Below are 71,823 nucleotides of genomic sequence, written 5' to 3'. Positions count from 1 at the left end.
TTTAATATCTGTCTCCCCTTCTAGACTGTAAGCACTTGGTGGGCCGGGAACACGTCACCCACATCTGTTGGATTGTACTCTCCCAAGTGCTTAGCAGTGCTCGGCACACAGTAAACACTCAATAAAAAACACTGATGGAATGATTGATTGGATATGCTAATTTCTTATCTACAAGTGACATGACAAATGGCATTGTAATTTACAGGAATTTTATTTAGAGGGGATACATCAAATGAAATGATTTCTCATGGAAGTGGAAAAAGTAAAGCCCAAGTTATCTCAGTAGTGTTATATATGGACCCCTTCAACAGCATGCTCCTCAGGGGATAGCGATTTTGATGTCTCTATAACCTCTTTGTTTTTAGTGATGTAGATTAAAGTGTATAATTTGGGAGGAGGAAGGAGAGGGGGAGAAGAAGGGTGGGAAAGAGGAGGAGGAGGAGAGAAGGAGGAAGAGGAAGAGGAGGAGGAGGAGACTTCATTAATAGCTACATTACTGGAAGAGAGGCTAGAAGTCCTTCAGGGAGGCAACTGTTTTTCAGCCATTGTGATTGGCTGAAACCCCTTACTGTTTCCAGTGCTGGAATGGAGGTTCTTTATTAAGATGTTGAATAGTGGCAGAGGCTACCATGAAGGCTCAGGGAACACAAGCTGAGTCACTAGCTCTAAAGTGGAATGAAAGGCTGGGGACAAATCTGTGATGTGCTCAGGCTAACATTAGGTCTGGCAGGGGCTCAGGTGATTTTCCTCCAGGGAGTCCAAAGTAGAAATCCCCTGGAGCACAAGCTTGTCACTAGACCTAGATGTTGCATTTGTGGGTGGGCCATCACACATTCACAGGGAGAGCATCAGAATCAGCATCAGAGTAAATCTTTTGGCAGAGACAGCTGAGCCCACTCCAGTGAGGGATCCTCCTGGCCCCCAACCAGAACCCCAGGGCACTGATAGAGGTTGGGAGTCTACAGTAGGCCCATCCACTCACCAACATATATTTTACTGAGTCTTAGTGGAACCATTCGGGTGCACACTCAGGTGCCCCAAGCAATACACCCCAATAAGATAACACAATCCCAAATGCCTTCCTTGCCACTGGTTGAGTGGTTGCTGAAGTAGGAACTTTCATGCAGGTATCACTTGGTCAGGGCTACAGGTTCAGAGACTTTTCACTAGGTGGTGATGACTCAGGAATCACTGACACAGGAACAGTCCTCTGTAGGTGGTTCTAGAGCAGTGCAACCCGAACTCTCCACCAGATGATGTGGGCTCTAGGTACGGAAGCCAGTCCTTGAGGATCAGTCCTTCTGCTTCCCCAGACAAGAGAGGGCCCCTCGCTGGGCTGAGGTTAGCCCTTTTAACCTGGACCCACCGTTGTAATAGGCCCTTCAGAGCGATGCAGCAGTAAAAAAATAAAATAACCCCTGCCCTCAAGTATCTTACTATCTAATTAGGCATTTGGATTCTAACTGTACATGCTTTTTTATTTTTTCAAGAACATCTACAATAGCAAGTTAAGGGAAAAATTGTACCTGAAAAGGCCCCAGAAACAGGCAGCAGACAATTCGACCAGCCTATCACTAGCTACCCAGCTGTACACCAATCCTATGACTCAGGCCAGGTGGGTTGTTATCATTTGGGGCCCACCAAATTGTTGCAATCTAAAGTGCAGTATCTTGTACTCAGAGCCAATCAATAAATAAACATGATATGACAATACTGTTCATTCGTAGTGGACCACTTGGTCAACAGGAAAACTAACTCAACATAAAACTAACTCCCCTTCTAGACTGTAAGCTCCTTGTGGGCAGTTAATGTGTCTACCAGCTCTGTATCCTACCTCCTAAGCACTTATTACAGTGACCTGCACAAAATAAATGCTCAGTAAATATCATCAATTGATTGATAGCACAAATGGTATGTGATCGGTTGATGTTGGCTGACTTGCATGGAAAAGACCCACGAACTTAACCCCCAGGTGAATTCATCACAGCTTAAGGCCTTGAAGATTTCAAGAAGTGAGGATGAGAATTTATGTGAATATGTTTCCTACTGACAAGTTTTTTCAGGGCCCCTTTCATGTTCTTGTTCCTCAGGCTGTAGATGAAGGGGTTCAACATGGGAGTGATGACAGTGTACATCACGGATGCTATCGAGCCCAGCCGGGATGTTTGATTAGATGTGGGGCAGAGATAGGTCCCAAGAGTGGTGCTGTAGAATAAGGAGACCACCGACAGGTGAGATCCACATGTGCTGAAAGCTTTATACCTTCCCTTGGCAGACGGGACTGTCAGTATGGTGGAGACAATACGTGTGTAAGAGCACAGAAGCCCAGTGAGGGGAATTATTCCCAGTCCTATTGCAGAGACAAATATCACCACCTCATTGATGAAGATGTTGGAACAAGAAAGCCTTAGGACCTGGTAAAGGTCACAGAAGAAGTGAAGGATTTCATGACCAGAACAGAAAGATAAGCGACCCACGAACAGGGTGTGTCAGGGCATGGAGAGAACTGACAATCCAGGCACCTGCAACCACCAGGGCACAGAGCCGTGGGCTCATGATTGTGGTGTGTAGTGGAGGGGGTGGCATATAGCCATATAGCGGTCATACGCCATCCCAGTGAGGAGAAAATGGTCCAGACCTAGTAATAAGATAAAAAAAAATTTGTGTTAAGCATCCAACATAAGGTATGGATTTATCCTGGGTCTGGATGCTGACCAACATCTTGGGGACGGTGGAGGATAATAGAAAGACGTCGGCCAGGGAGAGGTTGGTGAGAAAGAAGTACATGGGGGTGTGCAGGTGCGGGTCGGAGCCGATGGCCAGGACGATGAGCAGGCTCCCCGGAACCCCAAGCAGGTACATCCAGAGGAACAGCACGAAAAGGGGCTGACATTGCTCTGCCCGGTCGGAGAGTCCTAGGAGGAGGAATCCCGAGACACTGGTTTGGTTTCCCTTCTCCATTGGGCCGGAAGATCTGCTGGGAGAGACAAGACAGGGAAATGTGACCATGGAGCAGTTCCAGTCCAATTCTACCCCAAAGGGGGTCTAGGGGCATTCAAGGACAGTTGGCATAAGTTGTGAAGGGAAGTCGTTGGTTCGCAACCCTGACTATCTAACCCAAGAATTGTATTTTCTTGATTCAGATTGGGAAGTGGTTGGAGAACTCCATCAAAAGGTATTTGGCAAGCTCCAGTCCAATCTTTCCATAGACTTCTGACCCAGATTTCCTCAGTTCCAGTGCCAGAAAGGCCATAAATGTGCCCGTGTCCTAACCAGACCCAGAATAGAATGCATCCTCTAGTTGGTGGAGATGGAAAACAACCATCATGTCCTAGTGAAAAGAGCACAGGATGGGGATTTATGAAACCTGGATTCTAATCCCTTTATAAAGCCTTTCCTAATTAATCTTTTATCTTCCCAACCTAGAATCCCACTCCACCTCAAAACTGCCACGTCACTCCTGCATCTCCTATTTGGATATTCACCTTCCCCTTACCGACCGCTAGTAGTACTCATATACTGATCCTTAAACTCAGTTACTTCCCCCTACCTGCAGTTTATTTTAATGACTGTCTCCCCTGCTAGATTGTTAACTCCTTTTTAATGGGATTTGTTAAGTACTTATTATGTGCCAGGTACTGTACTAAGCACTGGGGCATATGCAAGATGACCAGTCCATGTCACACTTGGGGCTCACAGTCTCAATACTCATTTTGCAGATGAGGTAAATTCCTTGGCCATAGTTCACCATTTAACAAATACCAATAATAATAGCTGGTATTTTTTAAGCACTTACTATGTGCCAGACATTGTACTAAACACTGGGCTAGATACAAGATAATGGGGTTGGACAAAGTCCCTGTCCCACATAGGGCTCCCTGTCTCAATCCCCATTTTACAGATGAGGTAACTGCAGCACAGAGAAGTTAAGTGATTTTCCCAAAGTCACACAGCAGACATGTGGCAGAGTCAGAATTGGAATCCAGATCCTTCTAACTCCCAGACTGGTGTATAATCCCCTAGATCATGCTGCTTCTCAAGAATACCACAATTATCATTAGTAATCAGAGTCATGAAAAATGGCCAAGCACATAGACATGATGGCCTATCCACTGACATCTACAAGCTGAGGGAGGACATACTGCTTAAAACTTACACAAGCTGCTTCTCAACATACAAGTAGCTGAAGTGATGCCACAGATCTACAGTGATGCCATCATCATCATCATCAAGAAGAAATGTAAAAGATTAGAGTGCCACAATTATCGAGGAGCCTCAATATTCATCATTACCAACAGGATCCTAGTCACTCACCTCTTCCCATTCACCCTCAACGCTCTCCCTCTCCCACATTTGTTTCAAAAGCATCCACTCGCTGATCAGATCCTCCTGAGAAAAACAGGCCCTGGTCTTCTCCTCTCAATCATCCAAATGTATTTATTGAGCACTCACTCTGGGCAGAGTACGGTATTAAGCACTTGGGAAAGTACAGTACCATTAGCAGATATGATCCCTGCCCTCCAGGAGCTTACAGTCTAGTGGAGGGAGACAGACACTGAAATAACTTCCCTCCACCTTCCTCACTATCCCAAATAACCTCCCTCCTGCTTCCTCACTATCCCTTTGTTTTCCTTTAGGAATGGTGGTGGAGAGGCTGGCATCACCAATTTATAGTCCCAATTTATCCATAGGTTAACATCTCCAAGACGAATGTGAATGGGAAATCAAGACAAAAAATCTTTATCCATCAGGACAGGTTACATTCTAACTTTAGAATACATTCCTTTCCTTCCTTACATACATTCTTTCACCATCCACCTAAACCAGCCTCACATAGGTATAATCAATCAACCATATTTATTGAACATTTATTGTGTTCAGAGCACCATATTAAGCTTCTGGGAGAATACATTATAAAAGAGTTGGTAGACATGGTACCTGTTCCCAAAAAGCTTAGAGTCTAGAGATATGGTCTGGTTATACTAATTGCTCAGACCACCTCCAAGTCATTCATTTTCTCCTCCCCTGTCTCTTCCCTTCCAGCCAGCTGCCGGGATTGTCAAGGTCTGTGTCACAACCTTCTCCTTCCTGGCTGATTCCAGGATGACAGTGTGTCTGAGTGGGTAGGGGACTTAATCCCCAGGGTGTATCGGAGGAGTTACCGGGCCACCGAGTTGAGGAGGTGGTCACGCTTGTAATGGACTCTGGCCTGGTTGAGCTGTGTGAGCAGGTGCAAGCATTCATTCATTCAATCATATTTATTGAGTGCTTACTGTGTGCAGAGCACTGTACTAAACACTTGGGAAGTACAAGTCAGCAACATATAGAGACGGTCCCTACCCAACAACAGGCTCACAGTCTAGAAGTGGGAGACAGACAACAAAACAAAACAAATAGACAGGTGTCAAAACCATCAGAATAAATAGCTATATGCACATCATTAATAAAATAAATAGAGTAATAAATATGTACAAGTAAAATAAAGTAATAAATATGTACAAATATATACAAGTGCTGTGGGGAGGGGGAGGGGGTAGGGAAGAGGAAGGCGTGGCGATGGGGAGGGCAGGAGGAGAAGAAAAAAGGGGCTCAGTCTGGGAAGGCCTCCTGAAGGAGATGAGCTCTCAGTAGGGCTTTGAAGGGAGGAAGAGAGCTAGTTTGGCGCATTTGTGGAGGGAGAGCATTCCAGGCCAGGGGAAGGACATGGACCAGCGGTCAAAAGTGGGACAAGCGAGAACGAGGCACAGTGAGGAGGTTAGCAGCAGAGGAGCGGAGGGGGCGGGCTGGGCTGTAGAAGGAGAGAAGGGAGGTGAGGTAGGAGGGGGCTAGGTGATGGAGAGCCTTGAAGCCAAGAGTGAGGAGTTTTTGCTTGATTCGTAGATTGACAGGCAACCACTGGAGATTTTTGAGGATGGGCGTGACATGCCCAGAGTGTTTCTGTACAGAGATGATCCGGGCAGCAGACTGAAGTATAGACTGAAGCGGAAAGCACCCTGAGTTTACTGCTCCTTTCATCCCTAACAATTTTGATCCCCTGGATTTCCAATTGACTGAGAGGTACCACCGCTCAAAGCCCATTTTAAAGCCAGGTAAAATGGGTACTTGCCTGGGGTGACCAATTTGAACGGGACAACGTTATACGGGGCATGCCCCTTCACTGAAGCCAGGAGAGCCGAAAGGGCCAAGGCATCAAGTGGATCATCCTGTCTCTCTCCTGCCCAGACAGGACAGGTTTTTAGTGATCCAAGTAAGCCCAAAATTCAGGGCACAGAGAAGACAGTTTGCTTGTAGAAGCTCCCAGGGCCCACTGAAAATTGACTGGCCCAGGACATCCAAATTGCTTGTACTTGCCCGAGCACAGTAGATATACACCCAAACGGTTCAATGTTGGGACAGAGGGGCAAGAGTAAGGAAAGGTGAAGTTCCTCCAAGTACCACTTTACCCCTGCAAGTGTCCTCACTTTGCCAGTGGCAATGTCTGACAAGCACATGGGCTAGTGCTTTCCTGGCTGTTAGGGGTAGAGAGCTCTGAGCAGAGGAGCAGAAGGGAGTAGCAACATTTTCCTTACTTTTTGCTAGTAGGTCGGGTTGCCAAAAGGCACTGAAAATCGTAACCAGCTGGCCATTTCTTGGCTACTCTTCTGATGTTGACTCCTGGTCAGCCAACATCATGATGCGACACAGTCTTAACCTGTGGGAGGGAAATGTCTGGGGAGCTTGTCCTAGGACCATCAAACCTAGTTGGGAGGTCGGTCCCCCCATAGACGGTTCTAACCTGGAAGGTCGGTGCCGGTCTGGGGCTCTGTCCCCAAGGGGTTGGGCCCCTCGGTCCTCCTTTGTCTCCTCTGGATGGCAGCCTGAGCATGGAGGGGATGAGGGATGTGGGGCTGCAGGGCCCTAGGCGTGCACTACATCCTCACCCGCAGGGGCAGTGCGGATGGGAGAGTGGATCATGGCGGGACTACTTGCAGGAGTCTCTGGGCCCCTGGAACCTCCAGCTCGTGGCTCCCAGAGCTCCTTGTTAGAGGCAAACAAACACTCAGTATTTGGTTTCCCCCTGGACCTCTCTGGGCTACTCTGAGGGAAACATCCCAGATAATTCTGACTATGGTGGAGAGGGCAATAAAATCTCCCTTGGGGCAGGGTCCTGCTTCTCTTTCATGAACCAGGATCTCCTGAGTTTATCTGACCAGCCATCATGACTCTCAGTTTCTAGTCCCAGGCTGCATCGACAGATGGATGATGATAGTAGTGAGGTTTTGTGTCCTTTGGCCTATCAACTCTAGTAGAGGTACCCTTCGATTCACACCAGATCACATCGAGACTGTTACCTACTTGCACATTGTGTCTTTGAAAATACAGTAGTGTACCGTTGCTCCTCCTTTCTGGATCCATGCCATTGCTCAGACAGCAATGGTTAAGAGGGAAACGGTTTGCCCTGCTGCCAGCAGGACATGAACTTGAATTTTATTTTTGCAGCAGTGGTGATGGTTTACGCTGAGCCACCCTGTAAATTTTAGCCCTGTCTTCCTTTGTCCACTACAAGATGGCTCTAGGGAGAACGGGTGCAGTCTGAGTTCACAGAACAGAACCTCATTGAGACCTCAACATCTGCAGGCACCTCTGTGTCCTCGCCCATTTCATAAGCCATCTCAGAGTACCACACCCAGACTGGCTTAGTAAGGGTTGAGGGATGAGATATTTTTGGCCGTGCTGCAACAACTAAGGGACATGCAGAGAAGAAGTAACATCACTAGTCACTTCGATGCCAGCATTTCACACTTTAGAGCTGAGACTGGGGGCTGGGCTTGGGGGCACCTCCTTAAAATTGTTGCCAATCTGGATTTACTCAGATACTGCCGATCCAGTACACACTGTCAACTCTTGTACTGTCCCCACAGAGGCCACTTAACCTATGGCACTCCTTCCACTCCTTCCACCTCTAGCCCTGCCCAACTCTGCCTCTGCCATGTCAATCTCCATAAGACCTACAACTGGTTTACTTCATGAAATAGGGGTTCTGCTCAATCTCCCAGCACATGCTAATCAGCCGACCAATGGGAGGACCTTTTATGTCCATATTCCCCCTTGACAATAATAATAATAATTATTATTTTGGTATTTGTTAAGCGCCTACTATGTGCCAATCACAGTTCTAAGAGCTGGGGAGATACAAGGTAATCAGGTTGTCCCAAATGGGACTCACAGTCTTAATCCCCATTTTCCAGATGAGGTAACTGAGGCACAGAGAAGTTAAGTGACTTGCCTAAAGTCACACAGTTGATACGTGACAGAGCCGGGATTAGAACCCATGACCCCTTAATCCCAAGTCCATGCTTTTTCCACTGAGCCATGCTTCTTCTCTAGGAATTGCTGTAGACAGCATTTATTCTGAGAGCCTTGGCTTAATGGGAGAGCTGGTTGGCTGATGGGTGGAGAAGGGGGTTGACTGAAACAAGAAGGCTACCTCTGTCATTTCTACATGCTAGTATGTTTGGTTTTGCTTGCCTGGGAGATAATGTTTTTGCTGGACCGATTGTGAAATATGCCTTTTCTTTGCAAATACTACTGTGTTAATTGGCCCTGTGGGTTAGAAATCCAACTGTCTGTCATGGTTCAGTGTAAGACGGGGTGTTAAATCTCCCATCCAAAAGGACAGCTGAGCCTCAGTCCCACCACTTCCAATGATTTGTGAGCTACTCCTAGAGCAAAGACCTGAGACACACTGCCGACCGTACACAGACTATGCACAGAAAGGCCGGCACTGGTCCTTTTTTGGTGCTTAAAGTCACCTTTTGCCTTCCTTGCTCCTCTTCGTTGTAGCAATGTGTTTATCTTCAAATTGAACGGCCTCTACTACCTCGTAATCCCCCTAGACCTCCCAGCTGCCTTTGACACTGCGTATTATCCCCTTTCCCTGGAAACACTATTGACCCTTGGTTTTTCTGACACAATTCTCATCTGCTTCTCCTCCTGGCTGGCTGCTCCTTCTCAGTCTCTTTCACCAGCTCATCCACTTCTTCCTACCAACTGTGGGGGCCCCTCAAGGCTAGGTTCTGAGTCCCCTTCTACTCTCTATCTACATACATTTCCTTGAAGAACATATTCACTCCCACGACTTCAACAAAAGCCTCTCAACAACAGATGATTTCCAAACCAACATCATAGGCCCTGATCTCTCTCCATTTTTGCAGTCTCGTATTACCTCCTCCTTCTGGACATCACTACTTGGATGTTCCTCCGACACCACAAAATCAACATGTCCCAAACCATACTCCTCAACTTTCTTCCCAAATCCTCTCTTCTGTCAAATTTCCCATCACCTGCAACGTGGACGTTATCCTCAATAGCTCTCTCTCCCTCTCTTTCCACCAACGTATTCGATTAGTCACCAAATCCTATTCATTCTTTCTTCACAGCATCTTCAGAATATGTCATTTCTTCACCATCCAAACTGCCACCTTGCTGATCCAAGCACTTGTCATATCCCAACCCGACTATTGGATCTGCCTCCTCACTGACCTCCCTGCATCTTATCTCTCTCCCTTCTCCAGCCCATTCTTCGCTCATTTCCCATTTCTAAAACATGTATAAAAGCATGCCTCCCTACACCTCAAAGTCTTCCAACAGTTGCACATTCCTTTCCACGTAAACAGAAACTCCTAACCATTGGTTTCAAGGCATTAAATAATCACTCCCCCGACTATCCTCATTCTTCACCCACTATATCCCAACTTGCACACTTCACTCCTCTCAAGCCCTACCTACTCACTGTGCCTTGTTCTCCCCTCTCTTACCACCAACCTATTGCTCACATTCTCCCTTCTTCCTGGAACTCCCCCTCCCTACACATTCAGCAGGCCACTTCTCTCCTCATTTTCTATCAATCAATAGTACTTACTGAGTGCTTATATTGTGTACAGAGCAGTGTACTAAGCAGAGGGGCAGGTAATCAATCAATCAATCAATCGTATTTATTGAGCGCTTACTATGTGCAGAGCACTGTACTAAGCGCTTAGGAAGTACAAATTGGCAACACATAGAGACAGTCCCTACCCAACAGTGGGCTCACAGTCTGAAAGGGGGAGACAGAGAACAGAACCAAACATACCAACAAAATAAAATAAATAGGATAGAAATGTACAAGTAAAATAAATAAATAAATAAATAAATAAATAAATAGAGTAATAAATATGTACAACCATATATACATATATACAGGTGCTGTGAGGAAGGGAAGGAGGTAAGATGGGGGGATGGAGAGGGGGACGAGGGGGAGAGGAGGGAAGGGGCTCAGTCTGGGAAGGCCTCCTGGAGGAGGTGAGCTCTCAGCAGGGCCTTGAAGGGAGAAAGAGAGCTAGCTTGGCGGAGGGGCAGAGGGAGGGCATTCCAGGCCCGGGGGATGACGTGGGCCGGGGGTCGACGGCGGGACAGGCGAGAACGAGGTACAGTGAGGAGATTAGTGGCAGAGGAGCGGAGGGTGCGGGCTGGGCTGTAGAAGGAGAGAAGGAAAGTGAGGTAGGAGGGGGCGAGGTGATGGACAGCCTTGAAGCCCAGGGTGAGGAGTTTCTGCCTGATGCGCAGATTGATTGGTAGCCACTGGAGATTTTTGAGGAGGGGAGTAATATGCCCAGAGCGTTTCAGGACAAAGATAATCCGGGCAGCAGCATGAAGTATGGATTGAAGTGGAGAGAGACACGAGGATGGGAGATCAGAGAGAAGGCTGGTGCAGTAGTCCAGACGGGATAGGATGAGAGCTTGAATGAGCAGGGTAGCAGTTTGGATGGAGAGGAAAGGGCGGATCTTGGCAATGTTGCGGAGCTGAGACCGGCAGGTTTTGGTGACGGCTTGGATGTGAGGGGTGAATGAGAGAGCGGAGTCGAGGATGACACCAAGGTTGCGGGCTTGTGAGACAGGAAGGATGGTAGTGCCGTCAACAGAGATGGGAAAGTCAGGGAGAGGACAAGGTTTGGGAGGGAAGACAAGGAGCTCAGTCTTCGACATGTTGAGCTTTAGGTGGCGGGCGGACATCCAGATGGAGATGTCCTGAAGGCAGGAGGAGATGCGAGCCTGGAGGGAGGGGGAGAGAGCAGGGGCAGAGATGTAGATCTGGGTGTCATCAGCGTAGATAAAGATAATTAGATCAGACACAGTCCCTCTCCAATGTGGGACTAACAGTCTAAGTAAGAGAAAGAATAGGTATTTAATCCTTATTTTACAGATGAGGGAACTGGGGCACAGAGAAGCTAAGTGACTTGCCCAAGGTTAATCAAATTTATTATTATTCAAGCTGGAGTTTATAATTATGCATATTCATTGGAGCACACTGAATATTAAGTGGTCAGTAGTTTTAGTCGTACTTGGGTTTTTTATGACCATACTTGAACTGTGAGCCCTATGTAGGACAGGGACTGTGTCTGACGGGATTAACTTACCCCATGTAAAAACATACCCCACAGTAGCCCCATTCATGACACAATCACATTTCCAAAGAACCTAACCTGGTGTGTCATGGGGTCTACCTATACTTTCCTTTCCATTCCAAGAAAGTAGAAATGACAGGGTCCCAGCTACCAGGAGAAAGGATAATGGTCCCTAGGAGAAGAGAGTTTTCTTGCTGAACACTTTTTTCAGGGCCCATTTCATGTCTTTGTTCCTCAAGCTGTAGATAAAGGGGTTCAGCATAGGGGTGACCACCGTGTACATCACAGATGCTTTAGATCCCTTCTGGGATGAGTGGGTAGATGTGGGACTAAAATAGACCCCAAAACCAGTGCCGTAGAACAAGGAGACCACAGACAGGTGAGAGCCACAGGTGGAGAAAGCTTTGCCCCTTCCCCTGGCAGACGGGATTCTCAATACGGTGGAAATAATGCGACTGTACGAGAACAGGAGTCCAGCGAATAGAACCACACACAGAACTACTGTCAAAATCAACACAGCTGTGTCATTAATGAGGGTGTCAGTGCAGGATAGCTTCAGGACCTGATTAAATTCACAGAAGAAGTGATGGATTTCATTTTCAGCACAGAAGGATAATGGAACCACCAATAGGGTGTGTGTCAGGGCCTGGAGAATACTGACACTCCAGGACCCAGCAACCACCAGTGCACAGAGCCATGGGCTCATGATGGTGGTATAGTGGAGGGGGTGGCATATGGCCACGTAGCGGTCATAAGCCATCCTGATGAGGAGAAAGTGGTCCAGACCTCTGAACAGAATGAAGAAATACATTTGCGCCAGGCAGCCAGCATTCGTTATGGATTTGCTGTGGGTCTGGATGTTCACCAGCATCTTGGGGACCGTGGTGGATAGTAGACAGATGTTGGACAGGGAGAGGTTGGTGAGGAAGACGTACATGGGGGTGTGCAGGTGTGGGTCAGAGCCAATTGCCAGGACAATGAGCAGGCTCCCCAGGACCTCGAGCAGGTACATCCAGAGAAAAAGCAAGAAGAGGAGCTGCCGCTGCTCCATCCGGTCAGTCAGTCCCAGAAGGAGGAATTCCGGTATGCTAGTTTGGTTTCCCCTCTCCATGGGGCCTGTGAATCTGCTGGGGAGATTTCAAATAGTATCATTATGTAGCCCAAATCTTGCCTCGATTGAGATGGTGAGGGGAACGAATGAGCAGTGTAAACTGAGAGGGAGATATACCTGAACTCTGGAGCCCCAAAGAGGATGTGGTTGTTGTGGAACCACCACCATGCCCCCTCCTACCACACCTCGATTCTCTCCTTCTACAACTCAGCCCACACACTTTGCTCCTTTAGTGCTAACCTTCTCTCTGTGTCTTAATCTCGCCTCTCTCGCCACTGATCCCTAGCCCACATCCTGCCTCTGACCTGGAACACCCTCCCTCCTCAAATCCTATAGATCATTACTCTCCCCCATCACCTTCATACCCTTATTGACGGTGCATCTCCTCCAAGAGGCCTTCCCTGACTAAGCCCCATTTAATTTTTCATCTCCCCCCCGTTCTGTGTTACAGTCTTGCTCCTTTCGCTCTTTTCTGCTCCCAGCCTTACAGAACTTATGTAGATATCTGCAATTGTATTTATTTGCTCTGATGTCTGTCCCTCGCATCTCTAGACTGTAAGCTTGTTGAGGGCAGCAATTGTCACTGTTTATGGTTGTATTGTACTTTCCCAAGCATTCAGGACGGTGATCTGCATACAGTAAGTGCTCAATAAATACGACTGAATTGAACTGAATTAAATTGAATCGAATTCCAATAGGGCCTTGAGGACACCTCCTTCTTGGCTCACATTCTGTAGCTTCCTTGGGAGAGACAGAAATGGCCAGAATGGGAGAAGCAGCAAGTACTAATGAGAGAAGGTAAGCAAGGTTACAGCAGAAGGAGACTGCATGGTCATGGATCTACGGTCAGGAAGGATTGTGTCCCTTGCCAACTTCACTATGCCCACCTCTGCCCCTCCTTTATTTTTAGACTGTGAACCCCTAGTGGGTCAGGTACAGTGTCTGAAATACCATTTTTGTTCCTTTCTTTAGTGCTTAGGGCAGTGCTTGGTATACAGTACCTTTACCTTGGTAGCACAGTCTTTATTGATCATCTACTACGTATAGGGAACTGTACGAGGGCTTGAAAATTCACAATAGAAGTAGGAGACCTGAGATAAAAGATCTTATAATGTAATAGGAATAATAATAGCAATGATAACAATAATAGTAATTATAATCATGGTATTTGTTAAGAGTTTACTATGCACCAAGCACTGCCCTAAGACCTGTGGTAGATTCAGTATATTAGGTTGGACACAGTTTGTAGCCCAAGAAAGGCTCACAATCCATGTAGGTTGGAGAGCAGGTATTGAACCCCCATTTTACAGATGAGGAAACTGAGGCACAGAGTACTTAATTGACTTGTCCCAGGCCACACAGCAGGCAAGCGGCAGAGCTGGGATTACAACCTCGGTCCTCTGATTCCCAGAGCCATGTCACGCTGCTTCCTCTAAGGATACGTTTCCTTTCAGGATTGAACTGGGGAACTTTCCTGAAAACCGCTACCTTCCGGAAACCAGCAGTGGGACGGGCTCCTGTTGTATGTACATTCTATGGGAGCAGAAATAAAAACGTAGATACAACAGGCACAGATGAATAAATAATTGGAATAAACAAATTAATTCATAAGTGCTAAGGGTGATGAATTGGACAGAACCAGGGGGGTGGTCATTGGTCAGGGGATGCCTGACCTGGTTTTACACGGCGTTTTGAAGAGGGGAGGGATGAGGTTTGATAGATTTGAGGAAGGCGGGAGTTCCATGCAGTGGGGTGGGTGAGAACAATGGGTCATATTCAAGAACAAAGGACAACAATAAAGTGAGCTTGAGAGGATTGGAGAGTGTGAGCTGGGATGCAGTGGGAAAAAGAAAGGGAAGATAAGGAGATGGGTAGTGGAGAGTACCGTGACTTTAGAGTGTAAAATCTTCGCTAGACTGTAAATTCATTCTGGGTAGGGAACGTGCTTGCTGATTGTGTTGTATTGTACTGTCTCAACCTCTTACTACAGTGCTCTGCACCTAGTAAGCTCTCAATAAATACCATTGATTGATTGATGATGTAAGGTCCAGCATTACCAATTATGACACAGTAATGAGACCTCAACGTCATCATTGACTGTTGTTTTAAATCACAGATCCTTTGTACAATAGTAGACCAAAGGCCAAGGGAGGGTTGGGTTTCATCGAGAAGGGATTAAGAAGCAATTGCAAAGTTCTGCCACCATATAAAACCATAAAACACCAGCCCTTGCAATACTGCACACGGTTCTCATTACCATGTCTCAGGAAGGACAGAATTGAGTTGGATAATAATAATGATGCTATTTGTTAAGCGTTTACCATGTGCCAGGCACTAAGGTACGGAGAAGGGCAACCCGAGATGATCGTGAGGATGGAATGGCTTCCTTAAAAGGACAGACTGAAAGAGACATAGGTTGAGAAGGGATAATATTGAAGTCTACAAAATCGGGAAGGACTTGAACAGGGTACACATGAAATTGTTGTTCCCCAAATCCCATAGTACCAGAAGAAGGAAAACCCATTAGGAGTTAAAGGGAGTGATTCAGAACAGACGAAAGGAAACACATCTTCTTCCAAGTGGATTACAAGTTTGGCATGTGTTACCCCCAGAAGTTGAGCGGCCAAAACTATCAGCAAGTTTAAGAAAGATTTGCATTAATTCATGGATGAGCAGGCCATGATGGGCCACTAGAAGAAATTTAGGACTGTTAGATGGTTCATTCTTAACTTTGACGATTGCTATCAAGAAGGGCAGCCACCCCATGGCTCCTCCAAATGTTGGGTTTCCACTGGTAGAGACAGAATGCTGAGCTGGAGAGACCATAGTTCTGATCCAGTAATAGCATTTATTTTGTTCTTATTTGCTCCCCCTTTCTCTTTGCTCTCACTGTCCCATATCAATCAATCAGCGGTATCTATTGAGCGTTTACTGTATGCAGAACCACGTACAGAGTGCTTGGGAGCGTACACTATGTTACAGTCTAGAGGGGGAGACAGTCATTAAAATAAATTGTGGATATGCACATGAGTGCTGGAGGGCTGAGGGTGGGGGGAATATCAAGTGTTGAATATTAATAATAATTATTATTACGGTTTTTGTTAAGTGCTTACTATGTGCTAAGCCCTGTTCAAAGTGCTGGGGTAAATACAAGGTAATCAGATTGTCCCACGTGAGGCTCACAATCTCAATCCCCATTTTACAGATGAGTTAACTGAGGCATAGAAAAGTTAAATGACTTGCCCGAGGTCACACAGCAGACAAGTGGCAAAATTGCCAAGTGACAAGTGAGAAGCACCGGGGCTGAGTGGAAAGAGCCCGGGCTTTGGAGTCAGAGGTCACGGGTTCAAATTCCTGCTCTGCCAATTGTCAGCTGTGTGACGACTATTTTTCCTACTTTCCTGTGTGACCTTGGGTAAGTCACTTCACTCCTCTGGGCCTCGGTTCCCTCATCTGTAAAATGGGGATTAAGACTGTGAGCCCCACGTGGGAACACCCGATAACCTTGTATCCTCCCCAACGCTTGTCCTGCAGAACCTGCCCGTGTGCCCTCTCACCATCCCTCCCAGACTCCTTCCTTTTCTTCTCTCATCTTTTCCTTCTACCCTCCTTGTCTCTCTCCCTGCCTCATCTACCCGTCTCCTTCCACTGCTCTTCCCATCTCTGCTGGCACACCTAGTCTGTCCCTTTACTAGGTTCAAGAGCAACTTGGACATATTTGTGGGTGAGAGGATCACAACGGAGAGGGATAGTTAGGGATGATAGGGAGAAGAGTTAGAATGTTCAGGAAGAATGACAGGATACATGGATGGTAGACATGGGATTGGTTAAGAGCAAAATGTAGGATGGGACAAGGAACCCCCCGTCTCGGGGGACAGTCAACAGCCGGTTCTTCCGAGCATCTTTGGTGCCTACAGTGGACACAGAATTCTGGGTTGGATGGGCCGTGAGTCTCACTCAGTAGGACATTTCTTATGTTAGAATCAATCCCTGTATCTGACAGACACACACACAAACACACACTCAGGGGAAGCAGCATGGCTCCGTGGAAAGAGCCCGGGCTTTGGAGTCAGAGGTCAGGGGTTCAAATCCCAGCTCCACAAATTGTCAGCTGTGTGACTTTGGGCAAGTCACTTAACTTCTCTGTGCCTCAGTTACCTCATCTGTAAAATGGGGATTAAGACTGTGAGCCCCCTGTGGGACAAGCTGATCACTTTGTAACCTCCCTAGCACTTAGAACAGTGCTTTCCACATAGTAAGTGCTTAATACATGCCATCATTATCATTATTATTATTACCCACCCCTCTTTGCTTGAATAGCCCCGTGTGTCCAACTTTTACCAGCAGAGCAGCTACCTTGGGATGGGAAGTGTTTCCTGGGAGGCAGGTAGGGTGAGTTACTTGCCTGTAAATGCATAAACAAGGATCCTGCCCTCTCCTTCACCTACATCCAGAGGTATTTTCCCCCCACCCCAAACACACAATACGCACACACACACTCTCTCCACATTGCCCATCCACTCACCATATTTGTGGCTAGGGAAAGGGGGGTAGAGCATGCAGCGAGGAGAGGAGGGGGCTGTAGAGGGATTTTCCTTACCGCCCACTGGCTAGTCTTGGTCCCTGTCTGTGTCGGGAATGTGAATTAGATACCTGACCCTGCCGCATTGCAGGGTGGCCACATGTAGATCTGCCGGGAGGACTATCAGGCACCAGGGCTGGATAAGAGAGATTCTGGGACCATCAGATCCAGTTGGCAGTCAGTTGGCAGGTCGGTGCCAGTCCAGGGCTCTGTCCCCACGGGGTCGGGCTCCTCTGTCGTCCCTTGTCTAGTCTGAATGGCAGCCTGAGTGTGAAGGGGGAAGAGGGACACGGGGCTGCTGGGGCGTCTGGGGCTCTGGGCAGGAGCACTGCATCCTCACCCACGGGTGGGGGAAGTGCGGGTGGGAGCAGGGCTCATGGTGGGACTATTTGCAGAAGTCTCCGGGCCCCTGGGGCCCCCAGCTTGTGGATCCCTGAGCTCCTTGTTAGAGCCCGGCCCCTCTGGGCTCTGCTGAAGAAGATGTTCCTGGGATTGTTGATCAAGTTTAGGGAGGGTGAAAACTCACTGGTCTTATCACAATGCTTGGCCCAGAGTAAGCACTTTATAAATACTATTACAACTGCTATCATTATTTTCGAATTATTATTCCTGGGGACAGGGCCTGGCTGCTCCCCTTAAAGAAGGGATAGTTTCTCCACAGGCCATAGTCACCTTGTATGTCCCAGCCATCCCTCACTGGGTCTCCAGGACTAGCATCTCTCAGACAAGAATGCCTTACTGCATGATTCTAGGGACAGACTGGGTCTCTGACCCTTTGTGCAAGGGAAAGCCAGTCAGCAGGATGCTTATCCCATTTCTTCTGGTGCCCAGATCATGTCACCACAGCTACTAGCCTGGATCCGGTGGATCTAGGATAGAATCAATCAATCAGTGGTATTTATTGAGCATTTACTGTGTGCAGAGAACTATACAAAGCGCTTGGGAGAGTGCAATACAACAGAGTTGGTAGACAGGATCCCTCCCCAAAAGGCGCTTACAACCTAGAGGGGGAGACAGATATTAATATAGAAATAAATTATGTCTATGTACCCAAGTGCTGTCAGAAGTCTGACCTGGTAGACTGAGCAGAATCACTAGTCACCTGAGGACCATATTGTAGATGGCATGAACCTTGCCCTCAACTACCTTATAAAATAATGAGGATGACAAAAATAAAATAAATGATAAAGAAGATGAAGAAGTACTCAAATAGTCAAGCACCTACATCATTAGGTACAACAGGCAATCACATCATGGTAAGAATCAGTATAGGCTCTGTGTAATAGTTACCCATTCATGTTTACCACCAGCAGAAACGTCTGTCTATTGGCACTCTGTATTATCACAAGACCTTACTTCAGTGCTCTGCACACAGTAAGTGCTCAAAAAATGGATTGATCAACTGAGTAGCACTCTACCATCTGTCTCCTCTCACAAAAGTGTGAAGAGAGGTTGTGAATGAAAAAGTGCTAAGATGGTAGCAAGGAGGATAGGACCTGAGGAGAAGGAAAGTTCACTGAGGAAGACCTCCTGGAGAAGTTGGGACTTCAGAAAGGATTGGAAGATGGGGAGAGCTGTGGTCCGGAGGATTTGAAGGACAGAGAAGTTCCAAGCCAGAGGAAAGGCATGAGTCAGGGATCTGAGGTGGGAGAAACAAGCACAAAGCACAGTGAGAAGGTGAACTTTGAAAGAATGGAGAATGCGAGCTGGCATTTAGTGGGAGAAGAGAGTGGATGGGTAATAAGGAGAAGGATGATAAGCATTTGATCAATCCATTTTTTGATCAGCCATTGTGATTGGCTACACCCTTGACAAATGACTGTTTCCAGTGCTGGACCGGAGGTTATGTATTAAGATGTTGAATAGTGGGAGAGGCTACCATGAAGGCTCAGGGAATGCAAGTTAGGTCATTCGTTCTAAAGTGGAACGAAAGGTTGGGGACAAACCTGTGATGTGTTCAGGCTAATATTAGGCCTGGCAGGGGCTCAGGCGATTTTCCTCCGGGGAGTCCAAACAAGAAATCGCCTAGAGCACAAGCTTGTCACTTGACCTAAATGTTGCATTTGTGGGTTGGGCCATCACACATTCACAGGGAGAGCATCAGAATCAGCATTGGAGTAAACTGTTTGGCAGAGAGGGCTGGGCCCACTCCAGTGAGGGATCCTCCCGGCCCCCAATGGGAACCCCAGGGCACTGATAGAGGCTGGGAGTCCACCGTAGTCACATCCACTCACCAATATGAGCTAAGTATATTTTACTGAGTCTTAGTAGAACCATTCGGGTGCACCCTCAGGTACCCCAAGCAATACATCCCAATAAGATAACACAATCCCAAACACCTTCCATGCCATTGGTTGACTGGTTGCTGAAGTAAGAACTTTCCTGCAGGCATCCCTGGGTCAGGGCTACAGGTTCAGAGACTTTTTACTAGGTGGTGATGACTCAGGAATCACTGACACAGGAACAGTCCTCTGTACGTGGTCCTAGAACTGCGTGGCCCAAACTCTCCACCAGATGATGTGGGCTCTAGGTACGGAAGCCAGTCCTTGAGGATCAGTCCTTCTGCTTCCCCAGAAAAGAGAGGGCCCCTCGCTGGGCTGAGGTTGGCCCCTTTAACCTGGACCCACCATGGTAATAGGCCCCTTGGAATGATGCAACAGTAAAAAGAAAAACCCTGCCCTCAAGTATCTTAAAATCTAATTAGGCATTTAGATTCTAATTGTACATGCTTTTTTTTTTTCAAGAACATCTACAATTGCAAGTTAAGGGAACAAATTGTACCTGAAAAGGCCCCAGAAAGAGGCAGCAGAGAAATCGACCAGGCTATCACTAGCTACCCAGCTGTACACCAATCCTATGACTCAGGGCAGGTGGGTTGCTATCTCTCGGGGGACACCAAATTGTTACAATCTTAAGTACAGTATCTTGTACTCAGAGCCACTTAATAAATAAACATTCATTCAATAGTATTGATTGAGCACTTACTGTGTGCAGAGCACTGTACTAAGCGCTTGGGAAGTACAAGTTGGCAACATATAGAGACGGTCCCTACCCAACAATGGGCTCACAGTCTAGAACATGATATGACAATGATGTTCCTTCGTAGTGGACCACCTGTCAATAGGAAAACTAACTCAACATATCACTAACTCCCCTTTTAGACTGTAAGCTCCTTGTGGGCAGGGAATGTGTCTACCAGCTCTGTATCGTACCTCCTAAGCACTTATTACAGTGCCCTGCACAAAATAAAGGCTCAGTAAATACCATCAATTGATTGGTACCACAAATGGTATGTGATCGTTTGATGTTGGCTGACTGGCATGGGAAAGATGCAGGAATTTAACCCGCAAGTGAATTCATCACAGCTTAAGGCCTTGAAGATTTCCAGTGAGGATCAGAATTTATGTGAATATACGTTCCCGACTGACAAGTTTTTTCAGGGCCCCTTTCATGTCCTTGTTCCTCAGGCTGTAGATGAAGGGGTTTAGCATGGGGGTGACCAAAGTGTACATCACGGATGCTATCGAGCCCAGCCGGGATGTTTGATTAGATGTGGGGCAGAGATAGGTCCCATGAGAGGTGCTGTAAAATAAGGAGACCCCGGACAGGTGAGAGCCACATGTGCTGAAAGCTTTATACCTTCCCTTGGCAGACGGGACTGTCAATCTGGTGGAGACAATTCGTGCGTAAGAGAACAGAAGCCCAGTGAGGGGAATTATGACCAGCCCTATTGCGGCGACAAATATCCCCACTTCGTTGATGAAGATGTCGGAACAGGAAAGCCTTAGGACCTGGTAGAAGTCACAGTAGAATTGAAGGATTTCGAGACTGGAACAGAAAGATAAGCGATCCACCAACAGGGTGTGTGTCAGGGCATGGAGAGAAGTGACAATCCAGGCCCCAGCAACCACCAGGGCACAGCGCCGTGGACTCATGATTGTGGTGTCGCGGAGGGGGTGGCATACAGCCAAGTAGCGGTCATAAGCCATCCCAATGAGAAGAAATTGGTCCAGACCTATTAAAAAGGCAAAAAAATAGATTTGTGTTAAGCATCCAACATAAGATATGGATTTATCCTGGGTCTGGATGCCGACCAACATCTTGGGGACGATGGTGGATAATAGGCAGATGTCGGCCAGAGAGAGGTTGGTGAGGAAGAAGTACACAGGGGTGTGCAGGTGTGGGTCGGAGCCGATGGCCAGGACGATGAGCAGGCTCCCCAGGACTCTGAGCAGGTAAATCCAGAGGAACAGCACGAAAAGGACCCGACGCTGCTCTGCCCGGTTGGAGAGTCCCAGGAGGAGGAATCCCGAGACACTGGTTTGGTTTTCCTTCTCCATGTGGCTGGAAGATCTGCTGGGAGAGACAAGACAGGGGAATGTGACCATGGAGCACTTCCAGTCCAATTCTACCCCATAGGGGGTCTAGGGGCATGCAAGGACAGCTGGCATATGTTGAGAAGGGGAGTCCTCAGTTCCCAAACCTATCTAACCCAATAATTGTATCTTCTTGGCTCAGATTGGGAAGTAATAATAATAAATAATAATGATGGCATTTATTAAGCGCTTACTATGTGCAAAGCACTGTTCTATGCACTGGGGAGGTTACAAGTTGATCAGGTTGCCCCACGGGGCGTTCACAGTCTTAATCCTCATTTTACAGATGAGGTAACTGAGGCCCAGAGAAGTGAAGTGACTTGCCCAAAGTCTCACAGCTGACAATTGGCAGAGCCGGGGTTTGAACCCACGACCTATGACTCCAAAGCCCGTGCTCTTTCCATTGAGCCACTCTACTTCTCTAAGTGGAGAAGTGGTTGGAAGTGGTTAGAGTGGAAGTGGAAGTAGAGTGGAGTGGAGTGGAGTGGAAGTGGAAGTGGAGTGGAAGTGGTTGGAGAACTCCGTCAAAAGATCTTTTGCAAGATCCAGTCTAATTTTTCCATAAACCTCTGACCCAGGTTTCCTCAGTTCCGGTGCCAGAAAGGCCATAAATATGCCCGTGTCCTAACCAGATCCAGAATAGATTGCATCCTCTACTTAGTGGAGATGGAAAACAACCATCATGTCCTAGTGAAAAGAGCACAGGATGGGGATTTATGAAACCTGGATTCTAATCCCTTTAGAAAGCCTTCCCTGATTAATCCTTTATCTTCGCACCCTGGAATCCCACCCAACCTCATAACTGCCACGTCACTCCTGCATCTCCTATTTGGATATTCACCTTCCCCTTACCAACCCCTAGTAGCACTTATGTACTGATCCTTAAACTCAGTTACTTCCCCCTACCTACATTTTATTTTAATGCTGGTCTCCCCTGCTAGATTGTAAACTCCTTTTTTATGGTATTTATTAAGCACTTATTATGTGCCAGGTACTGTACTAAGCACTGGGGCATAGGCAAGATGACCAGTCCATGGCCCACATGAGGCTAACAGTCTTAAGACTCATTTTGCAGACGAGGTAACTTCTTTGGCCTGTAGTTTGCCATTTAACAAATACCAATAATAATAACTTGTATTTGTTATGCACTTACTATGTGCTAGACATTGTATCAAACACGGGGATAGATACAAGGTAATGGGGTTGGACAAAGTCCCTGTCCCACATAGGGCTCCCTGTCTCAACCCCCATTTTACAGATGAGGTAACTGAGGCACAGAGAAGTTAAATGATTTGCCCAAGGTCACACAGCAGACACGTGACAGAGTCAGAAGTGGAATCCAGATCCTTCTAACTCCCAGACCTGTGTTCTATCCACGAGACCATGCTGCTTCTCAATAATACCGCAGTTATTATTAGTAATCAGAGTCATGAAAATTGGTCAAGCAAAAAGACATGATGGAAGGACGGAAGGGCATGAGCCTTTGAAAGAGGTCTCTTTCTGAAATCAAGCCCTCTTCTCTGCTTCTCTTTTTATCCTCTCTTAGTTCACAGCTGTACTTCATGCCTTGCTCAGCTCAAGGTGTTAAAATGGAAAATTGACTGCATGTAAGAGACCAGATTTAATCCCGGCCACTTAGGATGACAATTTTAACTGAATTATGCATGGCGGGTTTTTTTTCCCCCTCAGCTTGAGCAGGTGATCTTGAGAGGAAGGGATAACCAGATTAGAGGACTCAGTGTGACCATCTGCATCACTGAACTTGCATGTGCTCTTGGAATAAACAGCAGGCCTCTAGCAGGCCTCCAGAGACCCTGGGTAAAAGGAGAATAAATGCTGGATTCAGACCAAAATAAAAAAAAAATTGGGATTTGAAAAATGACTGGACAGATGTGACTTTGCAGAAGCCAGCTGTAAATATGGTACACTCAACATTAGCATTATTACAAAAGTGGTGGTGTAGCAAATACTGTGACTCCCCATAAACAAAACCATTTATGAGGTAATAACCTTTTTTTTAAGACACAAAGGCATAATCTTTGTGGAGAAAGCATTCAAAATTCTCAGAGACCCGTTCGCTCGCAAGTGACGAAATATGTGCCTAGAAATATATTGGGCATTTAGGATGAGGAAGAGGTTTGTGGTTGGGAAAGTAGACTGTAAACTGACATCTACAATCTGAGAGAGAAGCAGCGTGGCTCAATGGAAAGAGCACGGGCTTTGGAGTCAGTGGTCATGGGTTCAAATTCATTCATTCAATCAATTGTATTTATTGAGCGCTTACTGTGTGCAAAGCACAGTACTAAGCGCTTGGGAAGTACAAATCGGCAACATCTAGAGACGGTCCCTACCCAACAACGGGCTCACAGTCTAGAAGGGGGAGACAGACAACAAAACAAAACAAGTAGACAGGCTGCAATGCTACTAGAATAAATAGAATTATAGCCATATACACATCATTAATAAAATAAATATAGTAAGTATGTACAAACAAAATAGAGTAATTAATATGTAGAACTATACACAAGAGCTGTGGTGAGAGGAAGGAGGTAGGGGGCACCGGGGGTGCGATGGGGAGAGGAGAAGGAGGAGGGGAGGGAAAAGGAGGGGCTCAGTCTGGGAGAGGAAGAGAGCTTTGAAGAGAGGAAGAGAGTTCTGGGTGCGGATTGTCTTTCCTATTTTGGGGGGAGGGGGGCAGTCTTTGGACTTAACGAGCAGTGGACATTCCGGCTGGCTTCCCTCGTCTGGAAATGGCAGTCCACATTCCCCTCGTTTCCTATGGCACATGTTTTCTGTTTAGTGCTTAAAGTGGGCCAAACACTCGACTCAGCTCTGAGGTACAGACAAACTGATTAAATTGGACACGGTTGATGTCTTAATTCCATTTTACAGATGAGTCGCCAGAAGACTGTGATTGGGAACCCATTTACAAAAGTGGACACAAAATGGACTTGTTGATTTGGTCAACAATTTGGTCAAATCCCTGCTCTGCCACTTCTCAGCTGTTTGACTTTGGGCAAGTAACTTAACTTCTCTGGGCCTCAGTTACCTCATCTGTAAGATGGGGATTAAGACGGTGAGCCCCTCCATGGGGCAACCTGACCACCTTGTAACCTCCCAAGCACTTAGAACAGTGCTTTGCACATAGTAAGCACTAAGTAAATGCCGTTATTGTTATTATTATTATTATTATCATTTTAGCCATTGGCAGATATGATCCCTGCCCTCCAGGATCTTAGAGTCTAATGGGGAGAGACAGACACTGAAATAACTTTCCTCCCCCTTCCTCACACTCCCTTTGTTTTCCTTTAGGAATGGTGGTGGAGAGGCTGGCATCACCAATTTCTAGTCCTAATTTATCCATAGGTTAGCATCTCCAAGAGCAATGTGAAGGGGGAATCAAGACAAGAAATCTTTATCCATCAGGGCAGGTTACATTCTGACTCTAGAATACATTACTTTCCTTCCTTACATCCTTCCTTCCTTCTTTCATCATCCACCCAAACGAGCCTCACGTAGTTATAATCAAGGTCATATTTATTGAGCATTTATTGTGTTCAGAGTACTGTATTAAGCTTCTGGGGGAATACAGTATAACAGAGGTGGTAGACATGGTCCCTGTCCCCAAAAAGCTTAGAGTCTAGAGATATGGTCTGGTTATACTAATTGCTCAGACCACCTCCAGGTCATTCATTTTCTCCTCCCCTGTCTCTTCTCTTCCATCAGCTGCCGGGATCATCAAGGCCCATGTCATAACCTTCTCCTTCCTGGCTGATTCCATTATGACAGTGAGACTGAGTGGGTAGGGATCCCAGGGTGGATCGGAGTGCTTATGTGGTCACCGAGTTGGGAAGGTGGTCATGCTTGTAATTGACTCAGGCCTGGTTGAGCTGCGTGAGCAGGTGCAAACATTCACTCATTCATTCATTCATTCATTCATTCATTCAATCTCATTTATTGAGCACTTACTGTGTGCAAAGCACTATACTAAGCACTTGGGAAGTACAAGCCGGCAACATATAGAGATGGTCCCTACCCAACAACAGGCTCACAGTCTAGAAGTGGGAGACAGACAACAAAACAAAGCAAGTAGACAGGTGTCAAAACTGTCAGAATAAATAGAATTATAGCTATATGCACATCATTAATGAGAGTAGTAAATATGTACACGTAAAATGAATAAAGTAATAAATATGTACAAATGTATACAAGTTCTGTGGGGAGGGGAAGGGGGTAGGGCAGAGGAAGGGAGGGTGGCGATGCGGAGGGAAGGAGGAGAGGAAAAAGGGTGCTCAGTCTGGGAAGGCCCCCTGGAGGAGGTGGGCTCTCAGTAGAGCTTTGAAGGGAGGAAGAGAGCTAGCTTGGCGATTGTGTGGAAGGAGGGCATTCCCGGCAAGGGGAAGGACGTGGGTCGGGGGTCTTCGGTGGGTCAGGAGAGAACGAGGTACAGTGAGGAGGTTAGTAGCAGAGGAGCAGAGGGTGCGGGCTGGGCTGTAGAAGGAGAGAAGGGAGGTGAGGTAGGAGAGGGTGAGGTGATGGAGAGCCTTGAAGCCAAGGGTGAGGAGTTTTTGCTTGATTCCTAGGTTGACAGGCAATCACTGGAGATTTTTGAGGATGCGAGTTACATGCCTAGAACCTTTCCTGTAAAGAGATAATCCGGGCAGCAGTGTGAGTTATTGACTGAAGTGGCAAGCATCCTGAGTTTACTGCTCTTCTGGTCCCCACCAATTTTGATCCCCTGGATTTCCAATCGGTTGAGACGTACCACTGCTCAAAGTCCATTATAAATCTAGGTAAAATGGGTACTCACCTGGGTTGGCCAGTTTGAAGGGAACAAAGTTATTTGGGGCCTGCCCCTTACCCGAAGCCAGCAGAGCCGAAAGGGCCAAGGCCTCAAGTGGATCATCCTGTCTCTCTCCGGCCCAGACAGGACAGGTTTTTAGTGATCCAAGTAAGCCCAAAATTCAGGGTCCAGGGTAGACATTTTGCTTGCAGAAGCTCACAGGGCCCACTTAAAATTGACTGGCCCAGGACATCCAAATTGCTTGTACTCACCCGAGCACAGAAGATATACACCCAAACGGTTCAATGTTGGGAGAGAGGGCCAAGACTAAGGAAAGGTGAAGTTCCTGCAAGTACCACCCTAACCCTGCAAATGTCCTGACTTTGCCAGTGGCAATGTCTGACAAGCACATGGGCTAGCACTAGCCTGGCTCTTTGGAGTAGAGAGGTCTGAATGGAGGAGCAGAAGGGAGTAGCAAAATTTTCCTTACTTTTTGCCAGTAGGTCAGGTGCCAAAAGGCACTGAAAATTGTAATCAGATGGCCGTTTCTTGGGTACCCTTCTGTTGTTGACTCCTGGTCAGCCAAAATCCTGATGCGACACAGTCTTAACCTGTGGCAGGGAGATGTCAGGGGACCCTGTCCAAGGACCATGAAACCTAGTTGGGAGGTCTGTCTCCCATAGGTGGTTCTAACCTGGAAGGTCGGTGCTGCTCTGGGGCTCTGTCCCCGAGTGGTCGGGCCCCTCGGTCGTCCTTTGTCTCCTCTGGACGGCAGCCTGAGCATGGAGGGGGATGAGGGATGTGGGGCTTCAGGGACCCAGTCAGGAAGCACTGTGTCCTCACCTGCAGGGGCAGTGCAGATGGGAGAGTGGCTCATGGCGAGACTACTTGAAGGAGCCCCTGGGCCCTTGGTTCCTCCAGCTCATGGCTCCCAGAGCTCCTTGTTAGAGGCAAACAAACACTCAGCATCTGGTTTCCCACTTGACCTCTCTGGGCTGCCCTGAGGTAAACATCCCAGATAATTCTGACCATGGTGGAGAGGGCATTGAGATCTCCCTGGGGGCAGGGCCCTGCTGCTCCTTCATGGACCAGGACCTCCTCAGTCCACCTGACCGGCCATCATGACTCTCAGTTTCTAGTCCCAGGCTGCATCAACAGATTGATGATGATAGGTCAGAGGACACAAAACCCCACTACTATCAACTCTAGTAGAGGTGCCCATCGGTTCACATTGGGTCACACTGAGACTCTTACATACTTGCACGTTGTGTCTTTGAAAATACAATAGTGTACTGCTGCTCCTCCTTTCTGGATCCATGTCATTCAGTGAGCATTTCTCAGACAGCGATGGTTAAGAGGGAAACGGTTTGCCCTGCTGCCAGCAGGACATTAACTTGAATTTTATTTTCACAACTGTGGTGATGGTTTGCGCTGAGCCACCTCGTATGTTTTAGCCCTGTCTTCCTCTGTCCACTGCAAGATGGCTCTAGGGGGCACGGGTACAGTCTGAGTTCACAAAACAGAACTTCACTGAGACCTCAACAGCTGCAGACACCTCTGAGTCCTCGCCCATTTCATAAGCCATGTCAGAGTACTACACCCAGACTGGCTTAGTAAGGGACGAGGGATGAGATATCTTTTGCCGTGCTGCAACAACCAAGGGAAGTGCAGAAAAGAGGCAACATCACTAGTCATTTCGTGGGCAGCATTAGATACACTTTAGAGCTGAGACTGGGGACTGGGCTTGAGGGCACCTCATTGAAGTTGTTGCCAATCTCGATTTACTCAGATTCCGCCGATCGAGTACACACTGTCAACACTTGTACTCTCCCCCCAGAGGCATTTAACCTATGGCATTCCTTCCACTCTTTCCACCTCCACCCCTGCCCAACTATGCCTCTCCCATGTCAATCTCCATAGGACCTACATCTGGTTTACTTCAAGAAATGGAGGCTCTGCTCAATCTCCCAGTACATGCTAATCAGCTGGCCAATGGGAGGACCTTTTAAGTCCGCATTCTCCCATGATAATAACAATAATAATTTTGGTATTTGTTAAGCGCTTACTATGTGCTAAGCACAGTTCTAAGAGCTGGGGGAGAAAGAAGGTAATCAGGTTGCCCCACATGGCGCTCCTAGTCTTAATCCCCTTTTTCCAGATGTGGTAACTGAGGCACAGAGAAGTTAAGTGACTTGCCTAAAGTCACACAGCTGATAAGTAGCAGCGCCAGGATTAGAACCCATGACCCCTGAATCCCAAGCCCGTGCTCTTTACACTGAGTCATGCTACTTCTCTAGGAATTCCTGTAGACAGCCTTTAGTCTGAGAGCCAGGCTTACTGGGAGAGCTGGTTGGCTGATGGGTGGAGAATGGGGTTGACTGAAACAAGAAGGCTAGCTCTGTCATTTCTACATGCTAATATGTTTGGTTTTGCTTGTCTGGGAGATAATGTTTTTGCTGGACCAATTTTGAAATGTGCCTTTTCTTTGCAAGTACTACTGTGTTAATTGGCCCTATGGGTTGGAAATCCAACCATCTATCATGGTTCAGGGTAAGATGGGGCATTAAATCTCCCATCCAAACAGACAGTTGAGCCTTGGTCCCACCACTCCTAGTGCTTCGTGAGCTACTCCTAGAGCCAAGGCCTGAGACACACAGCCGACCATACACAGACTATGCACAGGAAGGCCGGCCCAGGTCCTTTTTGGGTGCTTAAAGTCACCTTTTGCCTTCCTTGCTCCTCTTCGCTGTAGCAATGCGTTTATCTTCAAATTGAACAACCTCTATTACCTCGTAATCCCCCTAGACCTCTCGGCTGCCTTTGACACCGTGGAGTTTCCCTTTCCCTGGAAACACTACTGATCCTTGGTTTTTCTGACACAGTCCTCATCTGGTTCTACTCCTCGCTGGCCGCTCCTTCTCAGTCTTTTTCACCAACTCTTTCTCTTCTTCCTACCACTGTGGGGGCTCCTCAAGGCTCAGTTCTGGGTCCCCTTCTATTCTCCATCTACATACACTTCCTGGAAGAACATATGTGCTCCCACGGCTTCAGGTACAACATCTAAACAGATGATTTACAAACCAACATCATAGGCCCCGATCTCTCTCCATTTTTACAGTCTCGTATTACCTCCTCCTTCACGACATCTCTACTTGGATGTTCCGCCGACACCAGGAACTCAAAGCGTCCCAAACTGAACTCCTCATCTTTCTTCCCAAATCCTCTCTTCCCCCAAATTTCCTGTCACCTGCAACGTAGACATTATCCTCAATAGATCTCTCTCTCTTTCCACCAACATATAAGATTAGTCACCAAATCCTGCTCATTCTTTCTTCACAGCATCTTCAGAATACGCCGCTTCTTCACCATCCAAACTGCCACCTTGCTGATCCAAGCACTTGTCATATCCCAACCCGACTATTGTATCTGCCTCCTCACTGACCTCACTGCATCCTATCTCTCCTTTCTCCAGCCCATACTTCGCTCATTTCCTGTTTCTAAAACATGCATAGACGCATGTCTCCCTACGACTCAAAATCCTCCAACAGTTGTGTATTCCTTTCCACGTAAACAGAAACTCCTAACCATTGGCTTCAAGACATTAAATAATCTCTCTCCCCACTATCCTCATTCTTCACATACTATACCCCAACTTGCACACTTCACAGCTCTCAAGCCTTACCTACTCACTGTGCCTTGTTCTCCCCTCTCTTACCACCAAGTTATTGTTCACATCCTCCCTTCTTCCTGGAACTCCCACCCCCTACACATTCAGCAAGCCACTTCTCTCCCCATTTTCTGTCAATCAGTAGTATTTATTGAGTGCATATATTGTGTGCAGAGCAGAGTACTAAGCACGGGGGCAGGTACAAGATAATTAGATCAGACACAGTCCCTCTCCCATGTGGGACTAACAGTCTAAGTAAGAGAGAGAACAGGTATTTAATCCTTATTTTACAGATGAGGGAACTGAGGCACAGTGAAGTTAAGTGACTTGCCCAAGGTTAATCAAGTTTAACAGTATCCAAGCTGGAGTTTATAATTACTCATGTTCATTGGAGCACACTGACTATAAAGTGGTCAGTAGTTCTTGTTGGACTTGGGTTTTATATGACCATACTTGACCTGTGAGCCCTATGTGGGACATGGACTGTGTCTGACTTGATTAACTTATATCTACGTCAGCATTTAGTACAGTATTTGACACACACTAAGTGTTAACAATTACCTTATCATTATTATTGGCAGCAGTAATAATAATAATGAGCAGCTCTAAATGCAATCAGATGAAGCAAAAGCTTCAGAGTTTAATACCCAAGCAGAACAAGCTTCTGCTTCTGCAGACTTCCACAAAGCTTTACAAGCTTCTCATTACTTAATATTGTGAAGTTAGCCTTTGAATTTTTTGAAAAAAGATTCAGCAATAGCCTAGTGATGTTTATCGCTACTAAATATAACCTGAAAAGGAATTTCATATTACTTTTCAGAGGTTCTGGAGCAGATACTAATTTATAATATGTAAATCTTGGGGAATACGTACCCCATAATTACCTCATTCATGACACAATCACATTTCCAAGGAACCTAACCTGGTGTGTCATGGGGTCTACCTGTACTTTCCTTTCCTTTCCTTTCCTTTCCTTTCCTTTCCTTTCCTTTCCTTTCCTTTCCTTTCCTTTCCTTTCCTTTCCTTTCCTTTCCTTTCCTTTCCTGTCCTTTCCTTTCCTTTCCTTTCCTTTCCTTTCCTTTCCTTTCCTTTCCTTTCCTTTCCTTTCCTTTCCTTTCCTTTCCTTTCCTTTCCTTTCCTTTCCTAGAAAGTTGAAATATCAGGGTCCCAGCTACCAGGAGAAAGGATAATAGTCCCTAGGAGAAGCGAGTTTTCTTGTTGAACACTTTTTTCAGAGCCCATTTCATGTCTTTGTTCCTCAAGCTTTGGATTTGTTGTGGGTCTGGATGTTGGCCAGTATCTTGGGGACTGTGGTAGACAGGAAACAAGCATCAGCCAGGGAGAGGTTAATGAGGAAGAAGAACATGGGGGTGTGCAGGTGCGGGTTGGAGCCGATGGCCAGGGCGACGAGGAAGCTCCCCAGGACCCCGAGCAGGTACATCCAGAGAAACAGCACATAGAGGAGCTGCCGCTGATCCTCCCATCGGAAAGTCCCAGGAGGAGGAATTCTGAGACGCTGGTTTGGTTTCCCCTCTCCATGGGGCCAGAGGATCTGATGGGAGAGACAAGGCAGGGGAGGGGGATGGTGGAACAATTATATCTTTGTTTAGGTCAGTCATTCCCCTAGTGAGATTTTGATGGGATAAGGATGAACTATGTGAACCTTGGGATGTCAAGGAAGTCATCCATTACCCAGCTCCTCTAAGCATACTCATAACTCTACTGAAGGTAGATTTCTGGAATGAGTGGATCACTGGAATTATCTAGTAATGAAATTTCTTCTGGTCTTATGTTCTTATCCAATGGGCTATCCTCATGGCCTTGAACTTGGACATATCCCTTGCCTGGCTGCTGCCCATTTGGGTGTGATTGAGCTGGACTTCAAATGCATTCATGTTAAAAAAAACCCCTCCCCTTGATTCCATAAATCATTCCATCTCCTTCCTCCCATTATTATTCAAACTTCTGGAAGAGGTCATATCCACCCACGGGTCTACAGTCGATGCGCAAATTGCATGAGCCATTTGGTTGGATTACAAATTTGTCTGGGCATCCTATTAAATCTACCAATCCCTAGTAGAAGGAGTTGAACTACCCAAAACATGGCACAGCATCCGCTATGATTGACATCTGCCAGTCATGTGATGCAATGTAATGCTGGCTTGGTGACGCCAGGCATCTCCAGTGGAGGAAACCACATACCAGAGATTCAGTCCCCCCAAGTTCCTGCCATGAGGGTCAGCTCCGGAGAAAGGGACCCAAGAGACATATGAAGGACATAATCAAAAGGATGGTGGTTTTCCACTGAGGAAGCAGCATGGCCTAGTGTATACAGCACAGGCCTGAGAATCAGAAGGACTTGGGTTGTAATCCCGGTTCTGCCACTTACCTGCCGTGTTACTTGGGCAAGGCACTTCACTTCTCTGTGCCAAAGTTGCCTCCACTGTAATATGGGGATTAAGCCTGTATGCCCCATGTGATTCAAGGACTGTGTCCCAACCTGATTAGCTTGTATCTGCCTCAGTACTTAGAACAGTGACTGGTACATAGTAAGTACTTAATAAATGCCTTTAAAAATTTATTCATAAATAACTGAAAGAGGAGGGGGAGGAAGAGAAGAAAGAGAAAGAGGAAGAGGAAGGAGAGGAGGAGGAGACTACATTAATAGCTACATTACTGGAAGAGAGGCTAGAATTCCTTCAGGGAAGCAACTGTTTTTCAGCCATTGTGATTGGCTGAAACCCCGTACTGCTTCCATTGCTGGACTGGAGGTTCTTTATTAAGATGTTGAATAGTGGCAGAGGCTACCATGAAGACTCAGGGAACGCAAGCTGAGTCATTCGCTCTAACGTGGAATGAAAGGCTGGGGACAAATCTGTGATGTGCTCAGGCTAACATTAGGCCTGGCAGGGGCACAGGAGATTTTCCTTCAGGGAGTCCAAAGAAGAAATCCCCTGGAGCACAAGCTTGTCACTAGACCTAGATGTTGTATCTGTGGGGTGTGCCATCACACATTCACAGAAGAGCATCAGAATCAGCATCAGAGTAAACCTTTTAGCAGAATGGGCGGGGCCCACTCCAGTGAGGCATCCTCCTGGCCCCTAACCAGAATGCTAGGGCACTGATAGAGGCTGGGAGTCCACAGTAGGCACATCCACTCAACAACCTGAGCTAAGTATATTTTGCTGAATCTTAGTAGAACATTCAGGTGCCCACTCAGGTGTCCCAAGCAATACATCCCAATAAGATAACACAATCCCAAACACCTTCCATGCCACTGGTTGAGTGGTTGCTGAAGCAGAAACTTTCCTGCAGGCATCCCTGGATCAGGGCTACAGGTTCAGAGGCTTTTCACTAGGTGGTGATGACTCAAGAATCACTGACACAGGAACAGTCCTCTGTATATGGTCCTAGAGCAGTGCAGCCTGAACCTTCCACCAGATGATGTGGGCTCTAGGTGCGGAATCCAGTCCTTGAGGATCAGTCCTTCTACTTCCCCAGACAAGAATGGGCCCCTCGCTGGGCTGAATTTTGCCCCTTTAACCTGGACCCAGCATGGTAATAGGCCCTTCGGAACGATGCCACAGTAAAAAAAAAATAACCCCTGCCCTCAAGTAGCTTACAATCTAATTAGGCATTTAGATTCTAATTGTGCATGCTATTTATTTTTTCAAAAACATCTAGAATTTCAAGTTAAAGGAACAAATTGTACTTGAAAAGCCCCCAGAAAGAGGCAGCAGAAAAATCGACCAGCCTATTGCTAGCTACCCAGCTCTACACCAATCCTATGATGCAGGCTGGGTGGGTTGCTATCACTTGGGGGCCACCAAATTGTTACAATCTAAAGTACGGTATCTTGTACTCAGAGCCATTTAATAAATAAGCATGATATGACAATGATGTTCATTCGTAGTGGACCACCTGGTCAATAGGAAAACTAACTCAACATAAAACTAACTCCCCTTCTAGACTGTAAGCTCCTTGTGGGTCGGGAATGTGTCTACTAGGTCTGTATCGTACCTCCTAAGCACTTATTACAGTGCCCTGCACAAAATAAACACTCAGTGAATACCATCAATTGATCGATAACACAAATGGTATGTGATCAGTTGATGTTGGCTGACTGGCATGGGAAAGACCCAGAAATTTAACCCCCAGGTGAATTCATCACAGCTTAAGGCCTTGAAGATTTCAAGAAGTGAGGATCAGAATTTATGTGAATATAAGTTTCCGACTGACAAGTTTTTCAGGGCCCCTTTCATGTCCTTGTTCCTCAGGCTGTAGATGAAGGGGTTCAACATGAGGGTGACGACAGTGTACATCACAGATGCTATCGAGCCCAGCCGGGATGTTTGATTAGATGTGGGGCAGAGATAGGTCCCAAGAGAGGTGCTGTAGAATAAGGAGACCACCGACAGGTGAGAGCCACATGTGCTGAAAGCTTTATACCTTCCCTTCGCAGACGGGACAGTCAATATGGTGGAGACAATGCGTGTGTAAGAGAACAGAAGCCCGGTGAGGGGAATTAAGGCCAGCCCTATTGCGGAGAAAAATATCACCACTTGGTTGATGAAGATGTCAGAACAGGAAAGCCTTAGGACTTGGTAGAAGTCACAGAAGAATTGAAGGATTTCATGACTGGAACAGAAAGATAAGCGATCCACCAATAGGTTGTGTGTCAGGGCATGGAGAGAACTGACAATCCAGGCCCCAGCAACCACCAGGGCACAGCGCCGTGGGCTCATAATTGTGGTGTAGCGGAGGGGGTGGCATATAGCCAAGTACCGGTCATAAGCCATCCCAATGAGGAGAAAATGGTCCAGACCTACTAACAAGGCAAAAAAATAGATTTGTGTTAAGCATCCAACATAAGATATGAATTTATCCTGGGTCTGGATGCTGACCAACATCTTGGGGACAATAGTGGATAATAGGCAGACGTCGGCCAGAGAGAGGTTGGTGAGGAAGAAGTACATGGGGGTGTGCAGGTGCATGTCGGAGCCGATGGCCAGGATGATGAGCAGGCTCCCCAGGACCCCGAGCAGGTACATCTAGAGGAACAGCACGAAAAGGGGCTGATGCTGCTCGGCCCAGTTGGAGAGTCCCAGGAGGAGGAATCACGAGACACTGGTTTGGTTTCCCTTCTCCATGGGGCCGGAAGATCTGCTGGGAGAGACAAGACAGGGGAATGTGACCATGGAGCACTTCCAGTCCAATTCTACCCCATAGGGGGTCTAGGGGCATGCAAGGACAGCTGGCATATGTTGAGAAGGAGAGTCCTCGGTTCCCAAACCTGACTATCTAACCCAAGAATTGTATCTTCTTGACTCAGATTGGGAACTGGTTGGAGAACTCCGTCAAAAGGTCTTTTGCAAGATCCAGTCTAATTTTTCCATAAACCTCTGACCCAGGTTTCCTCAGTTCCAGTGCCAGAAAGGCCGTAAATGTGCCCGTGTCCTAACCAGACCCAGAATAGAATGCATCCTCTACTTGGTGGAGATGGAAAACAACCATCATGTCTTAGTGAAAAGAGCACAGGATGGGGATTTATGAAACCTGGATTCTAATCCCTTTAGAAAGCCTTCCCTGATTAATCCTTTATCTTCTCAGCCTAGAACCCCATCCCACCTCATAACTGCCATGTCACTCCTGCAGCTCCTATTTGGATATTCACCTTGCCCTTACCAACCCCTAGTAGCATTTATGTACTGATCCTTAAACTCAGTTACTTCCCCTTACCTACAGTTTATTTTAATGCTTATCTCCCTTGCTAGATTGTAAACTCCTTTTTTATGGTATTTGTTGAGCATTTATTATGTGCCAGGTACTGTACTAAGCACTGGGGCATAGGCAAGATGACCAGTCCATGGCCCACATGAGGCTCACGGTCTTAAGACTCATTTTGCAGATGAGGTAAATTCTTCGGCCTGTAGTTTGCCGTTTAACAAATACCAACAATAGTAACTTATATTTGTTAAGCACCTACTATGTGCCAGACATTATACTAAACACTGGGGTAGATACAAGATAATGGGGTTGGATAAAGTCCCTGTCCCACTTAGGGCTCCCTGTCTCAACCCCCATTTTACAGATGAGGTAACTGAGGCACGGAGAAGTTTAGTGATTGGCTCGAGGTCACACAGCAGACATGTGGCAGAGTCAGAATTGGAATCCAGATCCTTCTACCTCCCAGACCTGTATTCTATCCACGAGGCCATGCTGCTTCTCAATAATACCACAATTATTATTAGTAATCAGAGTCATGAAAAATGGCCAAGCACACAGACGTGATGGCCTATCCACTGACATCTACAAGCTGAGAGAGAAGCAGCGTTGCTCAATTTAAAGAGCAAGGGCTTTGGAGTCAGTGGTTGGTCATGGCTTCAAATCCCTGCTCCACTACTTGTCAGCTGTGTGACTTCGAGCAAATCACTTAACTTCTCTGGGCCTCAGTTACCTCATCTGTAAAATGGGGATTAAGATGGTGAGCCCATCCATGGGACAACCTGATCACCTTGTAACCTCCCCAGCGCTTAGAACAGTGCTTTGCACATAGTAAGCACTTAATAAATGCCATTATTATTATAGCCTTTAGCAGATATGATCCCTGCCCTGCAGGACCTCACAGTCTAGTTTGGGGAGACAGACACTGAAATAACTTTCCTCCTCCTTCCTCACTATCCCTTTGTTTTCCTTTAGGAATGGTGGTGGAGAGGCTGGCATCACCAATTTCTAGTCCTTATTTATCCATAGGTTAGCATCTCCAAGAGCAATATGAAGGGGGAATCAAGACAAGAAATCTTTATCCGTCAGGGCAGGTTACATTCTGACTCTAGATTACATTCTTTCACTATCCACCCAAACCAGCCTCACATAGTTATAATCAGTCATATTTATTGAGCACTTATTGTGTTCAGAGCACTGTATTAAGCTTCTGGGGGAATACAATATAACAGAGTTGGTAGACTTGGTCCCTGTCCCCGAAAAGCTAAGAGTCTAGAGATATGGTCTGGTTATACTAATTGCACAGACCACCTCCAAGTCATTCATTTTCTCCTCCCCTGTCTCTTCTCCTCCAGCCAGCTGCTGGGATCATCAAGGCCCATGTCACAACCTTCTCCTTCCTGGCTGATTTCCAGGTTGACAGTGCAACTGAGTGGTTAGGGGACCTATTCCCCAGGCTGGATCAGAAGGGTTATGTGGTCACCAAGTTGGGAAGGTGGTCATTGTTGTAATTGAGTCTAGCCTCGTTGAGCTGCGTGAGCAGGTGCAAACATTCACTCATTCATTCATTCAATCAATCCCATTTATTGAGCACTTACTGTGTGCAGAGCACTATAGTAAGCGCTTGGGAAGTACAAGGCGGCAACATAGAGAGACGGTCCCTACCCAACAACAGGCTCACAGTCTAGAAGTGGGAGACAGACAACAAAACAAAAGAGGTAGACAGGTGTCAAAACTGTCAGAATAAATAGAATTATAGCTATATGCACATCATTAATAAAATAGAGTAGTAAATATGAACAAGTAAAATAAATTAAGTAATAAATATGAACAAATATATGCAAGTGCTGAGGGGAGGGGAAGGGAGTAGGGCAGAGGATGGGAGGGTGGTGATAGGGAGGGAAGGAGAGGAAAAAGGGGTCTCAGGCTGGGAAGGCCCCCTGGAGGAGGTGAGCTCTCAGTAGAGCTTTGAAGGGAAGAAGGGAGCTAGTTTGGTGGTTGTGCGGAGGGAGGGCATTCCTGGCCAGGGGAAGGACGTGGGCCGGGGGTCTTCGGTGAGCCAGGAGAGAACAAGGTACAGTGAGGAGGTTAGCGGCAGAGGAGCGGAGGGTGCCGGATGGGCTGTAGAAGGAGAGAAGGGAGGTGAGGTAGGAGGGGGTGAGGTGATGGAGAGCCTTGAAGCCAAGGGTGAGGAGTTTTTGCTTGATTCCTAGGTTGACAGGCAGCCACTGGAGATTTTTGAGGATGGGAGTTACATGCCTAGAACCTTTCCTGTAAAGAGATAATCCGGGCAGCAGAGTGAAGTATAGACTGAAGTGGCAAGCACCATGAGTTTGCTGCTCCTCTGATCCCCAACAATTTTGAGCCCCTGGATTTCCAAGCGATTGAGAGATACCACTGCTCAAAGTCCATTTGAAAGGCAGGTAAAATGGGTACTCGCCTGGGGTGGCCAGTTTGAAGGGGGCATTGTTATTTGGGGCCTGCCCCTTCACCGAAGCCAGCAGAGGCGAAAGGGCCAAGGCCTCAAGTGGATCATCCTGTCTCTCTCCTGCCCAGACAGGGCAGGTTTTTAGTGATCCAAGTAAGCCCAAAATTCAGGGCCCAGGGTAGACATTTTGCTTGCAGAAGCTCCCAGAGCCCACTGAAAATTGACTGGTCCGGGACATCCAAATTTCTCGTACTCACCTGAGCACAGAAGATATACACCCAAACGGTTCAATGTTGGGACAGAGGGCCAAGGGTAAGGAAAGGTGAAGTTCCTGCAAGTACCACCCTACCCCTGAAAATGTCCTGACTTTGCCAGTGGCAATGTCTGACAAGCACATGGGCTAGCACTAGCCTGGCTCTTTGGAGTAGAGGTCTGAATGGAGGAGCAGAAGGGAGTAGCAAAATTTTCCTTACTTTTTGCCGGTAGCTCAGGTCTCAAAAGGCAACTCATTCATTCATTCAATCGTATTTATTGAGCGCTTACTGTGTACAGAGCACTGTACTAAGCGCTTGGGAAGTACAGGTTGGCAATATATAGAGATGGTCCCTACCCAACAGTGGGCGGCTCACAGTCTAGAAGGGGGAGACAGAGAACAAGACAAAACATATTTACGAAATAAAATAAATAGAATAAATATGTACAAATAAAATAAATAAATAAGTGGAGTAATAAATACGTACAAACATATATACATATATACAGGTGCTGTGGGGAGGGGAAGGAGGTGAGGCAGGGGGGATGGGGAGGGGGAGGAGGGGAGTTAACATGCCCAGAGCGTTTCTGGACAAAGAGAAACCGGGCAGCTGCAAGAAGTATGGACTGAAGAGGGGAGAGACGGGAGGATGGGAGATCGGAGAGGAGGCTGATACAGTAATCCAGACGGGATAGGATGAGAGCTTGAACAAGCAGGGTAGCGGTTTGGATGGAGAGGAAAGGGCGGATCTTGGCAATGAAAATTGTAATCAGATGGTCGTTTCTTGGGTACCCATCTGTTGTTGACTCCTCATCAGCCAACATCCTGATGTGACACAGTCTTAACCTGTGGCAGGGAGATGTCAGGGGACCCTGTCCAAGGACCATGAAACCTAATTGGGAGGTCGGTACCCCATAGGTGGTTCTAACCTGGAAGGTCGGTGCTGCTCCGGGGCTCTGTCCCCGAGTGGTCAGGCCCTTCGGTCGTCCTTCATCTCCTCTGGACGGCAGCCTGAGCATGGAGGGGGATGAGGGATGTGGGGCTGCAGGGACCCAGGTGGAAGTACTGCGTCCTCACCTGCAGGGGCAGTGCGTATGGGAGAGTGGCTCATGGCGAGACTACTTGCAGGAGCCCCTGGGCCCCTGGGAACTCCAGCTCATGGCTCCCAGAGCTCCTTGTTAGAGGCAGACAAACACTCAGCATATGGTTTCCCCCTTGACCTCTCTGGGCTGCTCTGAGGGAAACTCCCCAGATAATTCTGACCATGGTGCAGAGGGCAATGAGATCTCCCTGGGTGCAGGGCCCTGCTGCTCCTTCATGGACCAGGACCTCCTAAGTCCATCTGACTGGCCATCGTGACTCTCAGTTTCTAGTCCCAGGCTGCATCAACAGATGGATGGTGATAGGTAAGAGGACAAAAACCCCCACTACTATCAACTCTAGTAGAGGTGCCCATTGGTTCACACTGGGTCACACCGAGACTCTTACCTACTTGCACGTTGTGTCTTTGAAAATACAATAGTGTACCGTTGCTCCTCCTTTCTCGATCCTTGTCATTTGGTGAGCATTTCTCAGACAGCAATGGTTAAGAGGGAAACGGTTTGCCCTGCTGCCAGCAGGACATGAACTTGAATTTTATTTTCACAGCAGTGGTGATGGTTTGCGCTGAGCCACCCCGTACGTTTTAGCCCTGTCTTCCTCTTTCCACTGCAAGATGGCTCTAGGGGGAACGGGTGCAGTCTGAGTTCACAAAACAGAACTTCACTGAGACCCCAACAGCTGCAGACACCTCTGAGTCCTCGCCCATTTCATAAGCCATCTCAGAGTACTAAACCCAGAGTGGTTTAGTAAGGGACGAGGGATGAGATCTTTTTCGCCGTGCTGCAACAACCAAGGGATGTGCAGAAAAGAGGTAACCTAACTAGTCACATCGTGGCCAGCATTTCACACTTTAGTGCTGAGATTGGGGGCTGGGCTTGGGGGCACCTCATTGAAGTTGTTGCCAATCTGGATTTACTCGATTCTGCCGATTGAGTACACACTGTCAACACTTGTACTCTCCCCCCAGAGGCATTTAACTTATGGCACTCCTTCCACTCTTTCCACCTCCAGCCCTGCCCAACTCTGCCTCTCCCATGTCAATCTCCATAGGACCTACATCTGTTTTACTTCAAGAAATGGAGGCTCTGCTCAATCTCCCCGTACATGCTAATCAGCTGGCCAATGGGAGGACCTTTTAAATCCGCATTCTCCATTGATAATAAGAATAATAATTTTGGTATTTGTTAAGTGCTTACTATGTGCCAAGCACAGTTCTAAGAGCTGGGGGAGATAGAAGGTAATCAGGCTGCCCCACATGGGGCTCCCAGTCTTAATCCCCTTTTTCCAGATAAGGTAACTGAGGCACAGAGAAGTTAAGTGACTTGTCACTCAAAGCTCAGTTCTGGGTCCCCTTCTATTCTCCATCTACATACACTTCCTGGAAGAACATATTTGCTCCCATGGCTTCAACTAAAACCTCTAAACAGATGATTTCCAAACCAACATCATAGGCCCCGATCTCTCTCCATTTTTACAGTCTCGTATGCCCCGATCACTCTCCATTTTTACAGTCTCCTATTACCTCCTCCTTCACGACATCACTACTTGGATGTTCCGCCGACACCACGAACTTAACATGTCATCATCATCATCATCAATCGTATTTATTGAGCGCTTACTATGTGCAGAGCACTGTAATAAGCGCTTGGGAAGTACAAATTGGCAACACATAGAAACAGTCCCTACCCAACAGTGGGCTCACAGTCTAAAAGGGGGAGACAGAGAACAAAACCAAACATACCAACAAAATAAAATAAATAGGATAGATATGTACAAGTAAAATAAATAAATAAATAAATAGAGTAATAAATATGTACAACCATATATACATATATACAGGTGCTGCGGGGAAGGGAAGGAGGTAGGATGGGGGGATGGAGAGGGGGAAGAGGGGGAGAGGAAGGAAAGGGCTCAGTCTGGGAAGGCCTCCTGGAGGAGGTGAGCTCTCAGCAGGGCCTTGAAGGGAGGAAGAGAGCTAGCTTGGCGGATGGGCAGAGGGAGGGCATTCCAGGCCCGGGGGATGACGTGGGCCGGGGGTCGATGGCGGGACAGGCGAGAACGAGGTACGGTGAGGAGATTAGTGGCGGAGGAGCGGAGGGTGCGGGCTGGGCAGTAGAAGGAGAGAAGGGAGGTGAGGTAGGAGGGGTTGAGGTGATGGAGAGCCTTGAAGCCCAGGGTGAGGAGTTTCTGCCTGATGCGCAGATTGATTGGTAGCCATTGGAGGTTTTTGAGGAGGGGAGTAATATGTCCAAAGCGTTTCTGGACAAAGATAATCCGGGCAGCAGCATGAAGTATGGAACTGAACTCCTCATCTTTCTTCCCAAATCCTCTCTTCCCCCAAATTTCCTGTCACCTGCAACGTATACATTATCCTCAATAGCTCGCTCTCTCTCTCTCTCTCTTTCCACCACCATATAAGACTATTCGCCAAATCCTGCCCCTTCTTTCTTCACAGCATCTTCAGAATATGCCGCTTCTTCACCATCCAAACTGCCACCTTGATGATCCAAGCATTTGTCATATCCCAACCCGACTATTGTATCTGCCTCCTCACTGACCTTACTGCATCCCATCTCTCCTTTCTCCAGCCCATACTTCGCTCATTTCCCGTTTCTAAAACATGCATAGAAGCATGTCTCCCTACACCTCAAAATCATCCAACAGTTGTGTATTCCTTGCCACGTAAACAGAAACTCCTAACCATTGGCTTCTAGACATTAAATAATCTCTCTCCCTACTATCCTCATTCTTCACATACTATACCCCAACTTGCACACTTCACAGCTCTCAAGCCTTACCTACTCACTGTGCCTTGTTCTCCCCTCTCTTACCACCGACCTATGGCTCACATCTTCCCTTCTTCCTGGAACTCCCTACCCCTACACATTCAGGAAGCCACTTCTCTCCCCATTTTCTATCAATCAATAGTATTTATTGAGTGCTTATATTATGTGCAGAGCAGTGTAGTAAGCACGAGGGCAAGTACAGGATAATTAGATCAGACACAGTCCCTCTCCCATGTGGGACTAACAGTCTAAGTAAGAGAGAGAACAGGTATTTAATCCTTGTTTTGTAGATGAGGGAACTGAGGCACAGAGAAGTTTAGTGACTTGCCCAACGTTAATCAAGTTTATCATCATTCAAGCTGGAGTTCATAATTACTCATGTTCATTGGAGCACACTGAAAATTAAGTGGTCAGTAGTTTTAGTCGCACTTGGGTTTTACATGACCGTACTTGAACTGTGAGCCCTATGTGGAACAGGGACTGTGTCTAATTTGATGAACTTATATCTACCTCAGCACTTAGTACAGTATTTGACTAACATTGTGTTAACAATTACCTTATTATTATTATTGGTAGCAATAACAATAATAATGAGCAGCTCTCAATGCAATCACCTGAAGCAAAAGCTTCAGAGTTTAATGCCCAAGCAGAACAAGCTTCTGCTTCTGCAGACTTCCATAAAGCTTCACTAGCTTCTCATTACTTAATATTGTGAAGTTAGCCTTTGAATTTTTTAAAAAAGATTAAGCAATAGCTTAGTGATGTTTATCACTAGAAAATATAACATGAAAAGGAATTTCATATTACCTTTCAGAGGTTCTGGAGCAGATACCAATTTATAATATGTAAATCTGGGGGGAAACGTATCCCATAATAAACCCATTCATGACACAATCCCATTTCCAAAGAACCTAACCTGGTGTGCCATGGGGTCTACCTGTACTTTCCCTTCCAAGAAAGTTGAAATATCCGGGTCCCAGCTACCAGGAGAAAGGATAACCGTCCCTGGGAGAAGGGACTTTTCGCGCTGAACACTTTTTTCAGGGCCCATTTCATGTCTTTGTTCCTCAAGCTGTAGATAAAGGGGTTCAGCAGAGGGGTGACCACCGTGTACATCACGGATGCCTTCTGGGATGACTGGGTAGATGTGGGACTAAAATAGATCCCAAAACCAGTGCCATAGAACAAGGAGACCACAGACAGGTGAGAGCCACAGGTGGAGAAAGCTTTGCCCCTTCCCCTGGCAGACGGGATTCTCAGTATGGTGGAGACGATGCGACTGTACGAGAACAGGAGTCCAGCAAAGGGAACCATATACAGAACTACTGCCAAAATCAAAAGAGCTGTGTCATTAATGACGGTGTCAGTGCAGGATAGCTTCAGGACCTGATTTAGTTCACAGAAAAAGTGATGGATTTCATTGTCAGCACAGAAGGATAATGGAAACACCAAAAGGATGAGTGTCAGGGCCTGGAGAATGCTGACACTCCAGGACCCAGCAACAATCAGCGCACAGAGCCATGGGCTCATGATGGTGGTGTAGTTGAGGGGGTGGCATAGGGCCACGTAGCGGTCATAAGCCATCCCGGTGAGGAGAAAGTGGTCCAGACCTCCGAACAGCATGAAGAAAAACATTTGTGCCAGGCAGCTAGTGTAGGTTATGGATTTGCTGTGGGTCTGGATGTTGACCAGCATCTTGGGGACCGTGGTGGATAGTAGACAGATGTCGGACAGGGAGAGGTTACTGAGGAGGAAGTACATGGGGGTGTGCAGGTGTGGGTCGGAGCAATGGCCAGGACGATGAGCAGGCTCCCCAGGACCCCGAGCAGGTACATCCAGAGAAACAGCAAGAAGACGAGCTGCCGCTGTTCCGTCCGGTCAGACAGTCCCAAGAGGAGGAATGCTGGGACACCAGTTTGGTTTCCCCTTGCCATGGGACCTATGGATCTGCTGGGGAGATGTTCAAATAGTATTATTATTTAGCCCAAATCTTGCCTCCATTGAGATGGTGAGGGGAACGAATGAGCAGTGTAAACTGAGAGGTGATATAGCTGAACTCTGGAGCCCTAAAGAGGATGTGGTTGTTGTGGAACCATCACCGTGCCCCCTCCTACCACACCTCGATTCTCTCCTTCTACAACCCAGCCCACACACTTCGCTCCTTTAGTGCTAACCTTCTCTCTGTTTCTTAATCTCACCTGTCTCACTGCTGATCCCTAGCCCACATCCTGCCTCTGGCCTGGAACGCCCTCCCTTCTCAAATTCTAAAGATAATTACTCTCCCTCCCAACCTTCACACACCCCTATTGAAGGTGCATCTCCTCCAAGAGGCCTTCCCTGACTAAGCCCCATTTAATTTTTCATCTCCCCTTCCCTTCTGTGTTACTCTGAAGTGCTCCCTTTGCTCTTTCCCGCTCCCAGCCCCATAGCACGTATGTACATATCTGTAATTTTATTTATTGGCACTGATGTCTGTCCCCCGCAACTCTAGACTGTAAGCTCGCTGTGGGCAGCGAATGTCACTTTTTATGGTTGCAATGTACTTTCCCAAGCACTTAGTACAGTGTTCAGCATTCAGTAATAATAATAATAATAATGGCATTTATTAAGCACTCACTATGTGCAAAGCACTGTTCTAAATGCTGGGGAGGTTACAAGGTGATCAGGTTGTCCCTCGGGGGGCTCACAGTCTTAATTCCCATTTTACAGATGAGGTAACTGAGGCCCAGAGAAGTTAAGTGACTTGCACAAAGTCACACAGCTGACAAGTGGCAGAGCCGGGATTTGAACCCATGACCTCTGACTCCAAAGCCCATGCTCCTTCCACTGAACCACGCTGCTTCTAAGCACTCAATACATACGACTGAATTGTACTGAATTGAATTGAATTCGAATAGGGCCTAGAGGACACCACCTTCTTGGCTCACATTCTGTAGCTTCGTCGGGAGTGACAGAAATGGCCAGAATGGGAGGAACAGCAACTACTAATGAAAGAAGATAAGCAAGGTTACAGCAGAAGGAGGCTGAGGGGTCATGGATCTATGGTCAGGAAGGAATGTGTCCCTCGTCAACTTCACTTCCCCCACCTCTACCCCTCCTTTATTTTTAGACTGTGAACCCTTAGTGGGTCAGGTACAGTGTCTGAAATATCATCTTTTTTCCTTTCTGTAGTGCTTAGGGCAGTGCTTGGTATACAGTACCCTTACCTTGGTAGCACACAGTATTTACTGATCATCTACTATGTATAGGGAATAGTACAAGGGCTTGAAAATCCACAATAGAAGAGACCTGAGATCAAAGATCTTACAATGTAACAGGAATAATAATAGTAATGATAACAATGATAGTAATTATAATCATGGTATTTGTTAAGAGTTAACTATGCACCAAGCACTGTTCTAAAACCTGTGATAGATCCAATATATCAGGTTGGACACAGTTCGTAGCCCAAACAAGGCTTACAATCTATGTAGGTTGGAGAGCAGGTATTGAATCCCCATTTTACAGATGAGGAAACTCAGGCACAGAGTTCTTAATTGACTTGTCCCAGGCCACACAGCAGGAAAGCGGCAGAGCTGGGAATAAAACCTAGGTCCTCTGACCCCCAGAGGCATGCTCTTTCCACTAGACCACACTGCTTCCTCTAAGGATACGTTTCCATTCAGGATTGAACTGGGGAACTTTCGTGTGTGAGGTAAGCATGAAAGCTGCTACATTTCAGAAACCCTCAGTGGGACAGGCAGGTTAATAAACAGATTAATATATAAGTGCTAAGGGTAATGAATTGGAGAACACAAGCTGGGGGGGGGGGGAATTGGTCAGGGGATGCCTGACCTGGTTTTGCAGGAGGTTTGGAAGAGGAGAGGGGATGAGGTTTGACAGATATGAGGAAGGAGGGAGTTCCATGCAGTGGGGTGGGTGAGAACAATGGGTCACATTCAAGAACAAAGGACAATAAGAAAGTGAGCTTGTGAGGATTGGAGAGTCTGAGCTGGGGTGCAGTGGGAAAAAGAAAGGAAAGATAAGGAGATGGGTAGGAGAGAGTGCCATGACTCTAGAGTGTAAACTCTTCACTAGACTGTAAATTCATTCTGGGTAGGGAACGTGTTTGCTAATTCGGTTGTATTGTACCCTCTCAACCTCTTACTACAGTGCTCTGCACGTAGTAAGCTCTCAATAAATACCATTGATTGATTGATGATGTAAGGTCCAGCACTATCATTCATGATACAGTAATGAGATCACAAAGTCATCATTGACTGTTGTTTTAAATCACAGATCCTTTGTACAACAGCAGACCAAAGGCCAAGGGAGGGTTGGGGTTCATCGAGAAGGGATTAAAAAACAATTGCAAATTTCTGCTACCATATAAAACCATGAAACATGAGCCCTTGCAATGCTGCACATGGTTCTCATTGCCATGTCTCAGGAAGGACAGAATTAAGTTGCATAATGATAATGATGGTATTTGTTAAGCGTTTACCATGTGCCAGGTCCTAAAGAAGGGCAACCAAGACGATCATGGAGATGGAGTAGCTTCCTTAAAAGAGGGATAGTTTGGGATGATAGGGAGAAGAGTTAGAATGTTCAGGAAGAATGACAGGATGCATGGATTGTAGGCATGGGATTGGTAAAGAGCAAAGTGTAGGATGGGACAAGGAACCCCCCCGTTTCGAGGTAAAGTCAACAGCCGGTTCTTCCGAGCATCTTTGGTGCCTCTGGTGGACACAGATTTCTGGGCTGGATGGGCCTGAGTCTCACTCAGATGGACATTTCTTATGTTAGAATCAACCCCTCTTTGTGACACACACACAAACGCACACTCACCCCACTTTGCTTCATTAGCCCCATGTCTCCAAATTTTACCAGCAGAGCAGTTACTTTGGGATGGGAAGTGATTCCTGGAAGGCCGGTAGGGGGAGTTTCCTGTCTGTAAATACATAAACAAGTATCTTGCCCTCTCCTTCACCTACCTCCTGCGATGCTTTTCCCCCACCCGCAAACACACAACACACACACATACACACACACACACACGCACGCACGCACGCACACACACACATTCACACACACACACTCCACACTGCCCATCCGCTCACCATGTCTGTGGCTGGGGTAAGGGGGATAGAGCATGCAGCGAGGAGAGGAGGGGTCTGTAGAGGGATTTTCCTTACCGCCCGCAGGCTAGTCTTGATCCCTGTCTGTGTCGGGAATGTGAATTAGGTTCCTCACCCTGCCACACTGCAGGGTGGCCACATGTAGATCTGTTACAGCCGGGAGGACTGTCAGGCACCAGGACTCGATAAGAGAGATTCTGGGACCATTAGATCGAGTTTGGCAGTCAGTTGGAAGGTCGGTGCCTGTCCAGGGCCCTGTCCCCACGGGGCCGGGCTCCTCTGTTGTCCCTTGTCTACTCTGGGCGGCAGCCTGAGTGTGAAGGGGGAAGAAGGACACGGGGCTGCCGGGGCTCCTGGGGCTCCAGGCAGGAGCACTGTGTCCTCACCCACAGGTCGGGGAAGTGCGGGTGAGAGCAGGGCTCATGGCGGGACTATTTTCAGAAGTCTCTGGGCCCCTGGGGCCCCCAGGTTGGGGCTCCCTGAGCTCCTTGTTAGAGCCCAGGCCCTCTGGGCTCTGTTGATGAAGATGTTCCAGGGATTGTTGATCAAATTTAAGGAGGGTGAAAGTTCATTGGTCTGATGTCAATGCTGGGCACAGAGTAAGCAATTTATAAATACTATTACAACTGCTATCAGTATTTTCAAATTATCATTCCTGGGAACAGGGCCTGCCTGGCTGCTCCCCCTAAAGAAGGGATAGTTTCTCCATAGGCCATGGTCACCTGGAATGTCCTGGCCATCCATCACTGGGCCTCCAGGACTAGCATCTCTCAGAAAAGCACTCCTTACTGCATGATTCTAGGGACAGACTGGGTCTCCGACCATTTCTGGAAGGGAAAGCAAGTCAGCAGGATGCTTATCCCATTTCTTCTGCTGCCCAGATCATGTACCGGTCTGGATCAGGTGGATCTAGGATAGAATCAATCAACAAATGGTACCTATTGAGCATTTACTACGTGCAGAGAACTATACTAAGTGCTTGGGAGAGTGCAATACGGGAGAGTTGGTAGACAGGATCCCTCCCCAAAAGGAGCTTTCAATCTAGAGAGGGAAAAAGATATTAAAATATAAAAAAATTATGGATATGTACACAAGTGCTATCAGATAGAAGTCTGAACTGGTAGACAGAGCAGAATCACCAGTCACCTGAGGACCGTATTGTAGATGGCATGAACCTTGCCCTCAAGTACCTTACAATATAATGATGATGACAATAATGAAATAAATGATAAAGAAGAGGAAGAAGTACTTAAATAGTCAAGCATGTACATCTCTAGGTACAAAAGGCAATCACATCATGGTAAAAATCAGTATAGGCTCTGTGTAATGGTTACCCATTCATCTTTACAACCAGCAGAAACTTCTGTCTATTGGTACTCTGTATTATCGAAAGAACTTACTTCAGTTCTCTGCACACAGTAAGTGCTTAAAAAAATGGACTGATCAACTGAGTAGCACTCTATCATTCGTCTCCTCTCACAAAAGTGTGAAGAGAGATTGTGAAGGAAAAAGTGCTAAGATGGTAGCAAGGAACATAAGGACCTGGGGAGAAGGAAAGTTCACTAAGACCTCCTGGAGAAGTTGGGATTTGAGAAGGGATTGGAAGATGGAGAGAGCTGCGGTCTGGAGGATTTGAAGGACAAAGAAGTTCTAAGCGAGGGGAAGGGCATGAGCCAGGGATCTGAGGTGGGAGAAACAAACACTAAGCACAGTGAGAAGGTGAACTTTGAAAGAATGGAGAGTGCGAGCTGGCGTTTAGTGGGAGAAGAGAGTGGATAGGTAACGAGGAGGAGGATGATAGAGTGCTAAGCTGTTGATCAATCCATTTTTTGAGCATTTATTGCGTGAAGAGTACTGAAAGAAGTTCTTGTGATAATACAGGGCGTCAATAGACAGAAGTTTCTGCCGGATTTTAAGATTTATCGGTAACCATTGCACAAAGCCTAGACTGATTCTTCCCATGATGTGACTGCTCCACCATTCCCTTCCCCTGCCACGTGTCCCCCAGAAGATCCTCTGGCCTCCTGCCGAAGCGAAACCAAACCAGCTTCTCAGAATTCCTCCTCCTGGGACTATCAGACCGAGCGGAGCAGCAGCATCTCCTATTTGTGCTGTTCCTCTGGATGGACCTGCTCGGGATTCCTGGGGAGCCTGCTCATCGTCCTGGCCATTGGCTCCAACCCACACCTGTTCTTCCTCATCAACCTCTCTCTTGCTGATGTCTGTTTCTTGTCCACCATGGTCCCCAAGAAGCTGGCCGATGTTCAGACCCAGGATAAATCCATATCCTACACAGGCTGCCTGGTGCGAGGGTACTTTTTTCATCTATTTTCAGTAATGGACAGTGTCCTCCTCACAGAAATGGCTTATGACCGCCATGTGGCCATAAGTCACCTCCTTCATTATACCATGATCATGAACCCACGGCTCTGTGCCCTGATGGATACTGGGTTTTAGATAGTCAGTGGCCTTGCTGCCTTAATACATACCTTATTGATGCTTCACTTATCCTTCTGCACAAATAATAATCCTTCACTTCTTCTATGAAATTAACCAGCTTTCCTGTATGGATATCCACATCAATGTTACTTTGTTATATGCACTGATAATGGCAATTAGAATAGGTCCCCTCACAGGCCTCCTGTTCTCTTACACTTGTATTGTCTTCACCATATTGAGAATCCCATCTGCCATGGGAAGGTATAAAACCATCTCCACCTGGGGCTCTCAGCTGTCTGTGGTTTCTCTGTTTTACGGCACTGGTCTTGGGATCTATTTCAGTTCCACGTCTACCCACACGTCCCAGAAGGGCTCGGTAGCATCCTTGATGTACAAAGTGGTCACTCCTGTGCTGAACCCCTTCATCTACAGCCTGAGGAAGAAAGACATGAAAGGAGCTTGGAGAAACATGTTCAGCAGGCAACCTCGCTTCCTGAAAAGATCGGGCCCTGGAAGGGAGTAGGATGTGCTGGAATAAACTGGGAGTTAGCCTAAGCTTTTCACCAGCAGTGGTGTAGTGACAAGAACACCCGCCTGGGGATTTGGGGTCTAGTCCCGGCTCTGCCCCTTGCCTGCCGGGTGTAATCTTGGGCAAGTCACTGCAACTCTCTGGTCCTCAGTTTTCTCATCTGTAAAATGGGAATTTGATACTATTCTCCCTCTTACTTGGACTGTATCCAACCTGATGATTTTGTATCTACCACAGTGACTGGTACAGTGCTTGGTGCAGAGTAAGCACTGAGCCAATACCAAAACAACTGTTACCATTATGATTATTCTGACAAAATTAATTCAGCCTTAAGAAAGGTGATCATGTATGGATAAGTTCATTATCATTAGAATCAGGTGTGCTCCCTCTCTTTTTTACTATCTTTCTCTCTCTCATCATATTCACACTCTCATACACGCACACACATATCCATTGGTCTGATTCCAAAATGACGTTATTGAACTTGGGAGCATACACATGAATGCAGAACTGACTGAAAGACTCATGCCTGACCTACACTCACTATTGCACTCAACTGTGAATCATGGACAATTTGCTGAAAAGATAAGAAAATCCATGACAGTGTTCAACTGTACTGCAGATAAAAGTCTTTGCTTGTGTGTTGGGTTTGTTGGTGACTGACTGCTATTACAAATCTCGGAATTTTTTAAGCTAATCGGCAGTCTAAATGTGCTCTGCTGAATCTGCAAAGTAGTTCATAAAGACATGGTGTGGCCTAATGAAAACAGCACAGCCCTGGGGGTCAGAAGACCTGGGTTCTAATCCCAGCTCTACAACTGGCCTGCTGTGGGACATTGGGCAAGTCACTTAACTGATCTGTGACTCAGTTCCCGCACCTGCAAAATGGGGATTCAATGCTTATTCTCCCTCCTACTTACATTGTGAGCTTTATTTGGGACCTGATTATCTTGTAACTACCCCAGGGCTTAGTTCAGTGCTTGGCACATAGTAAGCACTTAATACATATCATTATTAGTAGAGAAATGGCATGGCCTGGTGGAAAGAGCATGGGCCTGGGAATTTGGAGGTCCTGGCTTCTAATTCCAGCTCTGCCACTTCTCTGCTGTGTGACCTTGGGCAACTCACTTCACTTCACTGTGACTCAAATGTCATTATTATTATAATGACGATAGTATGCCTGAAATTAATTTGTGCCAAGCAGCCACCATAGGATATGGATTTGTTGTGGGTCTGGATGTTGGCCAGCATTTTGGGGACTGTGGTAGACAGGAAACAAGCATCAACCGGGGAGCGGTTAGTGAGGAAGGAGTACATGGGGGTGTGCAGGTGCGGGTTGGAGCCGATGGCCAGGGCGATGAGCAAGCTCCCCAGGACCCCGAGCAGGTACATCCAGAGAAACAGCACAAAGAGGAGCTGCCGCTGTTCCTCCCATCGGAAAGTCCCAGGAGGAGGAATTCTGAGACGCTGGTTTGGTTTTTCCTCTCCATGGGGCCAGAGGATCTGATGGGAGAGACAAGGCAGGGGAGTGGGATGGTGGAACAATTACATCTTTGTGTAGGTCAGTCATTCCCCTAGTGAGATTTTGACGGGATAAGGATGAACTATGTGAACCTTGGGATGTCAAGGAAGGCATCCATTACCCAGCTCCTCCAAGCATACTGGTAACTCTACTGAAGGTAGATTTCTGGAATGAGTGGATCACTGGAATAATCCAGTAATGAAGTTTCTTCTGGTCTTATGTTCTTATCCAATGGGCTATCCTCAGGGCCTTGAACTTGGACATATCCCTTGCCTGGCTGCTGCCCATTTGTGTGTGATTGAGCTGGACTTCAAATGCGCTCATGTTAAAAAAAAACCCTCCCCTTGATTCCATAAATCATTCCATCTCCTTCCTCCCATTATTATTCAAACTTCTGGAAGAGGTCATGTCCACCCACGGGTCTACAACCGATGCGCAAATTGCATGAGCCATTTGGTTGGATTACAAATTTGTCTGGGCATCCTATTAAATCTACCAATCCCTAGTAGAAGGGGTTGAACTACCCAAAACATGGCACAGCATCTGCTATGATTGACATCTGCCAGTCATGTGACACAATGTGATGCTGGCTTGGTGACACCAAGCATCTCCAGTGGAGGAAACCACATACCAGAGATTCAGTCCCTCCATGTTCCTGCCATGAGGGTCAGCTCCGGAGAAAGGGACCCAAGAGAGATATGAAGGACATAATCAAAAGGATGGTGGTTTTCCACTGGGGAAGCAGCATGGCCTAGTGTATACAGCACAGGCCTGAGAATCAGAAGGACTTGGGTTGTAATCCCGGCTCTGCCACTTATCTGCCGTGTTACTTGGGCAAGTCACTTCACTTCTCTGTGCCAAAGTTGCCTCCACTGTAATATGGGGATTAAGCCTGTATGCCCCAATGTGATTCAAGGACTGTGTCCCAACCTGATTAGCTTGTATCTGCCCCAGCACTTAGTACAGTGACTGGTACATAGTAAGTGCTTAATAAATGCCTTTAAAAATTTATTCATAAATAACTGAAAAGGGAGGGGGAGGAAGAGAAGGAAGAGAAAGAGGAAGAGGAAGGAGAGGAGGAGGAGACTACATTAATAGCTACATTACTGGAAGAGCGGCTAGAAGTCCTTCAGGGAAGCAACTGTTTTTCAGCCATTGTGATTGGCTGAAACCCCCTACTGTTTCCAGTGCTGGACTGGAGGTTCTTTATTAAGATGTTGAATAGTGGCAGAGGCTACCATGAAGGCTCAGGGAACGCAAGCTGAGTCATTCGCTCTAAAGTGGAATGAAAGGCTGGGGACAAATCTGTGATGTGCTCAGGCTAACATTAGGCCTGGCAGGGGCTCAGGAGATTTTCCTCCAGGGAGTCCAAAGTAGAAATCTCCTGGAGCACAAGCTTGTCACTAGACCTAGATGTTGTATCTGTGGGGTGTGCCATCACACATTCACAGGAGAGCATCAGAATCAGCATCAGAGTAAAACTCTTAGCAGAATGGGTGGGGCCCACTACAGTGAGGGATCCTCCTGGCCCCTAACCAGAACGCCAGGGCACTGATAGAGGCTGGGAGTCCACAGTAGGCACATCCACTCACCAACATGAGCCAAGTATATTTTACTGAATCTTAGTAGAACATTCAGGTGCCCACTCAGGTGCCCCAAGCAATACATCCCAATAAGATAACACAATCCCAAACACCTTCTGTGCCACTGGTTGAATGGTTGCTGAAGCAGGAACTTTCCTGCAGGCATCCCTGGATCAGGGCTACAGGTTCAGAGGCTTTTCACTAGGTGGTGATGACTCAGGAATCACTGACACAGGAACAGTCCTCTGTACGTGGTCCTAGAGCAGCGCAGCCTGAACCCTCCACCAGATGATGTGGGCTCTAGTAGTGGAAGCCAGTCCTTGAGGATCAGTCCTTCTGCTTCCCCAGACAAGAATGGGCCCCTCGCTGAGCTGAATTTTGCCCCTTTAACCTGGACCCAGCATGGTAATAGGCCCTTCGGAACTATACCACAGTAAAAAAAAATAACCCCTGCCCTCAAGTAGCTTACAATCTAATTAGGCATTTAGATTCTAATTGTGCATGCTATTTATTGTTTTTCAAAAACATCTAGAATTGCAAGTTAAGGGAACAAATTGTACCTGAAAAGCCCCCAGAAAGAGGCAGCAGAAAAATCGACCAGCCTATCGCTAGCTACCCAGCTGTACACCAATCCTATGATGCAGGCTGGGTGGGTTGCTATCACTTGGGGGCCACCAAATTGTTACAATCTAAAGTACGGTATCTTGTACTCAGAGCCATTTTATAAATAAACATGATATGACAATGATGTTCATTCGTAGTGGACCACCTGGTCAATAGGAAAACTAACTCAACATAAAACTAACTCCCCTTCTAGACTGCAAGCTCCTTGTGGGTTGAGAATGTGTCTACTAGGTCTGTATCGTACCTCCTAAGCACTTATTACAGTGCCCTGCACAAAATAAACACTCAGTGAATACCATCAATTGATCGATAACACAAATGGTATGTGATCAGTTGATGTTGGCTGACTGGCATGGGAAAGACCCAGAAATTTAACCCCCAGGTGAATTCATCACAGCTTAAGGCCTTGAAGATTTCAAGAAGTGAGGATCAGAATTTATGTGAATATAAGTTTCCGACTGACAAGTTTTTTCAGGGCCCCTTTCATGTCCTTGTTCCTCAGGCTGTAGATGAAGGGGTTCAACATGGGGGTGACGACAGTGTACATCACAGATGCTATCGAGCCCAGCCGGGATGTTTGATTAGATGTGGGGCAGAGATAGGTCCCAAGAGAGGTGCTGTAGAATAAGGAGACCACCGACAGGTGAGAGCCACATGTGCTGAAAGCTTTATACCTTCCCTTCGCAGACGGGACAGTCAATATGGTGGAGACAATGCGTGTGTAAGAGAACAGAAGCCCGATGAGGGGAATTATGCCCAACCCTACTGCGGTGACAAATATCACCACTTCATTGATGAAGATGCTCGAACAAGAAAGCCTTAGGACCTGGTATAAGTCACAGAAGAATTGAAGGATTTCATGACTGGAACAGAATGATAAGCGATCCACCAACAGGGTGTGTATCAGGGCATGGAGAGAACTGACAATCCAAGACCCAGCAACCACCAGGGCACAGCGCCGTGGGCTCATGATTGTGGTGTAGCAGAGGGGGTGGCATATAGCCAAGTAGCGGTCATAAGCCATCCCAGTGAGGAGAAAATGGTCCAGACCTATTAACAAGGCAAAAAAAAAAAAGATTTGTGTTAAGCATCCAACATAAGATATGGATTTATCCTGGGTCTGGATGCTGACCAACATCTTGGGGACGATGGTGGATAATAGAAAGACGTCGGCCAGGGAGAGGTTTGTGAGGAAGAAGTACATGGGGGTGTGCAGGTGTGGGTCGGAGCCGATGGCCAGGATGATGAGCAGGCTTCCCAGGACCCCGAGCAGGTACATCCAGAGGAACAGCACAAAAAGGGGCTGACGCTGCTCGGTCCAGTCAGAGAGTCCCAGGAGGAGGAATTCTGAGACACTGGTTTGGTTTCCCTTCTCCATGGAGCTGGAAGATCTGCTGGGAGAGGCAAGATAGGGGAATGTGACTATGGAGCAGTTCCAGTGCAATTCTACTCCAAAGGGGGTATAGGGGCATGCAAGAACAGCAGGCATAAGTTATGAAGGGAAGTCCTTAGTTCCCAAACCTGACTATCTAACCCAAGAATTGTATTTTCTTGGTTCAGATTGGGAAATGGTTAGAGAACTCCATTAAAAGGTTTTTTGCAAGCTTCAGTCTAATCTTTCCATAGACCTCTGACCCAGGTTTCCTCAGTTCCAGTGCCAGAAAGGTCATAAATGTACCCATGACCTAACCAGACCCAGAATAGATTGCATCCTCTATTTGGAGGAGATGGAAAACAACTATCATGTCCTAGTGAACAGAGCACAGGATGAGGATTTATGAAACCTGGATACTAATCCCTTTAGAAAGCCTTCCCTGATTAATCTTTTATCTTCCCACCCTAGAATCCCACCCCACCTCATAACTGCCATGTCACTCCTGCATCCCCAATTTGGATATTCACCTTGCCCTTACCAACCTCAACTAGCACCTAGGTCCTGATCCTTAAACTCAGTTACTTACTCCTACCTGCAATTTATTTTAATGACTGTCTCCCCTGCTAGATTGTAAACTCCCTTTTTATGGTATTTGTTAAGCACTTATTATGTGCCAAGTACTGTACTAAGCACTGGGGTATATGCAAGATGACCAGTCCATGTCCCACTTGGGGCTCACAGTCTTAAGACTCATTGTGCAGATAAGGTAACTTCCTTGGCCCACAGTTCACCATTTAACAAATACCAATAATAATAACTGGTATTTTTTAAGCACTTACTATGTGCCAGACATTGTACCAAGCACTGGGGTAGATACAAGATAACAGGGTTGGACATGGTCCCTTTCCCACATAGGGCTCCCTGTCTCAATCCCCATTTTACAGATGAGGTAACTGAGGCACAGAAAAGTTAAGTGATTTGCCCCAGATCACACAGCAGACATGTGGCAGAGTCAGAATTAGAATCTAGGTCCTCCTAACTCCCAGACATGTTACTCTATCCACTAGGCCATGCTGTTTCACAATAATACCACAATTACTATGAGTAATCAGAGTCATGAAAAATGGCCAAGCACAAAGACATGATGACCTGTCCACTGACATCTACAAGCTGTGAGAGGACACCCTGCTTAAAACTTATACAAGCTCTTTCTCAACATACAAATTGCTGAGGTGATGCCACAGGTCTACAATGATGCCATCATCATCATCATCATCATCATCAAGAAGAAAGGTAAAAGATTAGAGTGTGGCAATTATCGAGGTGCCTCATTATTCGTCATTACCAGCGAGATTCTAGTCACGCTCCTCTTCCCATTCACCCTCAGCACTCTCCCTCTCCCACATTAGCTTTAAAAGCATCCACTCGCTGATCAGATCCTCCTGAAACAACCAGGATCCGGTCTTCTCCTCTCAATCATGCAAACGTATTTATTGAGCACTTACTCTGGGCAGAGTATGGTATTAAGCACTTGGGAAAGTACAGTACCATTAGCAGATATGATCCCTGCCCTCCAGGAGCTTACAGTCTAGTAGGAGGAGACAGACACTGAAATAACTTCCTTCCCCCTTCCTCACTATCCCTTTGTTTTCCTTTAGGAATGGTGGTGGAGAGGCTGGCATCACCAATTTCTAGTCCTAATTTATCCATAGTTTAGCAACTCCAAGAGGAATGTGAAGGGGGAATCAAGACAAGAAATCTTTATCCGTCAGGGCAGGTTACATTCTGACTCTAGAATACATTCCTTTCCTTCTTTACATACATTTTTTTACCATCCACCCAAACCAGCCTCACATAGTTATAATCAATCAATCATATTTATTGAGCATTTATTGTGTTCAGAGCACCGTATTAAGCTTCTGGGGGAATACAATATAACAGAGTTGGTAGATATGGTCCCTGTCCACAAAAAGCTTAGAGTCTAGAGATATGGTCTGGTTATACTAATTGCTCAGACCACCTCCAAGTCATTCATTTCCTCCGCCCCTGTCTCTTCTCTTCCAGCCAGCTGCCGGGATCATCAAGGTCCGTGCCACAACCTCCTCCTTCCTTGCTGATTCAAGGATGACAGTGTGACTGTGTGGGTGAGGGACTTGTTCCCCAGGGTGGATCGGAGGGGTTACCGAGTCACCGAGTCGGGGAGGTGGTCACGTTTGTAGTTGACTCTGGCCTGGTTGAGCTGCGTGAGCAGGTGCAAGCAAGCTTACTGCTCCTCTCATCCCCAACAATTTTGATCCCCTGGATTTCCAATCGATTGAGAGGTACCACTGCTCAAAGCCCATTTTAAAGCCAGGTAAAATGGGTACTCACCTGGGGTGGCCAATTTGAAGGGACCAAAGTTATTGGGGGCCTGCCCCTTCACTGAAGCCAGCAGAGCCGAAAGGGCCAAGGCATCAAGTGGATCATCCTGTCTCTCTCCTGCCCAGACAGGACAGGTTTTTAGTGTTCCAGGTAAGCACAAATTTCAGGGCCCAGGGTGGACATTCTGCTTGTAGAAGCTCCCAGGGCCCACTGAAAATTGACTGGCCCAGGACATCCAAAACTGCTTGTACTCACCCGAGCACAGTAGATATACACCCAAACTGTTCAATGTTGGGACAGAGGGCCAAGAGTAAAGAAAGGTGAAGTTCCTGGAAATGCCACCCTACCCCTGCAAATGTCCTGACTTTGCCAGTGGCAATGTCTGGCAAGCACATGGGCTAGCACTAGCCTGGCTATTAATCAGCCTAGCACTGGCAGGAGTAGAGAGCTCTGAGCGGAGGAGCAGAAGGGAGTAGCAAAATTTTCCTTACTTTTTGCTGGTAGGTCAGGGTGCCAAAAGGTACTGAAAATCTTAATCAGATGGCTGTCTCTTGGGTACTCTTCTGATGTTGACTCCTGGTCAGCCAATATCATGATATGACACAGTCTTGAACCTGTGGCTGGGCAATGTCTGGGGACCCTGTCCGAGGACCATCAAACCTAGTTGGGAGGTCGGTCTCCCTATAGATGGGTCTAACCTGGAAGGTCTGTGCTGCTCCGGGGCTCTGTCTCTGAGGGGTCATGCCCCTCAGTCGTCCTTCGTCTCCTCTGGATGGCAGCCTGAGCATGGAGGGGGATGAGGGATGTGGGGCTGCAGGGCCCCAGGCAGGAGCACTGCGTCCTCACCCGCAGGGGCAGTGCGGATGGGAGAGTGGCTCATGGCGGGACTACTTGCAGGAGCCTCTGGGCCCCTGGGACCTCCAGCTCGAGGCTCCCAAAGCTCCTTGTTAGAGGTAAACAAACACTTAGTATCTGATTTCTCCCTTGACTTCTCTGGGCTGCTCTGAGGGAAACATCCCAGATAATTCTGACCATGGTGGAGTGGACAATGAAATCTCCCTGGGGGCAGGGCCCTGCTGCTCCTTCGTGGACCAGGATCTCCTGTGTCTGTCTGACCAGCCATCATGACTCTCAGTTTCTAGTCCCAGGCTGCATCAACAGATGGATGATGATAGGTCTGAGGACACAACACCCCACTACTATCAACTCTAGTAGAGGTGCCCATCAGTTCACACTGGATCACAATTAGAGTCTTACGTACTTGCACATTGTGTCTTTGAAAATACAGTAGTGTACCGTTGCTCCTCCTTTCTGGATCCATGCCATTCGGTGAGCATTTCTCAGACAGCAACGATTAAGATGGAAACGGTTTGCCCTGCTGCCAGAAGGACATGAACTTGAATTTTATTTTTGCGGCAGTGGTGATGGTTTGCGCTGAGCCACCCCGTATGTTTTAGCCCTGTCTTCCTCTGTCCTCTGCAAGACGGCTCTAGGGAGAACGGGTGCAGTCTGAGTTCACAAAACATAACTTCACTGAGACCTCAACAGCTGCAGACACCTCTGAGTCCTCACCCATTTCATAAACCAACTCAGAGTACTACACCCAGACTGACTTAGTAAGGGATGAGGGATGAGATCTTTTTTGCCGTGCTGCAATAACCAAAGGAAATGCAGAAAAGAGGCCACTTTGTGGCCAGCATTTCACACTTTAGAACTGAGATTGGGGGCTGAGCTTGGGGGCACCTCATTGAAATTGTTGCCAATCTGGATTTACTCAGATTCTGCCGATCCAGTACACACTGTCAACACTTGTACTCTCCCCCCAGAGGCATTTAACCTATGGCACTCCTTCCACTCCTTCCACCTCCAGCCCTGCCCAACTCTGCCTCTCCCATGTCAATCTCCATAGGACCTACATCTGGTTTACTTCAAGAAATAGGGGCTCTGCTCAATCTCCCAGTACATGCTAATCAGCTGGCCAATGGGAGGACCTTTTAAGTCCGCATTCCCCCTTGATAATGATAATAATAATTTTGGTATTTGTTAAATGCTTACTATGTGCCAAGCTCAGTTCTAAGAGCTGGGGGAGATAGAAGGTATTCAGGTTGTCCCACATGAGGCTCACAGTCTTAATCCCCATTTTCCAGATGAGGTAACTGAGGCACAGAGAAGTTAAGTGACTTGCCTAAAGTCACACAGCTGATAAGTGGCAGAGCCGGGATTAGAACCCATGACCCCTGAATCCCAAGCCCGTGCTCTTTCCACTGAGCCACGCTGCTTCTCTCGGAATTGCTGTAGATAGCCTTTAGTCTGAAAGCCAGGCTTACTGGGAGAGCTGGTTGGCCGATGGGTAGAGAGGGGGGTTGACTGAAACAAGAAGGCTAGCTCTGTCATTTCTACATGCTAATATGTTTGGTTTTGCTTGTCTGAGAGATAATGTTTTTTCTGGACCGATTGTGAAATGTGCCTTTTCTTTACATATACTACTGTGTTCATTGGCCCTGCGGGATATAAATCCAACCGTCTATCATGGTTCAGGGTAAGACGGGGCATTAAATCTCCCATCCAAAAGGACAGTTGAGCCTTGGTCCCACCACTTCCAATGCTTCGTGAGCTGCTCCTAGAGCCAAAGCCTGAGACACACTGCCGACCGTACACAGACTGCACAGAAAGGCTGGCACTGGCCCTTTTTTGGTGCTTAAATTCACCTTTTGCCTTCCTTGCTCCTCTTCACTGTAGCAATGTATTTGTCTTCAAATTGAACAGCCTCTACTACCTCGTAATCCCCCTAGACCTCTTGGCTGCCTTTGACACTGTGGAGTATCCCCTTTCCCTGGAAACACTATTATCCCTTGGTTTTTCTGACACAATCCTCATCTGAGAAGCAGCGTGGCTCAGTGGCAAGAACACGGGCTTTGGAGTCAGAGGTCATGGGTTCGAATCCTGACTCCACCACATGTATGCTGTGTGACCTTGGGCAAGTCACTTAAATTCTTAGAGCCTCAGTTCCCCTATCTGTAAAATGGGGATGAAGACTGTGAGCCCCACGTGGGACACCTTGATCACCTTGTATCCCCCCCAGCGCTTAGAACAGTGCTTTGCACATAGTAAGCGCTTAACAAATACCATCATCATCATCTGGTTCTCCTCCTTGCTGGCTGCTCCTTCTCAGCCTCTTTCACCAGCATTTCCTCTTCTTTCTACCCCCTGTGGGGACCCCTCAGGGCTCAGTTCTGGGTTCCCTTCTATTCTCCATCTACATACACTACCTGGAAGAACATATTTGCTCCCACGGCTTCAACTAAAGCCTCTAAACAGATTATTTCCAAACCAACATCATAGGCCCCAATCTCTCTCCATTTTTACAGTCTCATATTACCTCCTCCTTCGGGACATCACTACTTGGATGTTCCGCAGACACCACAAACTCAACGTGTCCCAAACTGAACTCCTCATCTTTCTTCCCAAATCCTCTTTTCCCCCAAATTTCCCATCACCTGCAACGTAGACATTATCCTCAATAGTTCTCTCTCTCTCTTTCCACCAACATATTGGATTACTCCCCAAATCCTGTTCATTCTTTCTTCACAGCATCTTCAGAATACACCGCTTCTTCGCCATCCAAACTGTCACCTTGCTGATCCAAGCACTTGTCATATCCCAACCGGACTATTATATCTGCCTCCTCACTGACCTCCCTGCATCCTATCTCTCCCTTTTCCAGCCCATACCTTGCTCATTTCCTTTTTCTAAAACATGCATAAAAGCATGTCTCCCTATCTCTCCAAATCCTCCAACAACTGTGCATTCCTTTCCACGTAAACTGAAACTCCTAACCATTGGCTTCAAGACATTAAATAATCTCTCCCCCCACTATCCTCATTCTTCACCCACTATACCCCAACTCGCACACTTCACTCCTCTCAAACCCTACCTACTCACTGTGCCTTGTTCTCCCCTCTCTTACCACCAACCTATTGCTCACATCCTCCCTTCTTCCTGGGACTCCCCCCCAGGACTCCCCCAAATCTACACATTCAGCAAGCCACTTCTCTCCCCATTTTCTATCAATCAATAGTATTTATTGAGTGCTTATATTGTGTGCAGAGCAGTGTACTAAGCACGGGGGCAGGTACAAGATAATTAGATCAGACACAGTCCCTCTCCCATGTGAGACTAACAGTCTAAGTAAGAGAGAGAACAGGTATTTAATCCTTACTTTACAGATGAGGGAACTGAGGCACAGAGAACTTAAATGACTTGCCCAAGGTTAATCAAGTTTATTATTATTCAAGCTGGAGTTTATAATTACGCATGTTCATTGGAGCACACTGAATATTAAGTGGTCAGTAGTTTTAGTCGCACTTGGGTTTTATATGACCATACTTGAACTGTGAGCCCTATGTGGGACAGGGACTATGTCTGACAATTAACTTATATCTACTTCAGCACTTAATACAGTATATGACACACACTAAGTGTTAACAATTTCCTTATTATTCTTATTGTTAGCAATAATAATAATAATCAGCTCTAAATGCAATCACATGAAGCAAAAGCTTCAGAGTCTAATACCCAAGCAGAAGGGATTCCGTCCCCTACACTGCTCTGAAACTGCCCTCTCAAAGGTCACCAATGACCTCCTTCCTGCCAAATCCAACGGCTCCTACTCTATTCTAATCCTCCTCGACCTCTCAGCTGCCTTCGACACTGTGGACCACCCAATTCTCCTCAACACGCTATCCAACCTTGGCTTCGCAGACTCCGTCCTCTCCTGGTTCTCCTCTTATCTCTCCAGCCATTCATTCTCAGTCTCCTTTGCGGGCTCCTCCTCCCCCTCCCATCCCCTTACTGTAGGGGTTCCTCAAGGGTCAGTTCTTGGTCTCCTTCTGTTCTCTATCTACATTTACTCCCTTGTTGAACTCATTTGCTCCCACGACTTCAACTATCATCTCTATGCTGATGACATCCAAATCTACATCTCTGCCCCTTCTCTCTCTCCCTCCCTTCAGGCTGGGGTCTCCTCCTGCCTTCAGGACATCTCCATCTGGATGTCTGCCCACCATCTAAAACTCAGTATGTCCAAGACTGAACTCCTTATCTTCCCACCCAAACCCTGCCCTCTCCCTGACTCTCCCGTCACTGTAGATGGCACTACCATCCTTCCCGTCTCACAAGCCCGCAACCTTGGTGTCATCCTCGACTCTGCACTCTCGTTCAGCCCTCACATCCAATCCGTCACCAAAACCTGCTGGTCTCACCTCTGCAACATCACTAAGATCCGCCCTTTCCTCTCCATCCAAACTGCTACCTTGCTGGTTCAATCTTTCATCCTATCCCGACTGGATTACTGCATCAGCCTCCTCTCTGATCTCCCATCCTCCTGTCTCTCCCCACTTCAATACATACTTCACGCTGCTGCCCGGATCATCTATGTGCAGAAACGCTCTGGGCATGTTACTCCCCTCCCCAAAAATCTCCAGTGGCCACCAGTCAACCTACGCATCAAGCAAAAACTCCTCGCTCTCGGCTTCAAGGCTCTCCATCACCTTGCCCCCTCCTACCTTACCTCCCTTCTCTCCTACAGCCCAGCCCGCACCCTCCGCTCCTCTGCCGCTAACCTCCTCACTGTACCTTGTTCTTGCCTGTCCTGCCTTCGACCCCCAGCCCACATCCTCCCCATGGCCTGGAATGTCCTCCCTCCATACATCCACCAAGCTAGCTCTCTTCCTCCCTTCAAAGTCATACTGAGAGCTCACCTCCTCCAGGAGGCCTTCCAAGACTGAGCCTCCTTTTTTCTCTCCCCCTCCCCATCCCCCACGCACTACCTCCTTCCCCTCCCCACAGCACCTGTATATATGTTTGTGCAGATTTATTACTCTATTTATTTTACTTGTACATATTTACTATTCTATTTATTTTGTTAATGATGTGCATCTAGCTTTACTTCTATTTATTCTGATGACTTGAAACCTGTCCACATGTTTTGTTTTGTTGTCTGTCTCCCCTTCTAGGCTGTGAGTCCGTTGTTGGGTAGGGACTGTCTCTATAGATTGCCAACTTGTACTTCCCAAGCACTTAGTACAGTGCTTTGCACACAGTAAGCACTCAGTAAATATGATTGAATGAATGAATGAATGAACAAGCTTCTGCTTCTGCAGACTTCCACACAGCTTCACAAGCTTCTCATTACTTAATATTGTGAAGTTAGCCTTTAAATTTTTTTTAAAAGATTAAGCAATAGCTTTGTGACGTTTATCGCTATAACATGAAAACGAATTTCATATTACTTTTCAGAGGTTCTGGAGCAGATCCTAATTTATAATATGTAAATCTTGGGGAAAACATACCCAATAATAACCCCATTCATGACACTATCACATTTCCAAAGAACCTAACCCGTTGTGTCATGGGGTCTACCTATACTTTCCTTTCCTTTCCAGGAAAGTTGAAATATCAGGGTCCCAGCTACCAGGAGAAAGGATAATGGTCACTAGGTGAAGAGAAGTTTCCTGCTGAACACTTTTTTCAGGGCCCATTTCATGTCTTTGTTCCTCAAGCTGTAGATAAAGGGGTTCAGCATAGGGGTGACCACCGTGTACATCACGGATGCTTTAGATCCCTTCTGGGATGAGTGGGTAGATGTGGGACTAAAATAGACCCCAAAACCAGTGATGTAGAACAAGCAGACCACAGACAGGTGAGAGCCACAGGTGGAGAAAGCTTTGCCCCTTCCCCTGGCAGACGGGATTCTCAGTATGGTGGAGACGATGCGACTGTACGAGAATAGGAGTCCAGCGAAGGGAACCACACACAGAACTACTGCCAAAATCAACACAGCTGTGTCATTAATGAGGGTGTCAGTGCAGGATAGCTTCAGGACCTGATTAAGTTCACAGAAGAAGTGATGGATTTCATTGTCAGCACAGAAGGATAATGGAACCACCAATAGGGTGTGTATCAGGGCCAGGAGTATACTGACACTCCAGGACCCAGCAACCATCAGCGCACAGAGCCATGGGCTCATGATGGTGGTGTAGTTGAGGGGGTGGCATATGGCCACGTAGCGGTCATAAGCCATCCCGGTGAGGAGAAAGTTGTCCAGACTTACAAACAGAATGAAGAAATACATTTGCGCCAGGCAGCCAGCATAGGTTATGGATTTACTGTGGGTCTGGATGTTGACCAGCATCTTGGGGACCGTGGTGGATAGTAGACAGACGTCGGCCAGGGAGAGGTTGGTGAGGAAGAAGTACATGGGGGTGTGCAGGTGCGGGTCGGAGCCTATGGCCAGGACAATGAGCAGGCTCCCCAGGACCCCGAGCAGGTACATCCAGAGAAACAGCAAGAAAAGGAGCTGCCACTGCTCCGCCCAGTCAGACAGTCCCAGGAGGAGGAATTCTGGGATGCCAGTTTGGTTTCTCCTCTCCATGGGACCTGTGTATCTGCTGGGGAGATGTTCAAAGAATATTATTATTTAGCCCAAATCTCCCCTCAATTGAGATGGTGAGGGGAACGAATGAGCAGTGTAAACTGAGAGGGGATATAGCTGAACTCTGGAGCCCCAAAGAGGATGTGGTTGTTGGGGAACCCTCACCTACCACACCTCGATTCTCTCCTTCTACAACCCAGCCCACACACTTCGCTCCTTTAGTGTTAACCTTCTCTCTGTTTCTTAATCTCACCTGTCTCACCGCTGATCCCTAGCCCACGTCCTGCCTCTGGCCTGGAACGCCCTCCCTCCTCAAATCCTACAGATCATTACTCTCCCCCACCACCTTCATACCATTATTGAAGGCAAGAGGCCTTCCCAGACTAAGCCCCACTTTTTTTCATCTCCCCCTCCCTTCTGGGTTACCCTGACTTGCTCCCTTTGCTCTTTCCCACTCCCAGCCCCACAGCACTTATGTACATATCTGTAATTTTATTTATTTGCACTGATGTCTGTCCCCCGCAACTCTAGCCTGTAAGCTCATTGTGGGCAGCGAATGTCACCGTTTATGGTTGTATTGTACCTTCCCAAGCACTTAGTACAGTGTTCTGCATACAGTAAGTGCTCAATAAATACAATTGAATTGAACTGAATTGAAATGAATCGAATTCAAATAGGGCCTAGAGGACACCTCCTTCTTGGCTCGCATTCTGTAGCTTCCTTGGGAGAGACAGAAATGGCCAGAAACAGCAACTACTAATGAAAGAAGATAAGCAAGTTTACAGCAGAAGGAGGCTGAGGGGTCATAGATCTACGGTGAGGAAGGAATTTGTCCCTTGCCAACTTCACCTCCCCCACCTCTACCCCTCCTTTATTTTTAGACTGTGAACCCCCAGTGGGTCAGGTACAGTGTCTGAAATACCATCTTTGTTCCTTTCTCCAGTGCTTAGGGCAGTGCTTGGTATACAGTAGATGCTCACAAAATACCTTTGAATGAAAAAGTTCTGGGGAGTTTCAGGATGCTAAGAACTCAGTGGGCCATAGGAGAAGCCACCAAGGAGTCAGGTGATCACTGTGGGTTGGATGGGTGTCTGCAGGGATGTGGAAATCACCAGGCTTTTTTGAGGTAGGGGAGCAGAAGGTCAGCATTTGAGGCTCCTGCAAGGGACCCCAAGGGTCAGATCACAGGTTAGAAGAGGGTCCACACCCTGGGAGTGGAAGCCCAGACCCAGGGCTTCCCGGGAAGTGTTTCCTGCTGATATCCACAATGGATGGGCTTCAATTGTGCGGATCCTGACCAAGCCCATTCCAATCAGAACTTTGGAATTAGAAGGACCTGGGTTCTAATCCCTGCTCCTCAACTTGTCTGCTGTGTGACCTTGGGCAAATCACTCCACTTAACTGCTTTGGGACTTTTAAAAATAATTTTACCTAGGTTTTATTTTTTTGGCTCCAGTTCAGCCTTCACCATTTCCCACCACACTATTTTTTTTGGCAATTTTTCTTTGTCACGGCAGTTTGGTCTCCTTTCTAGCAGGACCCCATTCTTCTTGCAATGGAGTGGACCAGTCCCATAACTCCTCCAGCTTTGAAAACTTCATCCCCACTATTCTCCCAAGGTAAAATGCATAAGAATTAACACCTCCAGGGAGCTTTCCCAACGCATTGGGTTTTAATCAATCATTCACATTCATTACACATCTTTAAAACAAGAGACCTGGATGCACAGGTTGGAATGGGAAACTCTTCCACCTCAACAGATTTTGAGCATCATCCAAAGTCACTCAAGAATTACTGTACAAAAACAACTGTGTTCTAGAAGCCCACCCATGGAGACTGTGAATGGCTCCACAGAATCAACCAGGTGCCATGGGCAATGAAATATTTGAAGAAAACTGAGATGATTATCAACCTGCACCAGAGAAGCCATACACATCATCATAATAGCAGTAATATCGGTGTAAAGTACTTATTATGTGCAAAACAATATGCTATGTACTCGGGTGATACAAGATAATCTGGACGGACACAGATCCTGTCCCACATGGGGCTCATAGTCAAAGGGAAAGGGCGAAGAGGAATTGAATGCCCATTTCACAGATGTGGAAACTGAGGCACAGAGAAGTTAGGAGTCTTGCCCAAGGTCACACAGCAGGCAAGTGGCAGAGCTGACATTAGAACCTAGATCTTCTGATTCCAAGGCCTATGTTTTTTCCACTAGGCCTCACTGCTTCTCTAAATTCATACTGGCAACTGAGCTGAAAAGTTTGATATAATTCTTTTACCTCGGAAGCACACAGTGTTTATTGATCATCTACTATGTATAGGGCACTGTACAAGGGCTTGAAAATCCACAATAGAAGTAGGAGACCTGAGATCAAAGATCTTATAATGTAATAGGGATAATAATCATAATGATAACAATAATAGTAATTATAATCATGATATTTCTTAAGAGTTTACTATGCACCAAGCACTGTCCTAAGACCTGTGGTAGATACAATATATCAGGTTGGACACAGTCCCTGGCCCAAACAAGGCTCACAATCTATAAAGGTTGGAGAGCAGGTATTGAATCCCCATTTTACAGATGAGGAAACTGAAGCACAGAGTACTTACTAGACTTGCCCCAGGCCACACAGCAGGCAAGAGGCAGAGCTGGGATTAAAACCCAGGTCCTCTGACTCCCAGAGCCATGCTCTTTCCACTAGGCCATGATGCTTCCTCTAAGGATACATTTCCGATCAGGATTGAATGGGGGAACTTTCATGTGTGAGATGTGTGAAAACCGCTCCATTTCAGAAACGTGCAGTGGGGTGGGCTCCCATTGTATGTACATTCTATAGGAGCAGAAATAAAACATAGATACAACAGGCAAAAATGAATAAATAATTGGAATGAACAGATTAATACATAAGTGCTAAGGGTGATGAATTGGAGGACAGAACCAGGGGGGTGGGGATTGGTCAGGGGATGCCTGACCTGATTTTGCAGGAGGTTTTGAAGAGGGGAGGGATGAGGTTTGACAGATTCGAGGAAGGAGAGAGTTCCATGCAGTGAGGTGGGTGAGAACAGTGGGTCAGATTCAAGAACAAAGGACAACAAGAAAGTGAGCTTGAGAGGATTGGAGAGTGTGAGCTGGGGTGCAGTGGGAAAAAAGAAAGGAAAGATAAGGAGATAGGATGGGGAGAGTACCATGACTCTAGACTGTAAACTCATCGCTAGACTGTAAATTCATTCTGGGCAGAGAATGTGTTTGCTAATTCTGTTGTGTTGTACTGTCAAGCTCTTACTACAGTGCTCGGCACATAGTAAGCTCTCAATAAATACCATTGATTGATTGACGATGTGAGGTCCAGTATTATCAATCATAATACAGTAATGAGATCTCAAAGTCATCATTGACTGTTGTTTTAAATCACAGATCCACTGTACAACACCAGACCAAAGGCCAAGGGAGGGCAGGGTTTCATCGAGAAGGGATTAAAAACAATTGCAAACTTCTGCCACCAGATAAAACCATAAAACAACGGCCCTTGCAATACTGCACATGGTTCTCATTGCCATGTCTCAGGAAGGACAGAATTGAGTTGGATAATAATAATGATGGTATTTGTTAAGCGCTTACCATGTGTCAGACACTAAGGTATAGAGAAGGGCAACAAAGATAATCGGGGGGAGGGAGTAGCTTCCTTATAAGGACAGGCTGAAAGAGACATAGGTTGAGAGGGGATAGTATTGAAGTCCAGAAAATCGGGAAGGAGGTGAACTGGGTGCACATGAAATTGTTGTTCCCCAAATCCCATAGCACCAGAAGAAGGAAAACCCATTAGAGGTTGAAGGGCATGATTCAGAACAGACAAAAGGAAACACATCTTCCTCCAAGTGGATTACAAGTTTGGGATGTTTTACCCCAGGAAGTTGAGCGGCCAAAACTATCAGCAAGTTCAAGAAAGATTTGCATTAATTCATGGATGAGTGGTCCGTGATGGGCCACTAGAAGAAAGTTAGGGCTATTAGATGGTTCATTTTTAACTCTGGCGATTGCTATTAAGAAGGGCAGCCACCCCATGGTTCCTCCAACTGTTGGGTTTCCACTGGTAGACACAGAATGTTGAACTGGATAGACCATAGGTCTGATCCAGTAATAGCATTTCTTTTGTTCTTATCTGCTCCCCCTTTCTCTTTGCTCTCACTATCCCATATCAATCAATCAGTGGTATCTGTTGAGCATTTACTGTGTGCAGAACCATGTACAAAGTGCTTGGGAGAGTACACTACGTTACAGTCTAGAGGGGGAGACAGTCATTAAAATAAATTGTGGATATGCATGAGTGCTGGAGGGCTGAGGGTGGGGTGAGTGCTTAATAATAATAATGATGGCATTTGTTAAGCGCTTACTATGTGCCAAGCACTGTTCTAAGCGCTGGCGTAAATACAAGGTAATCAGATTGTACCACGTGGGGCTCACAGTCTCAATCCCCATTTTGCAGTTGAGGTGACTGAGGCACAGAAAAGTTGAGTGACTTGCCCAAGGTCACACATCAAAGTGGCAAAATTGGGATTAGAACCCACAACTTCCGAATCCCAAGCCTGTGCTCTTGCCACTAGGCCATGCTGCTCCTCTTAAGGATCTAAAAGGTACAGATCCAAGTGCAAGGGTGACACAGATGGGAGGAGTAGGGGAAATGGAGGCTTAGTCACGGAAGGCTTCTTGGTGAAGATATGATTTTAGTAGGGCTTTGAAGAGGGAGAGAGTAGTGGTTTGTCACAGATGAAGGGTGAGGGAGTTCCAGGCCAGAGACAGGACATGGGCAAGGGGGTCTCTGACAAGATATGTCCCCCCTGTCCCTATATCTTATCTCTTCCCCCCTCTATTCCCCTGGCCCACCATCATCCTTCCTCTATTTTCTCTATTTCTTCCCTTTCCCCACTGCCCTGTCCCACAGAACCTGCTTTTGTGCCTGTCTCACCATCCCTCCCACACTCCTTCCTTTTCTTCTCTCATCTCTTCCTTCTACCCACCTTGTCTCTCTCCCCGCCTCATCCACCTGTCTCCCACCACTGCTCTCCCCATCTCTGCTGGCACACCCAGCCTCTCCTTTAACTAGGTTCAAGAGCAACTTGGATATATTTGTGGGTGAGAGGATCACAACCAAGAGGGATAGTTTGGGATGATAGGGAGAAGAGTTAGAATGTTCAGGAAGAATGACAGGATACATGGATGGTAGACATGCGATTGGTTAAGAGCAAAATGTAGGATGGGACAAGGAATGCCCCGTCTCGGGAGACAGTCAACAGACGTTTCTTCCGAGCATCTTTGATGCCTCTAGTGGGCACAGATTTCTGGGTTGGATGAGCCGTGAGTCTCAATCAGTAGGACATTTTTTATGATAGAATCAATCCCTCTATGTGACAGACACACACACGCAAACACTCACTCACCTCACTTTGCTTGATTAGCCCCATGTCACCAAATTTTACCAGCAGAGCAGCTACCTTGGGTTGGGAAATGTTTCCTGGGAGGCAAGTAGGGGGAGTTACTTGTCTGTAAATGCTTAAAAAAGTATCCTGCCCTCTCCTTCTCCTACATCCTGGGGTATTTTCCCCCCACCCCCAAACACACAGCACACACACACACACACACACACACACACACACACACACACACACACTCCACACTGCCCATCCACTCACCATATTTGTGGCTAGGGAAAGGGGGCATGCAGCGAGGAGAGGAGGGGGTTGTAGAGGGATTTTCCTTACCGCCCGCTGGCTAGTCTTGGTCCCTGTCTGTGTCGGGAATGTGAATTAGATCTCTGGCCCTACCGTACTGCAGGGTGGCCACATCTAGATCTGGTACTGCCGGGAGGACTATCAGGCACCAGGGCTGGATAAGAGAGATTCTGGGACCATCAGACCCAGTTGGCAGTCAGTTGGAAGGTCGGTGCCGGTCCAGGGCTCTGTCCCCACGGGGTCGGGCTCCTTCATTGTCCCTTGTCTACTCTGGGCAGCAGCCTGAGTGTGAAGGGTGAAGAGGGATATGTGGCTGCCGGGGATGCTGGGGCCCCAGGCAGGAGCACTGCATCCTCACCCACGGGTTGGGGAAGTCCTTCTGGGAGCAGGGCTCATGGCAGGACTATTTGCAGAAGTCTCTGGACCCCTGGGGCCCCCAGCTCGTGGCTCCCTGAGCTCCTTGTTAGAGCCCAGCCCCTCTGGGCTCTGCTGAAGAAGATGTTCCAGGGATTGTTGATCAAGTTTAGGGAGGGTGAAAACTTATTGGTCTTATCACAATGCTTGGCACAGAATAAGCACTTTATAAATACTATTACAACTGCTATCATTATTTTTAAATTATTATTTCTGGAGACAGGGCCTGGCTGCTCCCCTTAAAGAAGGGATAGTTTCTCCACAGGGCATGGTCACCTGGGATGTCCCAGCCATCTGTCATTGGGTCTCCAGGACTAGCATCTCTCATACAAACACTCCTTACTGCGTGATTCTAGGGACAGATTGGGTCTCTGATCCTTTGTGGAAGGGAAAGCCAGTCAGCAGGATGCTTATCCCATTCCTTCTGTTGCCCAGATCATGTCACTGCAGCTCCTAG

At 47.0% G+C, this 71,823-nt stretch overlaps 4 protein-coding genes and 2 pseudogenes across 4 annotated transcripts; all 6 read right to left on the bottom strand.

The window, feature by feature from the left end:
• Window positions 1-11,595: 11,595 nt before the first annotated feature.
• Window positions 11,596-12,534, bottom strand: LOC119923640 (olfactory receptor 7G3-like). The gene has a single exon (XM_038742972.1). It carries the CDS (start codon window positions 12,532-12,534, stop codon window positions 11,596-11,598), a length of 939 nt encoding a protein of 312 aa, XP_038598900.1.
• Window positions 12,535-20,517: 7,983 nt separating this feature from the next.
• On the bottom strand, window positions 20,518-21,456 carry LOC119923628 (olfactory receptor 7D4-like). The gene has a single exon (XM_038742966.1). It carries the CDS (start codon window positions 21,454-21,456, stop codon window positions 20,518-20,520), a length of 939 nt encoding a protein of 312 aa, XP_038598894.1.
• Window positions 21,457-34,154: 12,698 nt separating this feature from the next.
• LOC119923627 lies at window positions 34,155-35,092 on the bottom strand (annotated as a pseudogene).
• Window positions 35,093-39,337: 4,245 nt separating this feature from the next.
• LOC119923638 lies at window positions 39,338-51,809 on the bottom strand (annotated as a pseudogene).
• A 2,675-nt stretch (window positions 51,810-54,484) lies between these two features.
• LOC119923625 (olfactory receptor 7C2-like) lies at window positions 54,485-55,426 on the bottom strand. Its single transcript, XM_038742965.1, has one exon. The coding sequence runs from the start codon at window positions 55,424-55,426 to the stop codon at window positions 54,485-54,487; it is 942 nt and encodes a 313-aa protein (XP_038598893.1).
• Window positions 55,427-64,277: 8,851 nt separating this feature from the next.
• LOC119923630 (olfactory receptor 7A10-like) lies at window positions 64,278-65,216 on the bottom strand. Its single transcript, XM_038742968.1, has one exon. It carries the CDS (start codon window positions 65,214-65,216, stop codon window positions 64,278-64,280), a length of 939 nt encoding a protein of 312 aa, XP_038598896.1.
• Between the last annotated feature and the right edge of the window lie 6,607 nt (window positions 65,217-71,823).

The sequence above is a fragment of the Tachyglossus aculeatus genome, unplaced genomic scaffold (genome assembly GCF_015852505.1).
Source record: "Tachyglossus aculeatus isolate mTacAcu1 unplaced genomic scaffold, mTacAcu1.pri scaffold_208_arrow_ctg1, whole genome shotgun sequence".
Taxonomy (NCBI): domain Eukaryota; kingdom Metazoa; phylum Chordata; class Mammalia; order Monotremata; family Tachyglossidae; genus Tachyglossus; species Tachyglossus aculeatus.
The sequence above is the reverse complement of the archived record's forward strand: the minus strand, read 5'-3'. Positions and strand labels throughout refer to the sequence as shown.

What these genes read in the sequence shown, in the direction of transcription:
- LOC119923630 (XM_038742968.1), bottom strand. Translation starts at nt 65,216, where the DNA reads ATGGAGAGGAGAAACCAAACTGGCATCCCAGAATTCCTCCTCCTGGGA.
- LOC119923640 (XM_038742972.1), bottom strand. Translation starts at nt 12,534, where the DNA reads ATGGAGAGGGGAAACCAAACTAGCATACCGGAATTCCTCCTTCTGGGA.
- LOC119923628 (XM_038742966.1), bottom strand. Translation starts at nt 21,456, where the DNA reads ATGGAGAAGGAAAACCAAACCAGTGTCTCGGGATTCCTCCTCCTGGGA.
- LOC119923625 (XM_038742965.1), bottom strand. Translation starts at nt 55,426, where the DNA reads ATGGAGAAGGGAAACCAAACCAGTGTCTCAGAATTCCTCCTCCTGGGA.